The sequence below is a fragment of the Myxine glutinosa genome, chromosome 3 (genome assembly GCF_964187855.1).
Source record: "Myxine glutinosa chromosome 3, kmMyxGlut1.1, whole genome shotgun sequence".
Classification (NCBI taxonomy): Eukaryota; Metazoa; Chordata; class Myxini; order Myxiniformes; family Myxinidae; genus Myxine; species Myxine glutinosa.
In genome coordinates, this window is record NC_136263.1 from 201439902 (window position 1) to 201511990 (window position 72089).

Sequence of the window (72089 nt, forward strand, 5' to 3'; positions counted from 1 at the left end):
GAATTCCCTTTGATAAGGAAAAGCAATCGTGTTGCAAGTTGTGTTCAAGAACATTGTTACATATGCAGCATTTAGAATATTACTTTTGCTTTTGCATGGCAATGCTGTTTCAAATTTGTGAAATGCATTTTGGAAGAAAGGCCAGAGATTTACAAGGAATTCATAAAAACCTGGGATTGAACCTCGCTGTAGAGCAAACCCAATTGTCCCCTGAAATATGTGCGCAAACCTCTCAGAGGTATACGGTTTGAAAGTTGCCCAATCTTCACTTGCGATCCATATCTTTCCTGTTATGTTTCTTTTCCAAAGTTCCTCAACAAAAGGACCAAAACTACGTTCTCCACTGAAAACAACAATAACCGATACTTTACTTTTTTCAACAATGTCACCTGCAGTAAAAGATTAACAGTGTTTTCCTCATTAAAAATTTGAACTGAAATATTTCAACAGATACCATCTAGAATTTAACATTTAATTAGCTTGTTCCAATTTTGTTAAAACTTATAAAAACATGTTGCAGAAAAAAGTTTTAAAACATTTATAACCATTCCATATTGCATACGAAATAGGTTTGCATAACTGAGTATGACATGGCATGTGCAAATTTATGTTCAACTAATGCTATCTTACAAACAACAATTTGTGTGTCTTGAAAACCACTGAGTATGACATGGCATGTGCAAATTTATGTTCAACTAATGCTATCTTACAAACAACAATTTGTGTGTCTTGAAAACCACTGCGACCTTGTAACCACCTTGTACAGTGTATATTTAGAGAGTAAGACTGTAGCATCAACCGGTGAAATGGGAATGGCCCAAAGCCCAGGGAAACTTTTAAATCTCAGAGAAGTTTGAATGAATCAAGTGAGAGAAACAGCAAGATAAACAAAAACAACATAAAAATATGTTCAGACATGGTTTAGTCAACAAAAGTGATTATCATCAGTGTTATGTGAGAAGTTGTAGATATTGTCCTTTCCGTGGTTGACGAATACCGGCCTCGGACGAATAGCCGAAATGAGCTTCAACTCCAAGGCGTATTTCGAACCTTGGCGGAATTGTCTTTGGCATGCGCGGCAAAGGCCCGAAGCCTTATCTAATCGGGAAGGCCAACACTGGGTTAATCTGAACCCACAAACACAAATACGGAACAGCAAAATCCATAATACAAGAATGAAATGCAAAAATAAAGGTTTTAATGAAAAGAAAAGCAAGAGACAACATTGAATGTGAGGTAAAAATTATTTCCTAATTGAGACGTCTACACTCAGATTCGTATACAAACAAGGGGAAAATAAACGAAAAGAAAATGCACTTATAATTGTCCGGCACTCAGCTTTGAGTTAGTTCGAGGACGTTTGGGCACCTGGTGGTCGTTGAGCGGGTCCAGTAGGTTGGCAAATGTCCCGAGCATCGACGGGATCAAGAGGTTGCCGAGTCGCTCCTTCGCTGCGCCACAAATGTGGGGCAATCCGTGCAGATGGTCTCCTTTCGCTCTCCACTCTGCCCGAGATGCCTTGAGCTCCCCGAACCGTCGCTTTATTACTCCTCTTCGACGGCCACGCCAACTCCTCCTGGATTGTTCCAACAGTTTAAAAGGCCCCAAAATCACCCCAAATGCAGCCATTCCTTCACACGAAGCCAGGACCAGGACAGAATGCGACCGCCTTTAACAAACGTCAGAACAAAGAGAAAAAGGCAAACACAGCCGTTCTCTTAAAAGCCAGCTCACAAGAGAAATGTGACTATCTCCAACTTTCATCTCACCAGGACAGAAAGACAAAGAGGGCGAGACAGCGTATTTTTCTCTTCCGCTCTCAAATGTTCCACGCCGACGTCGCACTCTGTCCAAACATCGAGCGCTACTCAATCATCGCATCGCGCCTCCACCAATCACGAAGGCCAGGGCATGGCCTCCTCATTACGAGTCGTCGGGGGTGGAGGGTGGGGGGGGGGGGTGGGCGGAGTCTAATCTCTGTTCGGGAATGTTCGGATGACGTCGTTCCCTTGCTGATCGGCAAATGCTGTTTGTCGGCCCTGGCGGTGCTGTGAGTGAATGAGTCCATTTGTTATCGTTCCTGTTTGGCGAGCTTTTTAATTGTAAAAAAGACGTAGGGCAGATCACAGGAGGGAAGCATGTACAGGGTAATTTAACCTTACAGACCCTATAATTAATTCGCACAAAGCCACGCCCTTATGGCGACATGCAAACGCTCTTACCCGGACAGACGGCCGACTTATGGACATCGAGATGGTTTCTTCATGGCATACGAAGCATTCTAAATTAGGCATGTCTAAGTCTCCTAAGATATTTCTTTGTTTACCCCACAAACGTAACAATATTGATGTATGTCATAAAAGTTTGTCAAAAAACTTAAATTTTTCTTGCTAATTTGAGAGCATTCAGCAGCTTAAATATTTCATCTTGTTCAAATGCAAAAATTGTGTGGCCCCAATATATAGTTTTTCAAAGCAGCTCGTTATTAATCAAGTTACTTGTTTTTAATGTCTTGAATACATTTCTCACATATATTATAATTCTGAATTAATAAGTATATCCTCACCGAGATGCTTCATTTTATCCACTTCATCAACATTTGGAAGCGTTTCAATGAAGTCGAGACAATGCCCTTTATTTTCAACTTCATTTGCAAATTGAGCGATCCCTTGTTGTCCATAATCATTGTTATTTTGCAATGCTCCCAGAAAAACCCAATTGAAATGAGATACAACACGAGCCATCGCTGCAGCCTGGAAAGCATCACTCGGTACAGTGCGAAGAAAAGATGGATATTCCTTTTTGTCACTGAGACATTTGCATGTTGCTGTGTAACTTATCTGAAATATAATGAAGCAGAACTTGATGTCAGATTTTTTTCCCCACTGTCCAGCCACATTGGCAAGACCAAAACTCATTGTTCCATATAACTACTGGTCCGCAAAAGGGACATGTTTTGAGGAGAGAAGCCATCAAAATTCAAGCCACCTTACAACTTCATCATCATGAAAGCAAGAAATGATCTTGAAAATAGTCAAGATTTAAAATACCCAAAATGTTTTTCTGCCAAATTACTCACAATGACCAGAGAGTTTGCATGGTACAGCCATTAAACAGAACAAAAAGAGAAATATAAACATACAATAAGGTCTCTGGTCAGGAGAGAACGAAGCAAAGGACACCATGAGATCTTCAACATCCACCAATCTATGAAAGCAGCTGGGACACCCGGTCTAACGTCAATTTGAGACGGCACACAATGATTAATTTCCCTGACTGTGAAACACCTGGATGACGGTTTACAGCTGAGTCAGGATTTGAACCAGGCTAAACAGATAAGAGACGCAATGGTGGAAGAGGCAATGGCAGTGGATCATGGAAGACGAGTGTGTGTACCTCCAGCTTTGGGTTATCCAACATAGAGAATGGAGGCCAGAGTCCGGCCTACCAAAGGTTTATATCCGGCCGACCAACCTGTATACTCTATAAAAAATTTTAGTCACTCTTCCATGAGCCTCAATGATGTCTAAAAAAAATTCGAAATAAAAGTCCAAAAACTAAATCAAAATTCAAAGTCATACTTGTGGTTTCTAGAGCAAAGACAGTGAGGCGTAAAGACGGCGGGGCAAATAGCATCACTTGATATGACGTACGACGTACTTTTATTTTTCGTTTCAGGTCTTTCGGTCATTTCAGAGTGAATGATTTCAGCGTCATTGTTCATATCGATGGTAGAGAAGTAATGACACGAGTAGTGTAATAATGTTGCTTCTGGGACACCTCCGTTTAACATGGGAAATCCCTATCTAATGTCATTTACCCCCTTGTCTTTTTCAAAAATCATAAACACCTCTATTTCTCCCACCCTCATCTTTATGAACCTTTTGTCTGTAGTACCTATCCTTAATGTTGTTCATTAGACCACTCAAACACTACAAATATTTGTTTTCTCTTATAGACCTATCATCCTTCTTCTACATATCATCTGGCAGATTAATCTTTGACCCATTCACTTCCATATTAATTCTTTCCCTCCCTCATTGACCCTAAACACCTATATTTCTCTCACCCTGTTATTTACGAACCTTCTAACTTTTTTTTTTTTTTTTTTTTTTTTGTATACAAGATCGAGGCTCGTGAAAGAGCGAACATTAATCACACAGAAAAAGACAAACCGACACATAAAACATATAACATCGGGAGCGGTAGACAAGATGGGGAGAGAGGGGGAAGGACACAAACACAACATTTGAGAGCAGGGACCGAGAGACATGGAGACATCGAGAGATCTCAGAGAGGGCGAGGGCTTTGGGGGGGGGGGGCATGGGAAGGGGGTGGTGGGAGAGGTATAAAACATATGGACACTGCCAGGACTTCCAGGAAAGAAGTTGGAATTTCAAACAAGGTGGATCTGGGGTGAATTAGCGGGGGTAGAAAAGATCAAGGTTTTGGATGGGGGAAGATAAGAGATGGTGGTGAACAGCTGTTTTAAAGACCTGGAGGGAGGAGTGGGATTGAAGGGAGTGAGGGAGTTTGTTCCAGAGGCGGGAGAAAAGAGGAATGAAAGAGTGAAGGTGAGCAGAGAGCCGAGATTTCGGCAGTTTAACCATCAGAGGGTTGCTGGCAGATCTTGTGCGACCTGTAGGAATATTTGGGGGACAGAGCACAGAGAGAGCTGGGGGTGCAAGGCCAGAGAGGAGTCGGTAGAAGACAGAAAGACCACCTACCTGCCTGCAGTGAGTGAGTGAAAGGCCCTCAGAGATAGCTTCATCGCGGGAGATTCCAATAATTCTGAAAGCTTTGGTTTCAACAGCGTGAAGCCGAGCTAGGTGTGAGGCAGGAGCACCGGCCCATAGGGGAGAACAGTATTCCATTGAGCTGCGGATGAAAGCCTTGTATGTGGTGAGGAGCTCAGGTGTGCCGAGGAAGGACTTCGCACGACGGAGGATGCCCAGTCGGCGACTGGCTTTGGAGGCCAGCTTGGAAATGTGGTTTTCCCAAGAAATATCATGGCAGATAGTGAGACCCAAAATCTTGAGCGACAGAACTTCTTGGAGAGGATTGTTGAGAAAGTAGATGGGAGGGTTGTCCAGTCGATCTTTTCGGAGAGACATAGTAAGAGTGTGAGATTTGTCAGGATTGAAAGACATGTTCCACTTGTTTGACCAGTCTGTGATTTTGTCCAGGTCTTCAGAGAGTGAGGAGGCAGCAGACTGCCGATCTGAGGGAAGAGGAATGGAGCGGCAGAGAGTGGAGTCATCAGCAAAGAGATAGAGAGGATTTTCGAGAGAGTCAGAGAGATCATTGATGAAGACCAGAAAAAGCACGGGGCCCAGAACACTGCCTTGGGGAACTCCAGCCTGAACAGGAAGAGGAGATGAGAGAAACCCATTCAGGGCCACACGTTGACGACGACTAGAGAGGAAGTCTGCCAGCCATGCGTGGAGATTTCCATGGATACCAAAGGAGGAGAGTTTGGTGAGCAGAGCGGGGTGCCAGACCGTGTCGAAGGCACGTGATATGTCGAGGGAGACAGCTCTAATTTCCTGTTTGGCATTGAGGACCTCCATCCATTGTTGAGACAGCAGAAGCAGCATGTCCAGAGTAGAGTGACCTGGTCTGAAACCAAATTGATGATCAGAGATCAAGCCATTGGAGAAGAGGAAAGATTTCATATCCGAAGCAATGATGGATTCCATGACTTTGCTGATAATTGGGAGAAGGCTGATTGGTCTGTAGTTGCTAGGATCTGTTTTTGCACCTTTTTTGTGCAAAGCGGTGATGTTGGCTGATTTCCAAGCAGATGGCAGTTGACCTTGAGCAAAAGAGAGGGTGAAGAGAACAGAGAGAGGGTGAGATAGAGCAGCAGAGCAGGATTTTAGGACCCGTGGGCTGATGCCGTCGGGTCCAGTTGCAGAATCAGAGTCGAGGGTTGACAGAAACTTTTCCACCTTGTCAGGAGGAAAGGACACGGAGTCCAGGAGCAGCAGGGTACGACTGGGTATGGTGGGTACAGAGAGGGATGGGTTTGGGACACAAGATTTAGAGGCAAACACAGAGTTGAGGCATTCAGCTTTTTCACGTGCGGAGTCAGCTGTGTAGCCGTTTGAGGTAAGGGAGGGGATGGAGGGGGAACAAACACCAGAAACGGATTTGACCAGACGCCACCAGGATTTGGAAGAGGGAGACAGATAAGAGAGTTCGGTCTTGAGAACGGAGAGATATTGTTTCCTGGCTCTCCTGAGGGTGGACACACACTTGTTTCGGGCTTTGTGAAAGGAAATGAGATTTCCTTCCGTTGGATTTGCTTTCCAGGAGACGAAGGCAAGTTGTTTCTGGGCAACAGCCTCACCACAAGATTCCGTGTACCATGGACGGGAGGAAGGGTATGACAACTGAAGACGAGATGGGATAAATCTGTGCATGAGAGAGAGCAATTTACTTTGGAAGAATTCCCAGGATGAGTTGATGTCAGAGGTGGTAGAGATGGGAGACCAGTCCAGATGATTGATGGCTGCTTGAAGACCGTGCCAGTTGGCCTGAGTGAAATGCCAGACTCGTCGACGCTGAGCAGGCTCCCTGAGGATGGTCAGAGAGATGTCCACTTTAACAAGGACATGATCAGATGATCCGATCGGAGCAGAAGAAGAGCAGCAGACATTTTCAGGGAAGTTAGTCATAACCAAGTCCAGAAGAGAAGATGTTCCGTTGACTGAGATCCGGGTCGGGAAATTGACAGATTGTGTCAGTCCCAGTGAGTCGCAGAAGTCCTTTGCTGAAGAGCCATGGCTGGTGAGAGAGGTACCCACACCCAGCCAACTGGCATGGTGACAATTGAAATCACCACATATGAGGAAGAGAGAGTTGGGATGAGTAGATAGAAGTTGGTCCATATCATCAGACAGCGAGATGTAGATGGAGTCATCACTGTTTGGTGGACGGTACAACACACATATGAACAAGAGGTGGGAGCGAAGGGGAAGCCGTAGCCAGAGGTATTCCTGGGGGTGAGGTGGAGAGAGTGCAGTGCAGGGCGAGTGAGGAAGAGAGTTTTTGATAAAGATAGCAACCCCGCCTCCAGGACGAGGCTCAGGTCTATCATACCGGAGGAGGGAGTAGCCCGGGAGAGATACTATGGAATCAGAGACATCATAAAGGAGGAAAGTTTCTGTTAAGCAGATCACGTCTGGTTTGACAGAAGCAACCTGTATGGAGAGATCAGTTAAGTTTGAACGAAGGCCCCGGATGTTTGAGGTCCATACCGTTAATGAAGAGGAAGGGGGAGCATCAGATACAGAACAGGGGGGAGGAGGGGTAGGGTAAGATGTGGAAGAGGTGGAAGAGATAGGGAGAGCTGTTGAAGGTGTGTCAGAGATTTCAGAATAGCTCGGAGAAAGGGAAGGATGGGGCGGACAAAAGGTTTGATGGTGATTGGGTGAGCCACAATGAGGTGTTATTTGAGGAGGGGGAAGAGCGAGGCAGAAGGTTGGGGGAGATGGAGGTGAGAGTTTGAAGGGGGAAGAAGCGGGGAGGACGCTTTGAGGAGGGGGAGTGAGAGGGGGGAAATTGAGAAGCAATGAGGGTGGGGAGATTTGAAGGGGAGGGGTGAGGGGGGAGTTTGGGAGAGAAGGGACAAGGGGAGGGATTTGAAAGGGATGGGATATGGGGGAGATTTGGAGGGGAGGGGTGAGGCAGGAGTCTAGGAGGGGAGGGGCGAGGGGGCGTCTTGGCGGGGAGGGGTGAGGGGGTAGTTTAGGAGGGAGGGGGCAAGGGGGGAGATTTGAAAGGGATGGGTGATGGGGAAGATTTGGAGGGGAGGGGTGATGGGGAAGATTTGGAGGGGAGGGGTTATGGGGAAGATTTGGAGGGGAGGGGTGAGATTGGATTTTTGAAAGTGTACGATTTATGGGAAACGAACATTTATTGCAAAATGAGTTTCTTGTGACCTTCGAGTTAAAAATACGTTTAAGGACGCTGGATGGAGGATGGAGTGCAGGAGAGTTTAGGGAATGTAGAAAAAAGGCACTATAGGAGATGGATATTTTTTTTGGGATGAATTGATTTGGTGAGCAAGTCGAAAGCAGCCTTTTAAAGAAGAAGAAGAAAAAGGTGTTATAAAATATGACGGAATACATAACTTGAGGGGAAAGTGTAAACATTGAAGGTTAATGAGTGAAAACTATCTGGGGAAATGGGGGAGAAACACGTGGTCGAAGAACGAACGAACGAATAAGAATGAATAAACGAATGAGAACAGAGAAGGAAATGCTTTTTTTTTTTTTTTTTTTTTTTTTGAGTTGAGATTTACACAAGGAAGTAGGCTATGGGTGAAAAGCCTGGGAATACAGAGAACGAAAGTTATTGGATCACAAACGACGGACCGCTGAGAGAAAAACAAAGCCTCAAGGTTGTACAGTGCACACTGTACAAGGCCTCAAGACACGACACGGCAAACAGACGATCAATTTATGAAAGATAAACACCGAGAAACAACCAAAGTTGCACACAATAACTTCACACACCGAAAGATAAATACAGTTTCGACAAAATACAATTGTGAACAGACTTAACTTCGAAAAACGTGGAGACCGTGTGGAGCTTCGAAAATCCCTCCCACCGTCTCCGAGATCTCGCGAGATCTCCCAAGTAACATGTCTTTGTTACTTGTGAACAACTCAATGTCAATTGACAATTTTGACATGTTATCCTTATTCATTAGACCACTTAAACACCTGTGATCCTTCTGACCTTATGGACCTTTTAACCTTTTACTCTTAATATCATCTGGTGAATATAACCCACTCAAACAACGACCCTACAAATATTTGTTTATGCGTGGGAAATAATTTAATTCTCCTCCAACTTCCATCACCATACTCAAACCTTTTTAAAATTAATTATTCGCTTTTGAGAAATGACGTTGTTTCACTGACTTGGATAACTTCCCAGAAAGTTTTGTTTCGTTTCCTGTTTTCACACACGCCTTGAGATTCCTCGAAATGCTGTCAGCCAGTTCTCTTCCCTGAATACATTTTACATTATAAAAAGCCGTATTCAGTTCAATTTTAAACATTGTGAATCGACGAAGATGAACGACAACTTGTCTTATTCCAGTGATGAAGAATACTCACAAGGGTAAGTTTGAACTGTTTGAACATTCAGAATTGAACTGTTGGTGAGAGCTTTGTATGTGATTAATTTAAATTTATATAACACGATATATATTTTTTATTACAGCAATTCAGGTTTTGAAAATGACCTGGTCTTGGCAGAAAATGAAGTTTTTCCGAAAGAGATTTACAACGAGGCGAATGAGTATTTAAACCATTTGCCTGTTTCACCGTTCTTGCAAGATTCATATGCAAGGTAAGATACTAAATATTAATACATTTGTGTTAAACGACGCTGCCTTAGTGTGTGTGTGTTCGTGTGTGTATGTGTTTGTGTGTGTGATGTTTTGTCAAGCTTACTTCAGCATAGTAATTTCTCCTTATTTTGTTTGCAGCCTCGAAGACCAAAGCTTGGAGTGGGACGATTTTGGACTCCATAGGAATGGTTGCAGCCTCGAAGACCAAAGCTTGGAGTGGGACGATTTTGGACTCCATAGGAATGGTTATTTCCTGTCATCCTGTGATATCCTTAATTTTCATCTCGACGATCTGGATGCTAAGCTTGATTTTGTGGAGGTAAGCATGTGTGTGTCAATGTGTGGGTACACCGTTTCGAATAGGTACACCATATCCCTGCGCATTGTGGGAGGTGATTCAGGGTATATCATTCATTTATTTCTCTCCTTGTTTTACCCCTCTTGCCTTTGACAGAAAGAGATTCCAAACGTGAAGATATCTGCTGCTGTTGAAACTACCTTTGACTTATGTTTGGAAGAGATTGATGATTTGTGCTGGGAAGAAGTTAAATGTGTAATACCTCAAGAAAAATGTCTTAAAAATATAAAGATTTTGTTTAAAATATTATTTATATATATATGCTTTGTCCAGAATTATTTAATTATTAATTACAAGAAAAGAATAAAGGTTAGGGGGGAGGGTGCGTTCCCCCACCCTTGATTTCCCCCCATCCCACCCCTCCCCTCCCCTTGTGTGTGTGGGGAAGGTGGGGGTGGGATGAGGGGGGATCAAGGGTGGGGGAACGCACGGGGGGTGGGAGGTGATGGGTGTGGGCGGGGTCTGTGTGGGCGGGGTCTGTGTGGGCGGGGTCGGTGTGGGCGTGGTCGGTGTGGGCGTGGCTTATGATTTTTTATTTATTTAATTTTTTTTATTATTACCACGAATTAAATTAGCTAATCTGGGTGGGGTGAATAGAAATGTTGTTTAATGAATTATTAGCTTTGTTTTTTGTAATTCTTGCAAGTAAAATGAACCCAAGATTTCTTCTCCATTTAAATCATATAATTTGTAGGTCCAAGGGACTGTATCCATTACATCAATGATTTTAAATAATTAATTAGTCCATTTTTGTGTATAACCTTTCTCAAAATGGCTTTTCCATTTGTATATCCTTACAATATCACCAACTTTGAACTTGGGCTTTCTCAAATTAATCTCCTTTTCATATTCTAATTTTGTAAATGTTTCTGATGGTTTTGATTTTGTTGATGAATGAACTGTATTATTGTAATTATCTACAATATCCTGAATTAAATACACCCATTTTTGAGAACCGAGTTGTGTGAATTTTTTATATAATTTCTCTTTCAAAGTACGATTAAAACGCTCAATAACAACTGCCTTTCCTTCATTAAAGGTGCTGTATAATTTAATACCTTTCCCCTTAAGAAATTTCATGAATATTTTGTTGTAGAACTCTGTTCCCTCATCGGTCCACAGTTTCTTTGGTTTTCTTTTATCTCTATCAAATATTAGCTTAAAGGCTAACATTAAAGTATCACCCCTTTTATTTTTTAAAGGGACAACCCAGGCAAATCTACTCCTCAAATCAATAACGGTTAAAGCATACCTGTATCCCTTATCATTATTTAGTTCGATTAAATCAGCGGACCATATGTGGTCAGTGTATTTAGAATAAACTTTCCTTCTTTTAAACTTTGTGATTATAGGTTTATGTAATTCATTAGCCAAAAGCTCCTCAGTCTTGATAACATCATTGGAGTTTAATAGTTTTTTGGGAAATAACCAAGACCAAGTTTCAATTTAACACTTATCATTTTTTTCACAATAAACCTATCAACTTTCTCTCTCAATGTCGGATTTCGTATCAAAGACAAATTATACAACATTTCTCTGTCTGCTTCATGTTTTTCATCCAATGTGGTGGTATCCCCATAAGCAATATCATGCTTCATACACACTTCATCAACCCTATTTTTTGGTCTGGACCAAGGTTTAGGATTGTCAGTCTCATCTAATCTTTTATCCAAATTTGTTCCTGGACCACAGAAAGAATACCCTGGAAGGTGTAATTCCCCTGGAATTCCAGTTGTTGTAAATTTACTTCCTGAGAGAAACTTTTGTATGTCTCCTCCTCTTTTAGGAGAGATGAATTGGCACTTTTTAGAGCCACATACTTGACATATTCCTTTTTGATAAACTCTATTATTTTTAGCTTTAACATAAGAGATATTTTTAGATTTAGTTTTCTTTTTACATTTGAGACAATAACTCATATTTATTTATCAGAAAAATTCCGACAGAGTATCAAAACCTTTTTGGTTTTCAACATATACATTTCAATCTTTATTTTTAAAACATAAAGAATCCTAAGGAATGCCTTCACTCTCTCCTCCATTTATTTACAAATAAAAACTAACTAAAGTCAATGACACCAACATCATCAATCACATAATCTTTTCCTTCTTCTTCTTCTTCTTCACCACTTTCTCGTTTAAATCTCCTCCCTGAAATTGAAGACATTGACGTTGTTATTTTTGAAACCATTATCTTCATAAGAGTTGTTAATTCTTTAATTTCCTCTTCGGTGCGTTGAGATTGATTTATTTGCTGTAATACACTCAATCTTTTACGAATCTCACTGATTTCCATCTTTTTATATTTTTCCTCCCTCTCTCTTTGCTCCCTTTCCTCCCTCTCCTCCTTCTCCTTTTTCTCCCTCTCCTCCTCCTTTTTCTCCCTTTCCTCCTTCTCCTTTTTCTCTCTTTCCTCCTTCTCTTCTTTAACTCCTTCCTCATTTATCTTAGCAATTTTTGATATCAATATTTTCACAGCATTCATTCTTTCTTTATTTTCCTCTTCGGTGAGTTGAGATTGATCTTCTTGCTGTAATACATCCACTCTTTTTTGAATCACTGATTTCCATCTCCCTCTCCTCCCTCTCTCTTTGTTCCCTCTCCTCCTTCTCTCTTTTCTCTCTTTTCTCCTTCTCTTCTTCAACTCCTTCCTCATCCCTTGCTACCCTTGAGTTTGAACCCCAAAGAATATTATACATATACTCATCTGGATTTTGAGATATTCTTGTATCTATAATTATTTTTCTCATAATAGGATACCAATAAGATTTGTTGATGATTTCTAAAAGAGTTTTATATTTCATAACTTTGAGAAGTTCATTTTTATTTAATACTTTAAACAAGTCTCTATTTGTGGGTTTAACAATATCAGTATAAGGCCAGTTTTTTATGACAAAATTCCCATGTATATGCTCCAAATCATAAGGTATGTAATACCGAGCACCCTTTTCTTGTAGGTATCCTTGAATACAAAAATTATAATTCTCTTGTAGTCTTCTTCCTGCCATTTATGTATCAGAAATATATGTGAGATTAATATTATGACAGGTAATACCACCCCATCTTCCCACTACCAAATCGGTTTGTATTCCTCGGCTTTCTATCCTTATCTCATTACCTTCCTTCTTTGTCATGCGAACCATCGCTATACTATCATATATTTTTCTTTTCTTAAAATCACGTATTTGTTGTTTACTAATTGTACTTCCACATAAATCCTTATCTTCACCAAGTGGATAATATTCTTCTTTACGAGACTGATTAAAATCATGTAGGTCTTCTATGTTTATTGAAAAAGACCAATTATACCCTAAATCAGGCATATCATACCCCCATTTATTAATTCGCATATTAACTAAATGTCCTTCTTTATAAAATTCAATTGTAAGCAGGTAGTTAAATTCAATGAGGAAAGGTGTATGGTCAGTATAACCAGGTGTTGTGGTTGTAAATTTTACTTGTTTAACATAACGTGCTGTTTTCTTTAAAAATATATATTGTGATAAATCACTTAATCTAATTAAGTCATTCGCATCTGTAGGGTTTGGATAATTGATTAATTTATAAGTATTCTTCATATTAATATTTTTACTTACACTATATTTTTGTCGTTCAGCCTGTGCCTTTGTATAATAATTTGATAAATCAATATCCTGAGAGGATTTTCCAAAGATAGAACCATCTTTTCCAACATAAGTCATTTATTTTAGATTAAAAATGATATCATAAAAATTTTCGTTATTGTTGAGTTGAAATAATACATATAAACATAATTGACCACAACATTTAGAATTAATTTCTTGAACTTGAAATGTTTGATAAACACCATTCTGTAAGAATTGTATTACTTCAACAGGTGGTGGCATACCATAACTATCAAAATAATATTTATCCTGACTATTATGAATACAAACCCAATGAGAACCATTCTGTGTGTCTAATTTCATAATAATATTCTTTGTATTCTTATTTATATGTATTAATTCATCTCTCATACAAATAACCACATTATCAATTTTTAGTGTTTTACAATACTTAGCTAGTTCTATATTTGACGTTGTATTCTTTCCAAATTGTTTAAACCATTTATCCATTTATTTATGAGAAAGATACAATCCATTACCCCGTTTAGTTAGTTTAACACCCGCTTGAGCGATAGAGGAAAGCATATCTCCAACCAACAATCTAGCTTTATCAGGTAGACTTTCAAGTTTTTGAGCAAAATCTACAATTACACCACTTCCACTAATTTGTTTCTCCAACTCCTTGTTATGTCTTTCCAATTCTTTTTGAGCTTTTAGTTGTGCCTTCCTTTCGTTAGCAGTTTTTACCGCTGCTGAAATACCACCAGTCAATGCTCCCGCCGCACTTAAACCAGCAAATAAAGGAATTAGAAACGGGAGAAATCCTCCTCTTGACTCGTCTATTGAATATTTCTTTAACATAGGTTTCGTCATTTTAATTTTAAGTGATCCAACATCATTTAGTGTTTTTACTTGTGTGTGTGTGAGTAAAACATCAATTCTTACAGCTCCTTTTCTTTGAATTGTATTAACATTAATAATACAAGGCTTTTGATTTTGAATACAAGATGTTAATTTATTAAGATTGATTTGATTAACATATACCCCAACCATTTATTTATGAGAAAAAACCTATGTGATATTAATCATAACACCATTATCTGTATTAATCTGTAATTCTGTTTCCTCCAAAAGCAAACAATATGCATTAACCTATTCACTCTCCCCTCTTTCAATGTATAGAGAAGTATCCACTCGATTAGACTTTATAGTTTCCTTTTGAGAACTCAGGTCAATTGCGTAGATTGTATAAAGTTTTTGAAACGCAACCATATCCAAAATAGGATCATTATTACCATTACTTTCACACACCTTTTGGTAGGACTTGTAGGCTTCCGCATAATCATTTTTTTCCCAATCAATTTCCAATCTATCTCGCGGATAAAATGTGCCATCAAGAGAAACCCGAAGTTGTTTCACCTTAGCATTATCACTCAGCGCATTATTCTTATTAGTACCGTCCTCTCCATCTGGTTTTTTAAAAATGAGCCAGAGGTATCGTGGCTTTCCTTGAAGAACACCCAAATTCCAAGTGTAGGTAGTGTGTTCCAGTTTAACGTGTTGACATCTTCTTTTAAGGTATGATACATTTAGCGGTTTCTTTGAGTTAAGTCTTCTATTTAACATCTCTTCCGTTTTAAGATTAGGAGTATATTCACTGATATACCAACACAAATCATTAATAACAAATTTATTGTCTCCAAAAGCATTTTCATCCCCAAAAAGCAACCTATTTACATTATCATTCCTTTGTAGTTGAAATCTAATTTTAAGACCATACAAAACTTTATCATAATTGCAAAATCCAAATATACCTTTAAGAGGTACTGCTACGGTAAAACTATTCACTGCTTTTGTTTCATTATTATACATTGACTTCCTTTGACTATAACCAGGGTCTGCGTTTGTACCCGTTGACATATCAGGAATAAAACCTTCAACAGCTCCCTTACCCATTCTATCACTAAACTAATATAGTGTAAATTTCATCATTTCAGATGTAGCAGAGACATAATCAACCGCTTCAACCTCTTGTGTTCCAATATACAGGCGGACACTGTCAAACATTTTCCAGAAGAAATCATTTACGAGTGTAGCATTAGTATTATTCGCAGCCTTAGTGAATTTAAATTTACACAGCAAGAAACTATCAGCTATATTCAAGTAAGTTTGTTGATTATTTATTTCAAAACTTTTTGTTCCGTTTGAATTCCAGTCTGTTCCTGTTATAGCATTTACCTTAAAATAGTCTTCCTTTTTAGTGGAGTTTGAAATGATAATCGTATCATCCAAATCATAGATACTATCAATCGCTTCCATACTTGTATTTATATAGCATTAAAATTGTTGAAACCCTGACCCAAGTATTTTAATGATTTTTTGTCGTTCTTGTGAAGATAGTTGAGTTTTACCTTTTTTTATTTCTTTGATTGCTTGTAATTTATGAGACTCCTTTTGAGCATCTTTTATACTCTTTATAGCACCCGCAACGGAGCCCACGGCAGAAGCAGTTGAATCAATTAGGTCTTTATGTTTAAGGATGGTTGAACCAATACCCATTAAAGTATCAATTATCCCATCTCCTTTATTTCGAAATTGATGACCTACACCTCGTTGTCTCTTAGGTTTATAGTATCCTCTACCCACATACCTTGTATAGTCTGGTGAAAGGAACATGCCCTCCCCTGTAATTATTTTATATTTTCCCAACTCGTGTTTTCTCACAATAACCATTATTTATTTATTGAAAAACTTCACGTAGGTGAATTCTGATGGATATAATTTCATCATTAAAGGATATCATACGATTATCTTGGTCGGTTATCCTAAAATTTACTCTGTATATGGTTTTTCCTGACACAGGTAAATAGACAAGATTTTTTGGTTCCATATTAAATTTATAACCAATCGGGGTTGAGTATGCACTGAATGAAAATATTGTATTTGTTCTTATTCCATCGTTATAAGCACCATCAATCAAATCACAATGAATTAATACTGAATTTATACCGGAGGATATTTGGATAACATTATCACTGTAAAACGTCCCGTTATTTTCAATCTTTTTTGAAGAGAAACCCAATAGCTCTCTAAACGAATTTTCAATCGTGAAATCAACTTTATAATTATTTTTAAGTTTAATAGTTGATTTTGAAGTGTGTTTTTGAATATATATTACAATATTTTTTGGTTCATCACCTTTTTCTTTCATAAGGCGAGAGACTTCTGAAGATATTTGAGAAATCTCGTAAGCTCCAGGTGAAACGGTTATAGTTTTATATCCACTTCCTGGATTATAACTAAACTTGTTGTTTTTCTCTGTGATATTAAAAAGGGTATTGTAAGTTTCCATTGACAACAAAGATGCCTCATATGAGGTAAGGGGGTCAAGTTGTAGTGGGTAAGGGAATGAAGCTGTGTAATCGCTCGTTGTGAAATTAAAACTAAGAATTGTGCTTCTCATCTTATTTAATATCTAATAAAATATCTTTGTATTGACATTTATTAATTATTTTCATGTTCATCAACTGAACTAAAATGGCTGAGGATTCATTAAAACAATTGTTGTTTCCAGCCTTCTTACTACCGAACAACAATAATAGCCTATGAACTAATTGTGATGGGTCATTTGGAAGAAAACTAACAACCGAACCAAGCTTACTTAAAGCATCAATAATATGTTTCTCCTTCTCATTCTTCTTACTTTTACCAGCAACAGAAACTCCATAATCAAGTGCATTTAGCAACTCAAGATATACCCTATCTTCCTCTCTTTCCATATCAAGTGGTTCCTCAAAATATTTTGAACCGCTGAATCCGGGGTTTGTTAGAAGAAACATTAATCTTGGAGTTAATTTAACATTTGGTTGAGTAGAACTCAAGAACATCAATTCATCATTAAATATCAATACCTTTTCTTCCACAAGATGAAACACTGCTGGTTCTTCTGTTGGAATGAGACCTGCTCTGGTTTTTGAACCCGCCGAATATTCATTGTTTTGAAGAGCTTCCACAACATAATTAGGGGGTTGATTTACCTCCTCAAGTTTCCGAAATAATCCCTCGTCATCATATTCTAATTCACCAAGTTCTTGTTTTGTTATCTGACTAAAATCTTTGAGCATTTGAAGTTTTTTCGGAGTAAATTCTACCGTGGGAACTGTAGGTGAGTGTTGAGTTTTCAAAAGTGGTTTAAAGAATTTCTCTTGTTTTCTTTCAAAGGCTTCTTCACCAGTTAGTTTCTGTCTCCGTTTCTTCTTTATCTCTTCCTGTTGTTTAACAACTTTTGAAACTAATTGTTGATGTTCCTTAAACTTTCTTTCTCTTTCTTCGGTATTCATTTTCTGTATTTATTTATTGAAAAATATCATTTAGTATCTCATCTTGTTTCACAACAATATATTTATATTTTCCAATCGTGTGTTTCATATAATTTTCAAATTCTTTTTTACTACATAACGTAGAGCAATTATCTCTCCAAAAATTATTTACATCTATTGAATTTAACTTAAATAAAATAAAAGTATTGGCATTGTTTCTTATTGAGCGTCGAGGGAGTTGAAAATATGATTGACTAAGATATATACAATTACAAGAAGAATGTCTCCCTCTTGTATAGTAGCTATCCATTACTGTTTGGTTTCTCTCATTAACACAATCATCAAAGATGACGAGGTTCTTTTTTGATTTATCTAAATCTTGAGGTGAAGGTATATCATCCGTATTATCACTGAGAATACAAGTTATGGGTTTCGATTTTGATTTCTGTGTATCACAAAATAATTGTATTATATCTTCAATATTATAATCATTTAGTTCGTTTTGAAGTTTAAATAAACCGATAATGTCTTCCTTTTTAAGACCCGCATTAAAACCCTGTGAGAGTAGTTGATACTCGGGTTGAAAACTTGACTTTGTAAAAATTATTAAATTATCATAATCTAAAAAATTAGGACCAAGGAGCATCTTTAAAAGTAAACAGGTTTTCCCACATCCGCTTGAACCAACTATTAGACATCTCAATGAATTTGGAATGTTTTTATGGTTATTAAACTTTATCTTATTTTCCCAAACGGGTAAAAAATCATTCATTTATATATTTGGAAAACAAGTCATCTAACTTTTTTTGAGCTATTTTAGAAACTCTATATTTTATCCTGAGTTCGGGTTTAATTTCAAAATAATTCATTATTTTATTTATATAGTATCTTGTATTAACATTTCCATTAAAATTATTTTGAATAATAAATATCATTAAACCCTTATACATTTCCTCAATACAAAGAGTCTCTTTCCTTGTAAGAAATGGTGTATTATCACCATAATGCTTAACATTCATCTCTGTTATTAATCTTGTAAAGTAATTCATTTTTGGTTCTAATTTAAAAGAGTTATATGTTTTTTTATATTTCTTATTATCATTAATTAGAATATAATCACAGAATAAACATTGTTTATATGAACCCTCATTATTAAGCCCTATTCTATCACAAGCCGGACAATTCTCTAATTTATGATATGGAGAGTCTGGAAATTCTAAATATCCTTCAGAACTTATCATATTTATATAGTAAATTTTTACTTAAACTAAACGCAAGTTTATTCATTAATAAATACAATGTTTCAAAGCACAAAAGACAAATTTCAATCAATCTCTACTTCGGTGGAAGATATAGAAAAATATGTCAAAGATGTTAAATTGAACAAAGATAAATATGGAAATTTTTGGGTAAAACCAGTTATGGAAAATAACATGAGCCCCTCTATTTCATTTAAAGGAAGAGCTCTAACTATACCTGGAAAGACATCCATGAAAGTAAATCTAACAAAAGTTTCTCCTCTACTCCTGGCAATTTATTCAAAGCTTGAAAAAGTGATTGACCACGATACTTTGAAAAAGAATGATAAGACCATTAATAATTCTAGAGGAGACATTTGTATTTTCTTTATTAATCCAAAGGGTGTAGATCTAAGTAAAATGAATGATGTTAATATTTCTGGTGAAATGTCATTTCGTTCTATGATAGTTAGAGATTATTTAAAGATAACTTTTGATATAAAAATTGTAGAGATTGAATCTGTTAATGAAAGAAAGTATAAAGATATTGATGGGAATATTTTTCTTGCTAATTAAATATGAGTCAATACAGCAGTGAAGATTTTACTATTTCATTGAACTCGGACGATAGTGATGATAGTATTTCATTGAACTTGGACAATGGTGATGATAGTATTTCATTGAACACAGATGATAGTTATGATACTAATAGTTTGTGCTCAAATGATAGTTATGAGAGTAGCTTTATTGATGACTCTGAGTATGATTCTGAGTATTCATGTGATAGTTATGACTTAGATGATTCTGAGTGAAAAAGTGTTTTAGTTTAAGCACAGCGATATATATAAAACGGAGCTGTAAAGCCCAAAAGTGTTTTATTTTAAGCACAGTGATATATATAAAACACCACGTTTTCTCACGCTATAAATATGCTTTATTGTGATACTTGCGAGAAGGAAGTAAAATATTATAAACAACATATTCTCACCGCAAAACATACATACAACATTTTTAACAAACTTTCCCCTCTTCCACCTGAAACAAAACACTGTTCTACATGTAATAAAAATATCCTCAAGAAAGGCTTCAAAATACATCTTAAAACAAATCTACATTTATCAAATTTTATCACAACTAAAAACTCTGATGGAGCATTCAAAGGACATATTAAAATAAGAGTCTTTAACTTCAAACCTCCTGAACCAGAGTCTATAGTTGATGCTGTAGAAATAGTTAAACCTGCTGTTCAAACGTTGATTGAAAAAACACTAAAGGAAATGAAACCACTTAAATTTTATATGGGAGTAAAATTAGAAATGACAAAGGATGAAGGAGTTATAGATGCACCATACATGAGAACTGAGCCACACTTTATATCTTCATATCAAGATTTTAAAACATCAGGAGTCTATGATGAACTTATTAAACAAGAGCAAGATGTGGATAATTCAATCGTAGGAAGTGGATTCAATATAGGAAAAATTATTTACATAGACATTCATATTCTTAAATCAGATCCTCTAAAAGCTTCTTCTTACATTGATTTACCCAGTGTTATCAAAAATAGAAAAGCAGTTATCAATACCAAAAATAAAGACAATAAATGTTTTCTCTGGTCTATTTTAGCACACTTACATCCTCCACATTTTCATGATGAAAGAGTATCTCATTATAAAAAATATGAGAATACATTAAATACGAAAGATCTAAAGTTTCCGATGACTTTAAATGATATTCCTAAATTTGAAAAGATGAATAATTTATCAGTTAATGTTTATGGTCTAACAGAAACAAACAACATTCAGGTTTTAAAGCTTTCTGACAATTGTAAACAAACTCATATTAATCTTCTATATTTTAATTCAGACGAAAATTCACATTATACATACATCAAAGATATTGCTAAATTAATAAAACCACAAGTCTGTAAGAGAACAAATAAAATATATATTTGCTTGCGTTGTCTTAACTTCTTCAATTCACAAGAAAGATTAGATAAACATTCAAATTATTGTGGCGAACATAAATCAACGGTAATCAATATGCCTAAAGAAGGCTCAAAGATCACATTCAAAGATGAAAATAAAAAGATCAAACATCCATTTGTTATATATGCTGATTTTGAAAGTATTTTAGAAAAAATTGATACTGCTTCTCCAGATCCAAAAGAATCATACACAAATAAATATCAAAAACATACTCCTTGTGGTTTTTGTTATTATATCAAATCATGCGTTGGTGATAAATATAACAAGTTAGAGATGTATAGAGGCTCAAATACCCCAGAGGAGTTTGTGAAACGACTAGAAAAAGACTGTGTTCGATTAACCAAGATAATGAGAGAAACCAATAAACCAATGTCCTTAACAAGTAAAGAAAAAAGGGAATTTATAAAAAACAATGTCTGTCATATTTGTGAGGAGAAAATTGGTAAAGGTCTAAAGGTTAGAGATCATTGTCATCTCACTGGTAAATATAGAGGTCCGACTCATCAAAGTTGTAATATTAATTATCAACTCCCCTCTTTCATTCCTGTCTTTCTTCATAACAACGCTCATTATGATACACATCTATTTATCAAGGAACTCTCAAAGACTTCTGGAAGTATCTCAGCAATTCCAAACACGGATCAGAAATACATTTCATTCACAAAAACAATTCACACATCTCCTATTACTCATATCAGATTTCTTGATACATTTAAATTCATGGCAAGTCCATTGGTTAACTTGGTTCAAAATCTAAAAGAGTTTCCATGTCTTTCAGAGTATTTTTTAGATAAAGATTTTCTAACACAAAAGGGAATTTACCCCTATGACTATATGGACTAATTTGAGAGATTCAATGAAACACAACTTCCTTCAAAAGAAAATTTCTATAACAAATTAAACAACAGTAATATATCTGATAAAGATTATGTACACGCACAAAATGTTTGGGAAAAATATAACATCAAGAATCTTGGCGAGTATCACGATTTGTATCTCAAAACTGATGTGCTTTTATTGGCCGATGTATTTGAAGCCTTTAGATCTGTTTGTCGCACTGGATATGGATTGGATCCTGCTCACTACTACACAGCACCTGGATTGGCCTGGAGTGCGATGTTGAAAATGACAAAACAAGCTTTGGATTTGATAACCGATGTTGATATGCTTTTGATGATTGAAAAGGCAAAAAGAGGTGGAATTTCACAAGTCTGCTCGAGTAGATACGCAAAATCAAATAACAAATATCTTCCAAATTATGATCCAACGAAAGAGAGTTCTTACTTGATGTACTATGACGCGAACAACCTGTATGGCTGGGCAATGTCTCAGGCTCTTCCTTATGGAAAACTTAGATGGGTAAAGGAAAAAGACTACAAAAACGTTTTACAAGATGTATGTATCTCTACACAAAAAGAATTGGATGAAGAAAAAGTTGGTTATTATTTTGAAATTGATTTAAAATATCCAGAGGAACTCCATAACCTACACAAAGATCTCCCATTTGCTTGTGAGAAAGAAAGTCCAAAGAAAGAATGGTTGAGTGATTATCAACGATCGTTTGATATAGGTGAATCAACAGAAAAATTACTTACTGCATTATATAACAAGAAAAATTATGTTCTACACCAAAGAAATTTGCGACAATATTTATCAAAAGGTCTAAGAGTAGAGAAGATCCATAGGGTTCTAAAGTTCAATCAAAGTCATTGGTTAAAGGGGTACATTGATTTTAATACACAAAGAAGAACAGAGTCAAAAACAGATTTTGAGAAAGACTTTTATAAATTGATGAATAATGCGGTCTTTGGTAAGACTATGGAGAATGTGAGGAAAAGACAAAATATCAGACTATCAACATCTTGGGAACAAGCATCAAAATTAATTAATAGACCGAGTTTTACTCGAGCTGAGGTCTTTACTGAGAACTTTTGTGCGATCCATTTGATTAAAGAGAGTATTGAAATGAACAAACCTATTTATATTGGAACAACAATTCTTGATTTATCAAAGTCATTAATGTATGATTACTTTTATAATAACTTGAGGAAGAAATATCAAAATGATGTTAATCTACTTTATATGGATACAGATAGTTTTATTTTGAAAATTAATACCAACGATGTTTATTCAGACATGAAAAGAGACATTAATATCTATGACACGAGTAATTACAGTCCAGAGAGTGAGTTGTTCTCTTCTAAAAATAAAAAGGTGATTGGAAAGTTCAAGGATGAATTAGGAGGAAATGTTATGAGTGAATTTGTGGGATTGAGGTCAAAGGCTTATGCTTATAAATACATTGTGAATAACGTTGAAAAGACTGATAAGAAGTTAAAAGGTGTAAAGAAAAATGTTATTAAAGAAACAATAAACTTTAAGGATTATTATAACTGTTTAACAACAAAGAAAGAAGAGTTTAGAAAGATTAATGGAATAAGAAGTTATAAACATCAATTATATTCAGAAGAGATAAATAAGAAAGCATTGGGGGCTTTTTATGATAAGAGGTTTATTTTAGAAAATGGAATTGATAGTCTCCCTTATGGTTATATAAGTATATAAGTGATAAGATATATATAAGTGATAAGATATATATAAGTGATAAGATATACATAAGTGATAAGATATATATAAGTGATAAGATATATATAAGTGATAAGTTAAAAAGGGGGGGTTGGGGATTTTAACGGGCTACCGCCGCCTTTTTTACTATTATATAAATGATAGAACCAAGTATCAACCAGACTAAAGAGTGGAGGTGTAATCAACCTTGGTATATAAATGGAAAACATAATGAATGTGAAAAATATCAAATAGGTATAATTGAAAAGGCAACTGGTAAAAAAGTTCACAAAACAAATAAGAGAATTAATTTAAATACCGGTGAATTGGGTAAAAAAGATGGAAATATTTTTGAGTGGACGGAAAACTTTGATGGTTGTCAGGAAAATATATACTTTAATTTAAAAATGGTATGTGGCACTGGAGGCGCTCAAACAAGAACATTGAGGGAGGTTTACCATTTTATCTTAGCTCAGTTAAAATATCTTAATAAAGAACCAAACTCAAACATATTTTTTGTTAATATATTAGATGGTGAAGAGAGTGGCAAGATAATTAAATTATTTCCCACGCATAAACAAATATTTGTCAGGTCGATGTTTGAGTGGGTTATATTCACCAGATGATATTAAGAGTAAAAGGTTAAAAGGTCCATAAGGTCAGAAGGTTCACAGGTGTTTAAGTGGTCTAATGAATAAGGATAACATGTCAAAAGGTTAGAAGGTTCGTAAATAACAGGGTGAGAGAAATATAGGTGTTTAGGGTCAATGAGGGAGCGAAAGAATTAATATGGAAGTGAATGGGTCAAAGATTAATCTGCCAGATGATATGTAGAAGAAGGATGATAGGTCTATAAGAGAAAACAAATATTTGTAGTGTTTGAGTGGTCTAATGAACAACATTAAGGATAGGTACTACAGACAAAAGGTTCATAAAGATGAGGGTGGGAGAAATAGAGGTGTTTATGATTTTTGAAAAAGACAAGGGGGTAAATGACATTAGATAGGGATTTCCCATGTTAAACGGAGGTGTCCCAGAAGCAACATTATTACACTACTGACACGTGTCATTTTCTTGGCCATATAATGACCTGGCTGGTTGCGCAGCACACGAAGGACGCAACTCATGAAGGAACTTTCACACCTTGTAGATAGAGGAACCACCCCAACTCGTGAAGGAACCAGCGCAGATTGTGAACGAACTATCACAGCTCGTAGAGGAATCACCCCAACTCATGAAGGAACTATCACACCTTGTAGATAGAGGAATCACCCCAACTCGTGAAGGAACTATCACAGCTTGTGAAGGAGCTATCACAGCTTGTGAAGGAACTATCACAGCTTGTGAAGGTACTATCACAGCTCATAGAGGAATCACCCCAACTTGTGAAGGAGCTATCACAGCTTGTGAAGGAACTATCACAGCTCCTGAAGGAACTATCACAGCTTGCAAAGGAATCACCACAGCTCGTGAAGGAACTATCACAGCTTATAGAGGAACCACCTCAACTCGTGAAGGAACCACCGCAGCTTGTGAAGAAACTATCACAGCTTGTGGAGGAACCACCCCACCTCGTTAAGGAACCACCGCAGCTTGTGAAGAAACTATCACAGCTTGTGGAGGAACCACCTCAACTCGTGAAGGAACCACCGCAGCTTGTGAAGGAACTATCACAGCTTGTGGAGGAACCACCTCAACTCGTGAAGGAACCACCGCAGCTTGTGAAAAGACTATCACAGCTTGTGGAGGAACCACCTCAACTCGTGAAGGAACCACCGCAACTTGTGAAGGAACTATCACAGCTTGTGGAGGAACCACCTCAACTCGTTAAGGAACCACCGCAGCTTGTGAAGAAAATATCACAGCTTGTGGAGGAACCACCTCAACTCGTGAAGGAACTACCGCAGCTTGTGAAGGCACTATCACAGCTTGTGGAGGAACCACCTCAACTCGTGAAGGAACCACCGCAGCTTGTGAAGGAACTATCACAGCTTGTGGAGGAACCACCTCAACTCGTGAAGGAACCACCGCAGCTTGTGAAAAAACTATCACAGCTTGTGGAGGAACAACCTCAACTCGTGAAGGAACCACCGCAGCTTGTGAAGGAACTATCACAGCTCGTAGAGGAACTATCACAGCTTGTAGAAGAACCACCACAGTTCGTGAAGGAAGTATCACAACTTGTGGAGTAACCACCGCAACTCGTGAAGGAACAACCGCAGATCGTGAAAGAACTATCACAACTTGTGGAGGAACCACCGCAACTCGTGAAGGAACAACCGCAGCTTGTGAAGGAGCTATCACAGCTTGCAAAGGAACAACCACAGTTCGTGAAGGAACTATCACAGCTTGTAGAGGAACCACCGCAACTCGTGAAGGAACAACCACAGTTCGTGAAGGAACTATCACAGCTTGTATAGGAACCACAGTAGTGTAATAATGTTGCTTCTGGGACACCTCCGTTTAACATGGGAAATCCCTATCTAATGTCATTTACCCCCTTGTCTTTTTCAAAAATCATAAACACCTCTATTTCTCCCACCCTCATCTTTATGAACCTTTTGTCTGTAGTACCTATCCTTAATGTTGTTCATTAGACCACTCAAACACTACAAATATTTGTTTTCTCTTATAGACCTATCATCCTTCTTCTACATATCATCTGGCAGATTAATCTTTGACCCACTCAAACATTGACCCATTCACTTCCATATTAATTCTTTCCCTCCCTCATTGCCCCTAAACACCTATATTTCTCTCACCCTGTTCTTTACGAACCTTCTAACCTTTTGACATGTTATCCTTATTCATTAGACCACTTAAACACCTGTGATCCTTCTGACCTTATGAACCTTTTAACCTTTTACTCTTAATATCATCTGGTGAATATAACCCACTCAAACAACGACCCTACAAATATTTGTTTATGCGTGGGAAATAATTTAATTCTCTTGCCACTCTCTTCACCATCTAATATATTAACAAAAAATATGTTTGAGTTTGGTTCTTTATTAAGATATTTTAACTGAGCTAAGATAAAATGGTAAACCTCCCTCAATGTTCTTATTTGAGCGCCTCCAGTGCCACATACCATTTTTTGGTAAGCTCCGCCCACTTTTTGGTAAACCACACCCATTTTTTACTAAGCCCCGCCCACTTTTTGCTAAGCTCCTCCCACTTTTGCTAAGCTCCTCCCACTTTTGCTAAGTCCCACCCACTTTATAAACTCTTCAGCATTGTATCATTTCCAGGTAATACATTACATCATTTTCAGGGAATTTCCATCACATCATTTCCAGTTAAGACACGCCCAGGGAATTTCCACAGGAAATGACACACACCCAGCCCTTCTTATAAAAGGCACCGACCACACAGGCTTTTTCAAACACGCTTTCTGCTTCACTTGAGAATGGACTCCTATGCCGAAATGGAATGGGATAACTTTGCTATTCCTTGGAGTCCTACTACCTGTGTAGAACTCAACCTTCAGATTGATGAACTGGACTCGAACCTCTTATCAATGGAGGTAAGTTTGTTTATTTATTTATTTATTTATTTAATTAATTATTTATTTAATTATTTATTTTAATATTTTTTTTTAGATGAGACTCGTGTAAGAGTTAACAAAGTTAATTTTAATATTCATAGAGCTTGATTTATACAAATAAAAAATATTGTATTAAATTAATACATTGTTATTTTCTTTCACAGGAAATTGTATCTGAGATACGAAATGAAAATTCTGCTTTTAACACAACTTGGGATGAAGTTATTTTTTTGTTTGAAGACATTTTGAACAACCAAGACCCCCAGAACGAGTTCTACCTTGATGACCCAGCCAAAGAGTTATACCTTGGAGATCCACAAAATCCTGAAAAAGAGTTTTACCATGATGATACTTGTTGTGAGTTATCAAAACAAAACCCACTGAACAAGTTCTACCTTGATGAGCCAGAATACAAGTCATACATTGGAGACCCACAAATTTCTGAAAATTGGGAAAGGAGAGTTCTCCCTGATGGTCCGCAGTTATACTATGTGAGACACATCATAGAAACCCTAAAAAATTGGGCAAGGAGAGTTCTCCCTGATGGTCCGCAGTTATACTATGTGAGACACATCATAGAAACCCTAAAAAATTGGGCAAGGAGAGTTCTCCCTGATGGTCCGCAGTTATACTATGTGAGACACATCATAGAAACCCTAAAAAATTGGGCAAGGAGAGTTCTCCCTGATGGTCCGCAGTTATACTATGTGAGACACATCATAGAAACCCTAAAAAATTGGGCAAGGAGAGTTCTCCCTGATGGTCCGCAGTTATACTATGTGAGACACATCATAGAAACCCTAAAAAATTGTGAAATGGGAATTCTCCCTGATGGTCCGCAGTTATACTATGTGAGACACATCATAGAAACCCTAAAAAATTGGGAAAGGGAAGTTTTCCCTGATGGTCCGCAGTTATACTATGTGAGACTTATCACGGAAACCCCCAATATTTCTGAAAATTGTGGTTTTACCTTGGGGACTTGGAAAGATGGTTATATTTTTGGAGACTCGGAATGGGGGTTTTGTTTTGATGACTCGGAATGTGATACCTATCTTGGAGGCTCAACAGGAATGTGGTTATACCTTGGGAACTTGGAAAGTTGGTTTTATTTTGGAGACTCTACCTGTGGGGTTCCTCTTGGAGACTCTTTGGATTCTAAAGCAATGAACAATGTTCTTTATTTAATGACGCTTGATTTAAGCAATATCAAGAAAGTTCGAGGAAGAAAATGCTGGAAAATTCTTTCTTCCCATTTCTACTTCTTCAAACTTAAAAGCCTTGAAAGACAGAATTGGAGGAAGAGGAAAAAAAAAAAAAGAAATACGTATTTAAAAAAGAAGAAAAGAAAGATTATGTTAGGGTTTGGGTGGGATTTTGAATGTGAGGGTTAGGGATGGGGTTGGGTTAGGGTTGGGATTTTGAATGTGAGGGTTAGGGTTGGGGTTGGGTTAGGGATGGGGTTGGGTTAGGGATGGGGTTGGGTTAGGGATGGGTTGGGTTAGGGTTGGGATTTTGAATGTGAGGGTTAGGGTTGGGGTTGGGTTAGGGATGGGATTGGGTTAGGGTTGGGATTTTGAATGTGAGGGTTAGGGATGGGTTGGGTTAGGGATGGGGTTGGGTTAGGGATGGGGTTGGGTTAGGGTTGGGGTTGGGTTAGGGATGGGGTTGGGTTAGGGATGGGGTTGGGTTAGGGATGGGGTTGGGTTAGGGATGGGGTTGGGTTAGGGATGGGGTTGGGTTAGGGATGGGTTGGGTTAGGGATGGGTTTGGGTTAGGGATGGGGTTGGGTTAGGGCTTGGGTTGGGTTAGGGTTTGTATATTATTATGACTCACTCGCACATACACACACACACAAAAGTTAAGCCCCAACTAAAAAGTTGTGGGATTCTGTGTTTGGGGTTCACAGATTTAAAAACGTATCCCCATTATACACACACAAAAGTTAAGCCCCAACTAAAAAGTTGTGGGATTCTGTGTTTGGGGTTCACAGATTTAAAAACGTATCCCCATTATACACACACAAAAGTTAAGCCCCAACTAAAAAGTTGTGGGATTCTGTGTTTGGGGTTCACAGATTTAAAAACGTATCCCCATTATACACACACAAAAGTTAAGCCCCAACTAAAAAGTTGTGGGATTCTGTGTTTGGGGTTCACAGATTTAAAAACGTATCCCCATTATACACACACAAAAGTTAAGCCCCAACTAAAAAGTTGTGGGATTCTGTGTTTGGGGTTCACAGATTTAAAAACGTATCCCCATTACATTTTATTTATTTATTTATTATTTTCAAGGGTATTATCTGCTTACTTGTGTTTTTTGTAATTCTTGTGAGTAAAATGAACCCAAGATTTCTTCTCCATTTAAATCATATAATTTGTAGGTCCAAGGGACTGTATCCATTACATCAATTATTTTAAATAATTCACGAGTCCATTTTTGTGTATAACCTTTCTCAAAATGACTTTTCCATTTGTATATTCTTACAATATCACCAACTTTAAACTTGGGCTTTCTCAAATTAATCTCCTTTTCATATTCTAATTTTGTAAATGTTTCTGATGGTTTTGATTGTGTTGATGAATGAACTGTATTATTGTAATTATCTACAATATCCTGAATTAAATACACCCATTTTTGAGAACCGAGTTGTGTGAATTTTTTATATAATTTCTCTTTTAAAGTACGATTAAAACGCTCAATAACAACTGCCTTTCCTTCATTAAAGGTGCTGTATAATTTAATACCCTTCCCCTTAAGAAATTTCATGAATATTTTGTTATAGAACTCTGTTCCCTCATCAGTCCATAACTTCTTTGGTTTCCTTTTATCCCGATCAAATATTAGCTTAAAGGCTAACATTAAAGTATCACCCCTTTTATTTTTTAAAGGGACAACCCAGGCAAATCTACTCCTCAAATCAATAACGGTTAAAGCATACCTGTATCCCCTGTCATTATTCAATTCAATTAAATCAGCGGACCATATGTGGTCGGTGTATTTAGAATAAACCTTCCTTCTTTTAAACTTTGTGATTATAGGTTTGTGTAATTCTTCAGCCAAAAGCTCCTCAGTCTTGATGACATCATTAGAGCCTAATAGTTTTTTGAGGAATAACCAAGACCAAGTTTCAATTTAGCATTTATCAAATTTCTCACAATAAACCTATCAACTTTCTCTCTCAACGTTGGATTTTGTATCAAAGACAAATTATACAACATTTCGCTGTCGGCTTTATGTTTTTCAGACAACGTAGTGGTATTTCCATAAGCAATATCATGCTTCATACACACTTCGTCAACCCTATTTGTAGGTTTAGACCAAGGTTTAGGATTGTCAGCCTCATCTAATCTTTTATCCAAGTTTGTTCCTGGACCACAGAAAGAATACCCTGGAAGGTGTAATTCCCCTGGAATTCCAGTTGTTGTAAATTTACTTCCTGACAGAAACTTTTGTATGTCTCCTCCTCTTTTAGGAGAGATGAATTGGCACTTTTTAGAGCCACACACTTGACATATTCCTTTTTGACAAACTCTATTATTTTTAGCTTTAACATAAGAGATATTTTTAGATTTAGTTTTCTTTTTACATTTGAGACAATAACTCATATTTATTTATCAGAAAAATTCCGACAGAGTATCAAAACCTTTTTGGTTTTCAACATATACATTTCAATCTTGATTTTTAAAACATAAAGAATCCTAAGGAATGCCTTCACTCTCTCCTCCATTTATTTACAAATAAAACTAACTAAAGTCAATTACACCGACATCATCAACCACATAATCTTTTCCTTCTTCTTCTTCTTTATCCCCACTTTCTCATTTAAATCTCCTCCCTGAAACTGAAGACATTGACGTCGTTATTCTTGAAAATAATATTTTCATTAGACTTCTCATTTCTTTATTTTCCTCCTCAGTGCGTTGAGTTTGATTTATTTGCTGTAATACCTTCAATCTTTTATTAATCTCACTGATTTCCATCTTTTTATATTTTTCCTCCCTCTCTCTTTGCTCCCTCTCCTCCTTCTCTCTTTTCTCCCTTTCCTCCTTCTCTCTTTTCTCCCTTTCCTCCCTCTCCTCCTCCTTTTTCTCCCTTTCCTCCTTCTCCTTTTTCTCCCTTTCCTCCCTCTCCTCCTCCTTTTTCTCCCTTTCCTCCTTCTCCTTTTTCTCTCTTTCCTCCTTCTCTTCTTTAACTCCTTCCTCATTTATCTTAGCAATTTTTGATATCAATATTTTCACAGCATTCATTCTTTCTTTATTTTCCTCTTCGGTGAGTTGAGATTTATCTTCTTGCTGTAATACATCCACTCTTTTTTGAATCGCTCTGATTTCCATCTCCCTCTCCCCCCTCTCTCTTTGTTCCCTCTCCTCCTTCTCTCTTTTCTCTCTTTTCTCCTTCTCTTCTTCAACTCCTTCCTCATCCCTTGCTACCCTTGAGTTTAAACCCCAAAGAATATTATACATATACTCATCTGGATTTTGAGATATTCTTGTATCTATAATTATTTTTCTCATAATAGGATACCAATAAGATTTGTTGACGATTTCTAAAAGAGTTTTATATTTCATAACTTTGAGAAGTTCATTTTTATTTAATATTTTAAACAAGTCTCTATTTGTGGGTTTAACAATATCAGTATAAGGCCAGTTTTTTATGACAAAATTCCCATGTATATGCTCCAAATCATAAGGTATGTAATACCGAGCACCCTTTTCTTGTAGGTATCCTTGAATACAAAAATTATAATTCTCTTGTAGTCTTCTTCCTGCCATTTATGTATCAGAAATATATGTGAGATTAATATTATGACAGGTAATACCACCCCATCTTCCCACTACCAAATCGGTTTGTATTCCTCGGCTTTCTATCCTTATCTCATTACCTTCCTTCTTTGTCATGCGAACCATCGCTATACTATCATATATTTTTATTTTCTTAAAATCACGTATTTGTTGTTTACTAATTGTACTTCCACATAAATCCTTATCTTCACCAAGTGGATAATATTCTTCTTTACGAGACTGATTTAAATCATGTAGGTCTTCTATGTTTATTGAAAAAGACCAATTATACCCTAAATCAGGCATATCATACCCCCATTTATTAATTCGCATATTAACTAAATGTCCTTCTTTATAAAATTTAATTGTAAGCAGGTAGTTAAATTCAATGAGGAAAGGTGTATGGTCAGTATAACCAGGTGTTGTGGTTGTAAATTTTACTTGTTTCACAAAACGTGCTGTTTTCTTTAAAGATATATATTGTGATAAATCACTGAATCTAATCAAGTCATTCACATCTGTAGGGTTTGGATAATTGATTAATTTATAAGTATTCTTCATATTAATATTTTTACTTACACTATATTTTTGTCGTTCAGCCTGTGCCTTTGTATAATAATTTGATAAATCAATATCCTGAGAGGATTTTCCAAAGATAGAACCATCTTTTCCAACATAGGTCATTTATATTAGATAAAAAATGATATCATAAAAATTTTCATTATTGTTGAGTTGAAATAATACATATAAACATAATTGGCCACAACATTTAGAATTAATTTCTTGAACTTGGAATGTTTGATAAACACCATTCTGTAAGAATTGTATTACTTCAACAGGTGGTGGCATACCATAACTATCAAAATAATATTTATCCTGACTATTATGAATACAAACCCAATGAGAACCATTCTGTGTGTCTAAATTCATAATAATATTCTTTGTATTCTTATTTATATGTATTAATTCATCTCTCATACAAATAACCACATTATCAATTTTTAGTGTTTTACAATACTTAGCTAGTTCTATATTTGACGTTGTATTCTTTCCAAATTGTTTAAACCATTTATCCATTTATTTATGAGAAAGATACAATCCATTACCCCGTTTAGTTAGTTTAACACCCGCTTGAGCGATAGAGGAAAGCATATCTCCAACCAACAATCTAGCTTTATCAGGTAGACTTTCAAGTTTTTGAGCAAAATCTACAATTACACCACTTCCACTAATTTGTTTCTCCAACTCCTTGTTATGTCTTTCCAATTCTTTTTGAGCTTTTAGTTGTGCCTTCCTTTCGTTAGCAGTTTTTACCGCTGCTGAAATACCACCAGTCAATGCTCCCGCCGCACTTAAACCAGCAAATAAAGGAATTAGAAACGGGAGAAATCCTCCTCTTGACTCATCTATTGAATATTTCTTTAACATAGGTTTCGTCATTTTAATTTTAAGTGATCCAACATCATTTAGTGTTTTTACTTGTGTGTGTGTGAGTAAAACATCAATTCTTACAGCTCCTTTTCTTTGAATTGTATTAACATTAATAATACAAGGCTTTTGATTTTGAATACAAGATGTTAATTTATTAAGATTGATTTGATTAACATATACCCCAACCATTTATTTATGAGAAAAAACCTATGTGATATTAATCATAACACCATTATCTGTATTAATCTGTAATTCTGTTTCCTCCAAAAGCAAACAATATGCATTAACCTCTTCACTCTCCCCTCTTTCAATGTATAGAGAAGTATCCACTCGATTAGACTTTATAGTTTCCTTTTGAGAACTCAGGTCAATTGCGTAGATTGTATAAAGTTTTTGAAACGCAACCATATCCAAAATAGGATCATTATTACCATTACTTTCACACACCTTTTGGTAGGACTTGTAGGCTTCCGCATAATCATTTTTTTCCCAATCAATTTCCAATCTATCTCGCGGATAAAATGTGCCATCAAGAGAAACCCGAAGTTGTTTCACCTTTGCATTATCACTCAGGGCATTATTCTTATTAGTACCGTCCTCTCCATCTGGTTTTTTAAAAATGAGCCAGAGGTATCGTGGCTTTCCTTGAAGAACACCTAAATTCCAAGTGTAGGTAGTGTGTTCCAGTTTAACGTGTTGACATCTTCTTTTAAGGTATGATACATTTAGCGGTTTCTTTGAGTTAAGTCTTCTATTTAACATCTCTTCCGTTTTAAGATTAGGAGTATATTCACTGATATACCAACACAAATCATTAATAACAAATTTATTATTTTCTCCAAAAGCATTTTCATCCCCAAAAAGCAATCTATTTACATTATCATTCCTTTGTAGTTGAAATCTAATTTTAAGCCCATACAAAACTTTATCATAATCACAAAATCCAAATATACCTTTCAGAGGTACTGCTACGGTAAAACTATTCTCAGCTTTTGCGTCATCATTATACATTGACTTCCTTTGACTATAACCAGGGTCTGCGTTTGTACCCGTTGACATATCAGGAATAAAACCCTCAACAGCTCCCTTACCCATTCTATCACTAAACGAATATAGTGTAAATTTCATCATTTCAGATGTAGCAGAGACATAATCAACCGCTTCAACCTCTTGTGTTCCAATATACAGGCGGACACTGTCAAACATTTTCCAGAAGAAATCATTTACGAGTGTAGCATTAGTATTATTCGCAGCCTTAGTGAATTTAAATTTACACAGCAAGAAACTATCAGCTATATTCAAGTAAGTTTGTTGATTATTTATTTCAAAACTTTTTGTTCCGTTTGAATTCCAGTCTGTTCCTGTTATAGCATTTACCTTAAAATAGTCTTCCTTTTTAGTGGAGTTTGAAATGATAATCGTATCATCCAAATCATAGATACTATCAATCGCTTCCATACTTGTATTTATATAGCATTAAAATTGTTGAAACCCTGACCCAAGTATTTTAATGATTTTTTGTCGTTCTTGTGAAGATAGTTGAGTTTTACCTTTTTTTATTTCTTTGATTGCTTGTAATTTATGAGACTCCTTTTGAGCATCTTTTATACTCTTTATAGCACCCGCAACGGAGCCCACGGCAGAAGCAGTTGAACCAATTAGGTCTTTATGTTTAAGGATGGTTGAACCAATACCCATTAGAGTATCAATTATCCCATCTCCTTTATTTCGAAATTGATGACCTACACCTCGTTGTCTCTTAGGTTTATAGTATCCTCTACCCACATACCTTGTATAGTCTGGTGAAAGGAACATGCCCTCCCCTGTAATTATTTTATATTTTCCCAACTCGTGTTTTCTCACAATAACCATTATTTATTTATTGAAAAACTTCACGTAGGTGAATTCTGATGGATATAATTTCATCATTAAAGGATATCATACGATTATCTTGGTCGGTTATCCTAAAATTTACTCTGTATATGGTTTTTCCTGACACAGGTAAATAGACAAGATTTTTTGGTTCCATATTAAATTTATAACCAATCGGGGTTGAGTATGCACTGAATGAAAATATTGTATTTGTTCTTATTCCATCGTTATAAGCACCATCAATCAAATCACAATGAATTAATACTGAATTTATACCGGAGGATATTTGGATAACATTATCACTGTAAAACGTCCCGTTATTTTCAATCTTTTTTGAAGAGAAACCCAATAGCTCTCTAAACGAATTTTCAATCGTGAAATCAACTTTAAAATTATTTTTAAGTTTAATAGTTGATTTTGAAGTGTGTTTTTGAATATCTATTACAATATTTTTTGGTTCATCACCTTTTTCTTTCATAAGGCGAGAGACTTCTGAAGATATTTGAGAAATCTCGTAAGCTCCAGGTGAAAGGGTTATAGTTTTATATCCACTTCCTGGATTATAACTAAACTTGTTGTTTTTCTCTGTGATATTAAACAAGGTATTATAAGTTTCCATTGACAATAAAGATGCCTCATATGAGGTAAGGGGGTCAAGTTGTAGTGGGTAAGGGAATGAAGCTGTGTAATCGCTCGTTGTGAAATTAAAACTAAGAATTGTGCTTCTCATCTTATTTAATATCTAATAAAATATCTTTGTATTGACATTTATTAATTATTTTCATGTTCATCAACTGATCTAAAATGGCTGAGGATTCATTAAAACAATTGTTGTTTCCAGCCTTCTTACTACCTAACAACAATAATAGCCTATTAACTAATTGTGATGGGTCATTTGGAAGAAAACTAACACCCGAACCAAGCTTACTTAAAGCATCAATAATATGTTTCTCCTTCTCATTCTTCTTACTTTTACCAGCAACAGAAACTCCATAATCAAGTGCATTTAGCAACTCAATATATACCCTATCTTCCTCTCTTTCCATATCAAGTGGTTCCTCAAAATATTTTGAACCGCTGAATCCGGGGTTTGTTAGAAGAAACATTAATCTTGGAGTTAATTTAACATTTGGTTGAGTAGAACTCAAGAACATCAATTCATCATTAAATATCAATACCTTTTCTTCCACAAGATGAAACACTGCTGGTTCTTCTGTTGGAATGAGACCTGCTCTGGTTTTTGAACCCACCGAATATTCATTGTTTTGAAGAGCTTCCACAACATAATTAGGGGGTTGATTTACCTCCTCAAGTTTCCGAAATAATCCCTCGTCATCATATTCTAATTCACCAAGTTCTTGTTTTGTTATCTGACTAAAATCTTTGAGCATTTGAAGTTTTTTCGGAGTAAATTCTACCGTGGGAACAGTAGGTGAGTGTTGAGTTTTCAAAAGTGGTTTAAAGAATTTCTCTTGTTTTCTTTCAAAGGCTTCTTCACCAGTTAGTTTCTGTCTCCGTTTCTTCTTTATCTCTTCCTGTTGTTTAACAACTTTTGAAACTAATTGTTGATGTTCCTTAAACTTTCTTTCTCTTTCTTCAGTATTCATTTTCTGTATTTATTTATTGAAAAATATCATTTAGTATCTCATCTTGTTTCACAACAATATATTTATATTTTCCAATCGTGTGTTTCATATAATTTTCAAATTCTTTTTTACTACATAACGTAGAGCAATTATCTCTCCAAAAATTATTTACATCTATTGAATTTAACTTAAATAAAATAAAAGTATTGGCATTGTTTCTTATTGAGCGTCGAGGGAGTTGAAAATATGATTGACTAAGATATATACAATTACAAGAAGAATGTCTCCCTCTTGTATAGTAGCTATCCATTACTGTTTGGTTTCTCTCATTAACACAATCATCAAAGATGACGAGGTTCTTTTTTGATTTATCTAAATCTTGAGGTGAAGGTATATCATCCGTATTATCACTGAGAATACAAGTTATGGGTTTCGATTTTGATTTCTGTGTATCACAAAATAATTGTATTATATCTTCAATATTATAATCATTCAGTTTGTTTTGAAGTTTAAATAAACCGATAATGTCTTCCTTTTTAAGACCTGCATTAAAACCCTGTGAGAGTAGTTGATACTCGGGTTGAAAACTTGACTTTGTAAAAATTATTAAATTATCATAATCTAAAAAATTAGGACCAAGGAGCATCTTTAAAAGTAAACAGGTTTTCCCACATCCGCTTGAACCAACTATTAGACATCTCAATGAATTTGGAATGTTTTTATGGTTATTAAATTTTATCTTATTTTCCCAAACGGGTAAAAAATCATTCATTTATATATTTGGAAAACAAGTCATCCAACTTTTTTTGAGCTATTTTAGAAACTCTATATTTTATCCTGAGTTCTGGTTTAATTTCAAAATAATTCATTATTTTATTTATGTAGTATCTTGTATTAACATTTCCATTAAAATTATTTTGAATAATAAATATCATTAAACCCTTATACATTTCCTCAATACAAAGAGTCTCTTTCCTTGTAAGAAATGGTGTATTATCACCATAATGCTTAACATTCATCTCTCTTATTAATCTTGTAAAGTAATTCATTTTTGGTTCTAATTTAAAAGAGTTATATGTTTTTTTATATTTCTTATTATCATTAATTAGAATATAATCACAGAATAAACATTGTTTATATGAATCCTCATCATTAAGCCCCACTCTATCACAAGCCGGACAATTCTCTAATTTATCATATGGAGAGTCTGGAAATTCTAAATATCCTTCAGAACTTATCATATTTATGTGGTAAATTTTTACTTAAACTAAACGCAAGTTTATTCATTAATAAATACAATGTTTCAAAGCACAAAAGACAAATTTCAATCAATCTCTACTTCGGTGGAAGATATAGAAAAATATGTCAAAGATGTTAAATTGAACAAAGATAAATATGGAAATTTTTGGGTAAAACCAGTTATGGAAAATAACATGAGCCCCTCTATTTCATTTAAAGGAAGAGCTCTAACTATACCTGGAAAGACATCCATTAAAGTAAATCTAACAAAAGTTTCTCCTCTACTCCTGGCAATTTATTCAAAGCTTGAAAAAGTGATTGACCACGATACTTTGAAAAAGAATGATAAGACCATTAATAATTCTAGAGGAGACATTTGTATTTTCTTTAATAATCCAAAGGGTGTAGATCTAAGTAAAATGAATGATGTTAATATTTCTGGTGAAATGTCATTTCGTTCTATGATAGTTAGAGATTATTTAAAGATAACTTTTGATATAAAAATTGTAGAGATTGAATCTGTTAATGAAAGAAAGTATATAGATATTGATGGGAATATTTTTCTTGCTAATTAAATATGAGTCAATACAGCAGTGAAGATTTTACTATTTCATTGAACTCGGACGATAGTGATGATAGTATTTCATTGAACTTGGATGATGGTGATGATAGTATTTCATTGAACACAGATGATAGTTATGATACTAATAGTTTGTGCTCAAATGATAGTTATGAGAGTAGCTTTATTGATGACTCTGAGTATGATTCTGAGTATTCATGTGATAGTTATGACTTAGATGATTCTGAGTGAAAAAGTGTTTTAGTTTAAGCACAGTGATATATATAAAACGGAGCTGTAAAGCTCAAAAGTGTTTTATTTTAAGCACAGTGATATATATAAAACACCACGTTTTCTCACGCTATAAATATGGTTTATTGTGATACTTGCGAGAAGGAAGTAAAATATTATAAACAACATATTCTCACCGCAAAACATACATACAACATTTTAAACAAACTTTCCCCTCTTCCACCTGAAACAAAACACTGTTCTACATGTAATAAAAATATCCTCAAGAAAGGCTTCAAAATACATCTTAAAACAAATCTACATTTATCAAATTTTATCACAACTAAAAACTCTGATGGAGCATTCAAAGGACATATTAAAATAAGAGTCTTTAACTTCAAACCTCCTGAACCAGAGTCTATAGTTGATGCTGTAGAAATAGTTAAACCTGCTGTTCAAACGTTGATTGAAAAAACACTAAAGGAAATGAAACCACTTAAATTTTATATGGGAGTAAAATTAGAAATGACAAAGGATGAAGGAGTTATAGATGCACCATACATGAGAACTGAGCCACACTTTATATCTTCATATCAAGATTTTAAAACATCAGGAGTCTATGATGAACTTATTAAACAAGAGCAAGATGTGGATAATTCAATCGTAGGAAGTGGATTCAATATAGGAAAAATTATTTACATAGACATTCATATTCTTAAATCAGATCCTCTAAAAGCTTCTTCTTACATTGATTTACCCAGTGTTATCAAAAATAGAAAAGCAGTTATCAATATCAAAAATAAAGACAATAAATGTTTTCTCTGGTCTATTTTAGCACACTTACATCCTCCACATTTTCATGATGAAAGAGTATCTCATTATAAAAAATATGAGAATACATTAAATACGAAAGATCTAAAGTTTCCGATGACTTTAAATGATATTCCTAAATTTGAAAAGATGAATAATTTATCAGTTAATGTTTATGGTCTAACAGAAACAAACAACATTCAGGTTTTAAAGCTTTCTGACAATTGTAAACAAACTCATATTAATCTTCTATATTTTAATTCAGACGAAAATTCACATTATACATACATCAAAGATATTGCTAAATTAATAAAACCACAAGTCTGTAAGAGAACAAATAAAATATATATTTGTTTGCGTTGTCTTAACTTCTTCAATTCACAAGAAAGATTAGATAAACATTCAAATTATTGTGGCGAACATAAATCAACGGTAATCAATATGCCTAAAGAAGGCTCAAAGATCACATTCAAAGATGAAAATAAAAAGATCAAACATCCATTTGTTATATATGCTGATTTTGAAAGTATTTTAGAAAAAATTGATACTGCTTCTCAAGATCCAAAAGAATCATACACAAATAAATATCAAAAACATACTCCTTGTGGTTTTTGTTATTATATCAAATCATCCGTTGGTGATAAATATAACAAGTTAGAGATGTATAGAGGCTCAAATACCCCAGAGGAGTTTGTGAAACGACTAGAAAAAGACTGTGTTCGATTAACCAAGATAATGAGAGAAACCAATAAACCAATGTCCTTAACAAGTAAAGAAAAAAGGGAATTTATAAAAAACAATGTCTGTCATATTTGTGAGGAGAAAATTGGTAAAGGTCTAAAGGTTAGAGACCATTGTCATCTCACTGGTAAATATAGAGGTCCGGCTCATCAAAGTTGTAATATTAATTATCAACTCCCCTCTTTCATTCCTGTCTTTCTTCATAACAACGCTCATTATGATACACATCTATTTATCAAGGAACTCTCAAAGACTTCTGGAAGTATCTCAGCAATTCCAAACACGGATCAGAAATACATTTCATTCACAAAAACAATTCACACATCTCCTATTACTCATATCAGATTTCTTGATACATTTAAATTCATGGCAAGTCCATTTGTTAACTTGGTTCAAAATCTAAAAGAGTTTCCATGTCTTTCAGAGTATTTTTTAGATAAAGATTTTCTAACACAAAAGGGAATTTACCCCTATGACTATATGGACTCATTTGAGAGATTCAATGAAACACAACTTCCTTCAAAAGAAAATTTCTATAACAAATTAAATAATAGTCATATATCTGATAAAGATTATGTACACGCACAAAATGTTTGGGAAAAATATAACATCAAGAATCTTGGCGAGTATCACGATTTGTATCTCAAAACTGATGTGCTTTTATTGGCCGATGTATTTGAAGCCTTTAGATCTGTTTGTCGCACTGGATATGGATTGGATCCTGCTCACTACTACACAGCACCTGGATTGGCCTGGAGTGCGATGTTGAAAATGACAAAACAAGATTTGGATTTGATAACCGATGTTGATATGCTTTTGATGATTGAAAAGGCAAAAAGAGGTGGAATTTCACAAGTCTGCTCGAGTAGATACGCAAAAGCAAATAACAAATATCTTCCAAATTATGATCCAACGAAAGAGAGTTCTTACTTGATGTACTATGATGCGAACAACCTGTATGGCTGGGCAATGTCTCAGGCTCTTCCTTATGGAAAACTTAGATGGGTAAAGGAAAAAGACTACAAAAACGTTTTACAAGATGTATGTATCTCTACACAAAAAGAATTGGATGAAGAAAAAGTTGGTTATTATTTTGAAATTGATTTAAAATATCCAGAGGAACTCCATAACCTACACAAAGATCTCCCATTTGCTTGTGAGAAAGAAAGTCCAAAGAAAGAATGGTTGAGTGATTATCAACGATCGTTTGATATAGGTGAATCAACAGAAAAATTACTTACTACATTATATAACAAGAAAAATTATGTTCTACACCAAAGAAATTTGCGACAATATTTATCAAAAGGTCTAAGAGTAGAGAAGATCCATAGGGTTCTAAAGTTCAATCAAAGTCATTGGTTAAAGGGGTACATTGATTTTAATACACAAAGAAGAACAGAGTCAAAAACAGATTTTGAGAAAGACTTTTATAAATTGATGAATAATGCGGTCTTTGGTAAGACTATGGAGAATGTGAGGAAAAGACAAAATATCAGACTATCAACATCTTGGGAACAAGCATCAAAATTAATTAATAGACCGAGTTTTACTCGAGCTGAGGTCTTTACTGAGAACTTTTGTGCGATCCATTTGATTAAAGAGAGTATTGAAATGAACAAACCTATTTATATTGGAACAACAATTCTTGATTTATCAAAGTCATTAATGTATGATTACTTTTATAATAACTTGAGGAAGAAATATCAAAATGATGTTAATCTACTTTATATGGATACAGATAGTTTTATTTTGAAAATTAATACCAACGATGTTTATTCAGACATGAAAAGAGACATTAATATCTATGACACGAGTAATTACAGTCCAGAGAGTGAGTTGTTCTCTTCTAAAAATAAAAAGGTGATTGGAAAGTTCAAGGATGAATTAGGAGGAAATGTTATGAGTGAATTTGTGGGATTGAGGTCAAAGGCTTATGCTTATAAATACATTGTGAATAACGTTGAAAAGACTGATAAGAAGTTAAAAGGTGTAAAGAAAAATGTTATTAAAGAAACAATAAACTTTAAGGATTATTATAACTGTTTAACAACAAAGAAAGAAGAGTTTAGAAAGATTAATGGAATAAGAAGTTATAAACATCAATTATATTCAGAAGAGATAAATAAGAAAGCATTGGGGGCTTTTGATGATAAGAGGTTTATTTTAGAAAATGGAATTGATAGTCTCCCTTATGGTTATATAAGTATATAAGTGATAAGATATATATATAAGTGATAAGATATATATAAGTGATAAGATATACATAAGTGATAAGATATATATAAGTGATAAGATATATATAAGTGATAAGTTAAAAAGGGGGGGGGTTGGGGATTTTAACGGGCTACCGCCGCCTTTTTTACTATTATATAAATGATAGAACCAAGTATCAACCAGACTAAAGAGTGGAGGTGTAATCAACCTTGGTATATAAATGGAAAACATAATGAATGTGAAAAATATCAAATAGGTATAATTGAAAAGGCAACTGGTAAAAAAGTTCACAAAACAAATAAGAGAATTAATTTAAATACCGGTGAATTGGGTAAAAAAGATGGAAATATTTTTGAGTGGACGGAAAACTTTGATGGTTGTCAGGAAAATATATACTTTAATTTAAAAATGGTATGTGGCACTGGAGGCGCTCAAATAAGAACATTGAGGGAGGTTTACCATTTTATCTTAGCTCAGTTAAAATATCTTAATAAAGAACCAAACTCAAACATATTTTTTGTTAATATATTAGATGGTGAAGAGAGTGGCAAGAGAATTAAATTATTTCCCACGCATAAACAAATATTTGTAGGGTCGTTGTTTGAGTGGGTTATATTCACCAGATGATATTAAGAGTAAAAGGTTAAAAGGTTCATAAGGTCAGAAGGATCACAGGTGTTTAAGTGGTCTAATGAATAAGGATAACATGTCAAAAGGTTAGAAGGTTCGTAAAGAACAGGGTGAGAGAAATATAGGTGTTTAGGGGCAATGAGGGAGGGAAAGAATTAATATGGAAGTGAATGGGTCAATGTTTGAGTGGGTCAAAGATTAATCTGCCAGATGATATGTAGAAGAAGGATGATAGGTCTATAAGAGAAAACAAATATTTGTAGTGTTTGAGTGGTCTAATGAACAACATTAAGGATAGGTACTACAGACAAAAGGTTCATAAAGATGAGGGTGGGAGAAATAGAGGTGTTTATGATTTTTGAAAAAGACAAGGGGGTAAATGACATTAGATAGGGATTTCCCATGTTAAACGGAGGTGTCCCAGAAGCAACATTATTTGCTACATCACAGTCCCAGAAGCAACATCACAGTAGGTGATAAATGTTGCTTCTGGGACACCTCCGTTTAACATGGGAAATCCCTATCTAATGTCATTTACCCCCTTGTCTTTTTCAAAAATCATAAACACCTCTATTTCTCCCTCTATGAACCTATAATCCTTCTCACCTTATGAACCTATAATCCTTCTCGCCTTATGAACCTATAATCCTTCTCACCTTATGAACCTATGATTTTCTTCCTTTATGAACCTATAATCCTTCTAACCTTATGAACCTATGATCCTTCTCACTTACATGTAATTTTTACCCTATTCCCCCCACTACCCCCTTAATGTAGTTCCTTAGACCACTCTACTAATGAGCCTATAAATATATTATCTCTTTCTAACTTTTTAAAGAGTTCCATTCTCCTATAGAACTCATCCCCATCAAGTATATTTATAAAGTATACAGGTTCCTTAACCTTTTGTTGTGAAAGTATAAAGTGGTATGTTTCACGGAGGGTTCTTGTTTGACCTCCTCCTCTCCCACATACCATTTTAAAATTATAATATTTATTATCCGATTGATAACCATTAAAGTTCTCACTCCACTCTAATATATTTTTCTTCCCGCCCTCCATTACCCCACTTAACAAATGAATACGTTTATCCGTCTTGAGAACCTTCTGACCAGTGATTCTCTCAACCTCTTGAATCTGATATTTTTCACATTCGTTATGTTTTCCATTTATATACCAAGGTTGATTACACCTCCACTCTTTAGTCTGGTTGATACTTGGTTCTATCATTTATGGCGAAACATTGCATCATCTTTTGTTGAGCCAGTTGCCAACGTGGCACAGGATGACTCAGCCATGACTCAGCCTTGCCAATGACTCAGCCTTGCCTATAAAGGCTCTAACCACACCTTGCTTTTTTAAACACACGTTATGTTTCTCTGGAGGATGGAGGATGAAGCTTTATCAGAAGACAGGTAAGTTTTTTTGTTCTCACGATTAATTATTCATTGTCTTATATGGAACATCATTAACAGCCTCTCAATAATTATTGTTTTTCTCTTTTTACAGTTTATCTTTATCAAAGCTGGTGATTGATGTTGAAAATGAAGTCAATGATTTTCACCAACAAAGGGAGGATTTGAATGAAACGCTTACAGAATTCACTGAAGTTCGGAGGGGTCTTCATAATGAGATGGTTGAGTGTTTAGAAAGCCTCTCTCACCCGTTAATATTCTCCAAGGTTGTCTCAACAACAGAACCAATGACTGACAACGAATTAAACACCTTGTTTGAAATTCTATGCGAGAGGTAAGAGATATAATTAATTATTCACAAACTTCCATCCATTAATTTTCTCCTTTTTATCAAAGTTGGTGGTTGAATAACTGTGTGTTAAAGGAGCAGCTGGTTGCAAAGTGAGCTGTGTGTTATTTCCTTTAACTAACTGTTTGTTTTATTCCAGCATGAAAAACCAACCAAGCAACATGAAGTTTGATGAAACCCAGGGATTTCACAACTTCGACGACCGGAGGAGTGTCAACTCATTTCCTGCTCATGTGAGTTGAAAAATTTGGAAAAATGGAGTTTCTCATTTATGGTCCTAGACTGCCCTCGTGTGGTTTTGGGATGGCACGGCAGGTAAATACTGTTTTTGGTGAATTTAATTTAAAATCCCTTTTGTGCCTTGCAGACACAAAAGAAATTGGTGAAGCCAACATGGGAGACAACATTATGTTGGATTGCCTTGGAAGAAACTGAATTTATGGAAGAAACTGAATTTATACCTCGTGAAAAATGTTTTATTATAATTTTTATGTTTTTAATGTTTTTTAATAATTTTGATTTTATTACTGTATTTATACCACATGATACCTTGGAAGAAACTGAATTTATGGAAGAAACTGAATTTATACCTCGTGAAAAATGTTTTATTATAATTTTTATGTTTTTAATGTTATTTAATAATTTTGATTTTATTACTGTATTTATACTATACCACATGATACCTTGGAAGAAACTGAATTTATGGAAGAAACTGAATTTATACCTCATGAAAAATGTTTTATTATAATTTTTATGTTTTTAATGTTATTTAATAATTTTGATTTTATTCGCTTTGTCCAGGATTATTTAATTCTTAATTACAAAAAGAGAATAAAGGAAAAAAAGATGGGAAGTGGCGCCCCCACCCTTGATCCCCCCTCATCCCACCCCTCCCCTCCCCTTGTGTGTGTGGGGAAGGTGGGGGTGGGATGAGGGGGGATCAAGGGTGGGGGCGCACAGGGGTGGGGGATGATGGGTGTGGTCTGTGTGGGTGTGGTGTGTGTGGGTGTGGTCTGTGTGGGTGTGGTCTGTGTGGGTGTGGTCTGTGTGGGCGGGGTCTGTGTGGGTGTGGTCTGTGTGGGCGGGGTCTGTGTGGGTGTAGTCTGTGTGGGCGGGGTCTGTGTGGGCGGGGTTTGTGGGTGGGGTCTGTGTGGGCGGGGTTTGTGGGTGGGGTCTGTGTGGGTGTAGCTTATGTTTGTTTTTTTGTTTGTTTGTTTTTTTTTACTGCTAATTAAATTAGCTAATCTGGGTGGATGAAAGTATGGATGGTTGTTGTTTAATGAATTATCAGTTTTGTTTTTTGTAATTCTTGTGAGTAAAATAAACCCAAGATTTCTTCCCAATTCATATCATATAATTTGTAAGTCCAAGGCATAGTATCCATTACATCAACAATTTTGAATAATTCATTAGTCCATCTCTTTGTATAACCTTTCTCAAAATGACTTTTCCATCTGTATATTCTTACAATAGCACCAACTTTGAACTTGGGCTTTCTCAAATTAATCTCCTTTTCATATTCAAATTTTGTAAATGTTTCTGATGGTTTTGATTTTGTTGATGAATGAACTGTATTATTGTAATTATCTACAATATCCTGAATAAAATACACCCATTTTTGGGAACCGAGTTGTGTGAATTTTTTATATAATTTCTCTTTTAAAGTACGATTAAAACGCTCAATAACAACTGCCTTTCCTTCATTAAAGGTGCTGTATAATTTAATACCCTTCCCCTTAAGAAATTTCGTAAATATTTTGTTTTAGAACTCTGTTCCCTCATCGGTCCACAGTTTCTTTGGTTTTCTTTTACTTTTCTTAAATATCTGTTGGAAGGCTAACATCAGAGTATAACCTCTCTTGTTTTTCAAAGGAACAATCCAAGCAAATCTACTCCTCAAATCAATAACGGTTAAAGCATACTTGTATCCCTTATCATTTTTTAGTTCGATTAAATCAGCGGACCATATGTGGTCGGTGTATTTAGAATAAACTTTCCTTCTTTTAAACTTTGTGATTATAGGTTTATGTAATTCATCAGCCAAAAGCTCCTCAGTCTTGATGACATCATTTGAGCCTAATAGTTTTTTGAGGGTGAATAACCAAGGCCAAGTTTCAATTTAGCATTTATCAAATTTCTCACAATAAACCTATCAACCTTCTCTCTCAACGTTGGATTTTGTATCAAAGACAAATTATACAACATTTCTCTGTCGGCTTTATGTTTTTCAGTCAACGTAGTGGTTTTCCCATAAGCAATATCATGCTTCATACACACTTCGTCAACCCTATTTGTAGGTTTAGCCCAAGGTTTAGGATTGTCAGCCTCATCTAATCTTTTATCCAGGTTTGTTCCAGGACCACAGAAAGAATATCCAGGTAGATGTAGTTCCCCTGGAATTCCAGTTGTTGTAAATTTACTTCCTGACAAAAACTTTTGTATGTCTCCTCCACTTTTAGGAGAGATGAATTGGCACTTTTTAGAGCCACACACTTGACATATTCCTTTTTGATAAACTCTATTATTTTTAGCTTTAACAAAGGAGATATTTTTAGATTTAGTTTTCTTTTTACATTTGAGACAATAACTCATATTTATTTATGAGAAAAAGTCCTACATAGTGCCAAAGCCTTTTGGGTTTTCAACATATACATTTCTATCTTGATTTTTAAAACATAAAGAATCCTTAGGAATGCCTTCACTCTCTCCTCCATTTATTTACAAATAAAACTAACTAAAGTCAATAACACCAACATCATCAACTATATGTTGTATATCTGCTCTCTGAATTTATTATAGCAAATTTAAAAACCAATATCTTCATAAGAGTCATTAGTTTTTTATTTTCCTCTTCAGTGCGTTGAGATTGATTTATTTGCCGTAATAACTTCAATCTTTCATTAATCTCAGGAATGGTCATATTTTATATTTTTTCCCCCTCTCTCTTTCCTCCCTCTCCTCCTCCTCCTTTTTCTCCCTTTCCTCCCTCTCCTTTTTCTCCCTTTCATCCTTCTCCTTTTTCTCCCTCTCCTCCTTCTCCCTTTCCTCCTTCTCCTCCTTCTCTCTTTCCTCCTTCTCCTCCTTCTCTCTTTCCTCCTTCTCTTCTTCAACTCCTTCCTCATCCCTTGCTACCCTTGAGCTTGAGCCCAAAAGAATATTATGCAGATACTCATCTGGATTTTGATCTATTCTTGTATCTATAATTATTTTTCTCATAATAGGATACCAATAAGATTTGTTGACGATTTCTAAAAGAGTTTTATATTTCATAACTTTGAGAAGTTCATTTTTATTTAATATTTTAAACAAGTCTCTATTTGTGCGTTTAGCAATATTAGTATAAGGCCAGTTTTTAATGACAAAATTTCCATGTATATGCTCCAAATCATAAGGTATGTAATACCGAGCACCCTTTTCTTGTAGGTATCCCTGAATACAAAAATTATAATTCTCTTGTAGTCTTCTTCCTGCCATTTATGTATCAGAAATATATGTGAGATTAATATTATAACAGGTAATACCACCCCATCTTCCCACTACCAAATCGGTTTGTATTCCTCGGCTTTCTATCCTTACCTCATCACCTTCCTTCTTTGTCATGTTCACCATCGCTATACTATCATATATTTTTCTTTTCTTAAAATCATGTATTTGTTGTTTACTAATTGTACTTCCACATAAATCCTTATCCTCACCAAGCGGATAATATTCTTCTTTACGAGACTGATTCAAATCATGTAGGTCTTCAAAGTTTATTGAAAAATACCAATTACACCCTAAATCAGGCATATCATACCCCCATTTATTGATTCGCATATTAACTATATGTCCTTCTTTATAAAATTCAATTGTAAGCAGAGAGTTAAATTGAATGAGGAAAGCTGTATGGTCAGTATAACTGGGTGTTGTGGTTGTAAATTTTACTTGTTTAACAAAACGTGCTGTTTTCTTTAAAAATATATATTGTGATAAATCACTAAATCTAATTAAGTCATTCGCATCTGTCGGGTTTGGATAATTGATTAATTTATAATTATTCTTCATATTAATATTTTTACTTATACTATATTTTTGTCGTTCAGCAGCCTGTGCCTTTGTATAATAATTATGATAAATCAATATCCTGAGAGGATTTTCCAAAGATAGAACCATCTTTTCCAACATAAGTCATTTATATTAGATTAAAAATGATATCATAAAAATTTTCATTATTGTTGATTTGAAATAATACATATAAACATAATTGACCACAACATTTAGAATTAATTTCTTGAACTTGAAATGTTTGATAAACACCATTCTGTAAGAATTGTATTACTTCAACAGGCGGTGGCATACCATAACTATCAAAATAATATTTATCCTGACTATTATGAATACAAACCCAATGAGAACCATTCTGTGTGTCTAAATTCATAATAATATTCATTGTATTCTTGGACAACTTTTTAAATTCATCTCTCATACAAATAACCACATTATCAATTTTTAGTTTTTTACAATATTTAGTAAGTTCTATATTTGACGTTGTGTTCTTTCCAAATTGTTTAAACCATTTATCCATTTATTTATGAGCAAGATATAACCCATTACCCCTTTTAGTTAGTTTAACACCCGCTTGAGCGATAGAGGAAAGCATATCTCCAACTAACAATCTAGCTTTATCAGGTAGACTTTCAAGTTTTTGAGCAAAATCCACAATTACACCACTTCCACGAATTTGTTTCTCCAACTCCTTGTTATGTCTTTCCAATTCTTTTTGAGCTTTTAGTTGTGCCTTCCTTTCGTTAGCAGTTTTTACCGCTGCTGAAATACCACCAGTCAATGCTCCCGCCGCACTTAAACCAGCAAATAAAGGAATTAGAAACGGGAGAAATCCTCCCTCTTGTATTGAATATTTCTTTAACATATGTTTTGTCATTTTAATTTAAGTGAACCAGCATCATTTAGTGTTTTTACCTGTTCTCTTGTGAGTAAAACATCAATTCTTACTGCTCCTTTTCTTTGAATTGTATTAACGTTAATAATACAAGGCTTTTGATTTTGAATACAAGATGTTAATTTATTAAGATTGATTTGATTAACATATACCAGTTCTTTCCTACTCATTTATTTATGAGAAAAAAACCTATGTGATATTAATCATAACACCATTATCTGTATTAATCTGTAATTCTGTTTCCTCCAAAAGCAAACAATAAGCATCAACTTCTTCATTCTCTCCTCTTTCAATGTATAGAGAAGTATCCACTCTATTAGACTTTATAGTTTCCTTTTGAGAACTCAGGTCAATTGCATAGATTGTATAAAGTTTTTGAATCGCAACCATATCCAAAATAGGATCATTATTACCGTTGCTTTCACACACCTTTTGGTAAGACTTGTAGGCTTCCACATAATCATTTTTTTCCCAATCAATTTCCAATCTATCTCGCGGATAAAATGTTCCATCAAGAGAAACCCGAAGTTGTTTCACCTTAGCATTATCACTCAGCGCATTATTCTTATCAGTACCCTCCTCTCCATCTGGTTTCTTAAAAATGAGCCATAGGTATCGTGGCTTTCCTTCAAGAACACCCAAATTACAAGTGTGGGTAGTGTGTTCCAGTTTAACGTGTTGACATCTTCTTTTAAGGTATGATACATTTAGCGGTTTCTTTGAGTTAAGTCTTCTATTTAACATCTCTTCCGTTTTAAGATTAGGAGTATATTCACTAATATACCAACACAAATCATTAATAACAAATTTATTATTGTCGCCAAAAGCATTTTCAACCCCAAAAAGCAACCTATTTACATTATCATTCCTTTGTAGTTGAAATCTAATTTTAAGACCATACAAAACTTTATCATAATCACAAAATCCAAATATACCTTTCAGAGGTACTGCTACGGTAAAACTATTCTCTGGTTTTGTGTCATCATTATACATTGCCTTCCTTTGACTATAACCAGGGTCAGCATTTGTTCCCGTTGACATATCAGGAATAAAACCTTCAACAGCTCCCTTACCCATTCTATCACGAAACGAATATAGTGTAAATTTCATCATTTCAGATATAGCAGAGACATAATCAACCGCTTCAACCTCTTGTGTTCCAATATACAGGTGGACACTATCAAACATTTTCCAGAAGAAATCATTTACGAGTGTAGCATTAGTATTATTCGCAGCCTCAGTGAATTTAAATTTACACAGCAAGAAACTATCAGCTATATTCAAGTAAGTTTGTTGATTATTTATTTCAAAACTTTTTGTTCCGTTTGAATTCCAGTCTGTTCCTGTTATAGCATTTACCTTAAAATAGTCTTCCTTTTTAGTAGAGTTTGAAATGATAATCGTATCATCCAAATCATAGATACTATCAATCGCTTCCATACTTGTATTTATATAGCATTAAAATCGTTGAAACCCTGACCCAAGTATTTTAATGATTTTTTGTCGTTCTTGTGAAGATAGTTGAGTTTTACCTTTTTTAATTTCTTTGATTGCTTGTAATTTATGAGACTCCTTTTGAGCATCTTTTATACTCTTTATAGTACCCGCAACTGAGCCCACAGCTGAAGCAGTTGAACCAATTAGGTCTTTATGTTTAAGGATGGTTGAACCAATACCCATTAGAGCATCAATTATCCCATCTCCTTTATTTCTAAATTGATGTCCCACACCCCGTTGTCTCTTTGGTTTATAGTATCCTCTACCAAGAAACATACCTTCACCCTTATAGTATGGTGAAAGGAACATCCCATCCCCTGTAATTATTTTATATTTTCCCAACTCGTGTTTTCTCACAATAACCAATATTTATTTATTGAAAAACTTCACGTAGGTGAATTCTGATGGATATAATTTCATCATTAAAGGATATCATACGATTATCTTGGTCGGTTATCCTAAAATTTACTCTGTATATGGTTTTTCCTGACACAGGTAAATAGACAAGATTTTTTGGTTCCATATTAAATTTATAACCAATCGGGGTTGAGTATGCACTGAATGAAAATATTGTATTTGTTCTTATTCCATCGTTATAAGCACCATCAATCAAATCACAATGAATTAATACTGAATTTATACCGGAGGATATTTGAATGACATTATCACTGTAAGACGTCCCGTTAGTTTCAATCTTTTTAGAAGAGAAACCCAATAGCTCTCTGAACGAATTTTCAATCGTGAAATCAACTTTATAATTATTTTTAAGTTTAATAGTTGATTTTGAAGTGTGTTTTTGAATATCTATTACAATATTTTTTGGTTCATCACCTTTTTCTTTCATAAGGCGAGAGACTTCTGAAGATATTTGAGAAATCTCGTAAGCACCGGGTGAAACGGTTATAGTTTTATATCCACTTCCTGGATTAAAACTAAACTTGTTGTTTTTCTCTGTGATATTAAAAAGGGTATTGTAAGTCTCCATTGACAACAAAGAAGCCTCATATTCTTTTGTGGGGTCAAGTTGTAGTGGGTAAGGGAATGAAGCTGTGTAATCACTCGTTGTGAAATTAAAACTAAGAATTGTGCTTCTCATCTTATTTAATATCTAATAAAATATCTTTGTATTGACATTTATTAATTATTTTCATATTCATCAACTGATCTAAAATGGTGGATGCTTCATTAAAACAATTGTTGTTTCCAGCCTTCTTACTACCTAACAACAATAATAACCTATTAACTAATTGTGATGGGTCATTTGGAAGAAAACTAACACCCGAACCAAGCTTACATAAAGCATCAATAATATGTTTCTCCTTCTCATTCTTCTTACTTTTACCAGCAACAGAAACTCCATAATCAAGTGTGTTTAGCAACTCAATATACTCTCTATCTTCCTCTCTTTCCATATCAAGCGGTTCATCAAAATAAGGTGAATTAGCATGTCCATCTTTTGTTAGAAGAAACATTAATCTTGGGGTTAATTCAACATTTGGTTGGATATTTTATACTTAAGAACACCAATTTATCATTAAATATCAATAACTTTTCTTTCACAAGATGGAACTGTGCTGGTTCTTCTGTTGGAATGAGACCTGCTCTGGTTTTTGAACCCTTCAAATATTCATTGTTTTGAAGAGCTTCTACAATATAATTGCAAAGTTTATTTACCTTCTCAAGATGCCGAAATAATACTTCATCATCATATTCTAATTCTCCAAGTTCTTGCTCTGTCATTTGACTAAAATCTTTGAGCATTTGAAATTTTTTTGGAGTAAATCCTACCGTGGGAACTGTAGGTGAAATCGTTTGTTGAGTTTTTAAAAGTGGTTTTAAAAATTTCTCTTGTTTTCTTTCAAAGGCTTCTTCACCAGTTAGTTTCTGTCTCCTTTTCTTCTTTATGTCTTCCTGTTGCTTTACAACTTTTGAAACCAACTCTTGATGTTCTTTAAACTTTCTTACTCTTTCTTCGGTATTCATTTTCTGTATTTATTTTTTGAAAAATATCATTTAGTATCTCATCTTGTTTCACACCAATATATTTATATTTTCCAATCGTGTGTTTCATATTATTTTCAAATTCCTTCTTACTACATAATGTAGAACAATTATCTCTCCAAAAATTATTTGTATCTATTGAATTTAACTTAAATAAAATAAAAGTATTAGCATTGTTTCTTATTGAGCGCCGAGGGAGTTGAAAATATGACTGACTAAGATAAATACAATTACAAGAAGAATGTCTCCCTCTTGTATAGTAGCTATCCATTACTGTTTGGTTTCTCTCATTAACACAATCATCAAAGTTAACGAGGTTCTTTTTTGATTTATCTAAATCTTGAGGTGAAGGTATCATCTGTATTATCACTGAGAATACAAGTTATGGGTTTTGGTTTTGATTTTGATTTCTGTGTATCACAAAATAATTGTATTATATCATCAATATTATAATCATTTAGTTTGTTTTGAAGTTTAAATAAACCGATAATGTCTTCCTTTTTAAGACCCGCATTAAAACCCTGTGAGAGTAGTTGATACTTGGGTTGAAAACTTGACTTTGTAAAAATTATTAGATTATCATAATCTACAAAATTAGGACGAAGGAGCATCTTTAAAAGTAAACAGGTTTTTCCACATCCGCTTGACCCGACTATTAGACATCTCAATGAATTTGGAAGATTTTTATGGTTATTAAATTTTATCTTATTTTCCCAAATGGGTAAAAAATCATTCATTTATATATTTGGAAAACAAGTCATCTAACTTTTTTTGAGTTTTTTGAGAAACTCTATATTTTATCCTGAGTTCAGGTTTAATTTCAAAATAATCCATTATTTTGTTTATATAGTATCTTGTATTAACATTCCCATTAAAATTATTTTGAAAAATAAATATCATTAAACCCTTATACATTTCCTCAATACAAATAGTCTCTTCCCTTGTAAGAAATGGTGTATTATCACCATAATACTTAACATTCATCTCTCTTATTAATCTTGTAAAGTAATTCATTTTTGGTTCTAATTTAAAAGAGTTATATATTTTTTATATTTTTTATTATCATTAATTAAAATTAAATCACAGAAAATACATAGTTTATATGAACCCTCATTATTAAGCCCTATTCTACCACAATGGTGGCAGATTTCTAATTTATCATATGGAGAGTCTGGAAATTTGAAATATCCTTCAGAATTTATCATATTTATAAAGTAAAATTATACTTAAAACAAAGTGCCTTTTTTAGAGGCTTTTTTAAAGATGAAACTGTGCTTAAAGTAAAACACAAAAGACAAATTTCAATCAATCTCTACTTTGGTGGAAGATATAGAAAAATATGTCAAAGATGTTAAATTGAACAAAGATAAATATGGAAATTTTTGGATTAAACCCATAATGGAGAATAACATGTGTCCTTTTATTAAATTTACGGGACAAGTTATGTTAATTAATAACTCTATTAAAGTAAATTTGACAAAAGTTTCTCCACTACTACTAACAATTTACTCAAAGCTTGAAAAGGTCATTGATAAAGAAGCTTTGAAAATGAATGATAAGACCATCAACGATTCTAGAGGAAACATTTGTATATTCTTTAATAGACCCAAAGATGTGGGTGAAATTAATAATATGAATATTAGTGGTGAACTATCATTCCGTACTCTGATTATTAGAGATTATTTGAAAATAACATTTAATGTAAAAAATATTGTGGTTATTAGTTCTAATGAAAGAAAATATATAGATATTGATGGAAGTTTAATGGTATGTAAATGAGTGATATTAACAGTCAATACTCTGAGAGTTATTATACTGAGAGTCTAGGATCTGAAGATAGTTATGATACTAATAGTTTGTGTTCAAATGATAGTTATGAGAGTAGCTTTATTGATGACTCAGATAGTGAAATTGAAATTGATGAACTAGAGTATCTAAACTTTCTGGCTAATACATAGACGCTTTACTTTAAGTAAAGTTATCTATCTATAATTCCAGTAATCTCTGTGTGTATGTTTGTATGTTTGTATGTTTGTATGTTTGTATGTCTGTGACCGCTGTTTCTCGACAACCACGGGTCCGATATACTTTAAACTTGCCAGGTATATTGCTGGGGACCCGAGGATGTGCCTTTTCAAGGTTTGAAATTAATCGGACAAGTAGTTACCGAGCTATGGCGATTTAGCCGTTCGCCGTTCGCTTTGGCGTTGCGAATGGACCAAACCATTTCATGTAAATAGAGGGGGGGGGGGGGGTTCTGTGGTCGTTGCGAATGGACCAAACCATTTGATGTAAATAGAGGGGGGTGATTGTCACCGTACTCGCAAGCCGTTCGCCGTTCGCTTTGGCGTTGCGAATGGACCAAACCATTTCATGAACCAAACCATTTCATGTAAATAGAGGGGGGGGGGATTGTCACCGTACTCGCACCCACGTACCCACGTACCCACGTACGGGCATTGCACCCACGTACGGGCATGCCCTAGTATACATAAAACGAGTTGAAAAGCTCAAAGGTGTTTTACTTTAAGTAAAGTTATATACATAACTCCTCCCTCCAGGTCTTTAAAACAGCTGTTCACCACCATCTCTTATCTTCCCCCATCCAAAACCTTGATCTTTTCTACCCCCGCTAATTCACCCCAGATCCACCTTGTTTGAAATTCCAACTTCTTTCCTGGAAGTCCTGGCAGTGTCCATATGTTTTATACCTCTCCCACCGCCCCCTTCCCATGCCCCCCCCCCCCAAAGCCCTCGCCCTCTCTCAGATCTCTCGATGTCTCCATGTCTCTCGGTCCCTGCTCTCAAATGTTGTGTTTGTGTCCTTCCCCCTCTCTCCCCATCTTGTCTACCGCTCCCGATGTTATATGTTTTATGTGTCGGTTTGTCTTTCTGTGTGATTAATGTTCGCTCTTTCACGAGCCTCGATCTTGTATACAAAAAAGAAAAGAAAAAAAGAGAAGACAAAAGTGAACCAATTGCATAACCCCGCTCTTTGCTTAGCTTGCGTGGGGTATATATATATATATAGGTATATATATATATATATATATATTCATATATATATATATACATATATATATATATACATACACTGTATATATTGTTACGGATTCGTCACTTCCGTTGTGGTGGTTTTCATCCACTGTAAACATTTTCGATTCCATGTACTATTATTGTTGTCAAAAGGTTTATTGTTTATGAACTGTTTTCAAAAGGTGAAAAAGTTGGTTTTAAATGCAACTGGATCAGGAACCAGACGACGAAGAGGAGGAAGAAAAAAAGAAGGCAGAGCGAATGGAGTCAGACAAGAAAGCCGAGCTGCTCCAAGTTCTGAAGCGAACGTTGTCGAACGGGAGTCACTAGCGAACTTTCGGGTTTCCCGGGAAGGGGATTCCTGCGACAGAGTTGTCATCGCATCGCATCGATCGCATCGCATCGACAGAGTTCATCTACAAGTGGAGAATATTCTAAAACAACTGCCAACTTGTTCAGGCCAGGCTGCCCCAGCAAGCCCGCCCCCTCCCTCACTCTCTTCAATTCCACACATCCCTCCAGGTCTTTAAATCAGCTGTTCACCACCATCTCTTATCTTCCCCCATCCAAAACCTCGATCTTTTCTACCCCTGCTAATTTCACCCCAAATCCACTTTTTTGAAATACCAACTTCTTTCCTGGAAGTCCTTGCAGTGTCCTTGTGTATTACACTTCTCCCACCCGCCTCACACTTCCCACGCCTCCTCCCCCCAAGCCCTCTCCCTCCCACACATCTCCCGATGTCCCTGCTCTCAAATGTTGTGTTTGTGTGCTTCCCCTTCTCTCCCCATCTTGTCGACCGCTCCCTCTTTTTTATATATTTTGTTTGTTTGTTTGATTTTTTTTTGTGATAAATGTTAGCTCTTTCACGAGCCTCGATTCTGTATACAAAAAAAAAATAAAAAAATAAAAAATAAAAAATACATAAAACGAGTTGAAAAGCTCAAAGGTGTTTTACTTTAAGTAAAGTTACATACATAAAACGAGTTGAAAAGCTCAAAGGTGTTTTACTTCAAGTAAAGTTATATACATAAAACGAGTTGAAAAGCTCAAAGGTGTTTTACTTTAAGCACAGTTTCATCTTTTAAAAAGCCTCTAAAAAACGCACTTTGTTTTAAGTATAATTTTACTATATAAATAAATACGATCAAAGCAACGTATTGCGACGTTTGTGAACAAGAATATACACAATACAAAAGACACCTTAAAACTAACAAACACACATTTAATCTACTTCACCTACTATCTCCTATTCAGAAGGAAACAAAACACTGTTCTGCATGTAATAAAAATATCCTCAAGAAAGGCTTCGAAATACATCTTAAAACAATTCTACATTTATCAAATTTTATCACAACTAAAAACTCTGATGGCGCATTCAAAGGACATATTAAAATAAGAGTCTTTAACTTCAAACCTCCTGAACCAGAGTCTATAGTTGATGCTGTAGAAATAGTTAAACCTGCTGTTCAAACGTTGATTGAAAAAACACTAAAAGAAATGAAACCACTTAAATTTTATATGGGAGTAAAATTAGAAATGACAAAGGACGAAGGAGTTATAGATACACCATACATGAGAACTGAGCCACACTTTATATCTTCATATCAAGATTTTAAAACATCAGGAGTCTATGATGAACTTATTAAACAAGAGCAAGATGTGGATAATTCAATCGTAGGAAGTGGATTCAATATAGGAAAAATCATTTACATAGACATTCATATTCTTAAATCAGATCCTCTAAAAGCTTCTTCCTACATTGATTTACCCAGTGTTATCAAAAATAGAAAAGCAGTTATCAATATCAAAAATAAAGACAATAAATGTTTTCTCTGGTCTATTCTAGCACACCTACATCCTCCATATTTTCATGATGAAAGAGTATCTCATTATAAAAAATATGAGAATACATTAAATACGAAAGATCTAAAGTTTCCTATGGCTTTAAATGATATTCCTAAATTTGAAAAGATAAATAATTTATCAGTTAATATTTATGGTCTAACAGAAACAAACAGCATTCAGGTTTTAAAGCTTTCTGACAATTGTAAACAAACTCATATTAATCTTCTATATTTTAATTCAGAGGAAAATTCACATTATACATACATTAAAGATATTGCTAAATTAATAAAACCACAAGTATGTAAAAGAACAAATAAAATATATATTTGTTTGCGTTGTCTTAACTTCTTCCATACACAAGAAAGATTAGATAAACATTCAAATTATTGTGGTGAACATAAATCAACGGTAATCAATATGCCTAAAGAAGGCTCAAATATCACATTCAAAGATGAAAAGAAAAAGATCAAACATCCATTTGTTATATATGCTGATTTTGAAAGTATTCTAGAAAAAATAGATCCTGCTTCTCCAGATCCAAAAGAATCATACACAAATAAATATCAAAAACATACTCCTTGCGGTTTTTGTTATTATATCAAATCATCCGTTGGTGATAAATATAACAAGTTAGAGGTGTATAGAGGCTCAAATACCCCAGAGGAGTTTGTGAAACGACTAGAAAAAGACTGTGTCCGATTAACCAAGATAATGAGAGAAACTAATAAACCAATGTCCTTGACGAGTGAACAGAAAAGGGAATTTCGAAAAAACAATGTTTGTCATATTTGTGAGGAAAAAATTGGTGAAGGTCTAAAGGTTAGAGATCATTGTCATCTCACTGGTAAATATAGAGGTCCAGCTCATCAAAGTTGTAATATTAATTTATCAACTCCCCTCTTTCATTCCTGTCTTTCTTCATAACAACGCTCATTATGATACGCATCTATTTATTAATGAACTTTCAAAGACATCTGGACACATTTCAGCAATTCCTAACACGGATCAGAAATTCATTTCATTCACAAAAACAATTCACACATCTCCTATTACACATATCAGATTTCTTGATACATTTAAATTCATGGCAAGTCCATTGGCTAACTTGGTTCAAAATCTAAAAGAGTTTCCATGTCTTTCAGAGTATCTTTCAGATAAAGATTTTCTAACACAAAAGGGAATTTACCCCTATGACTATATGGACTCATTTGAGAGATTCAATGAAACACAACTTCCTTTAAAAGAAAATTTCGATAACAAATTAAACAACAGTCATATATCTGATAAAGATTATGTACACGCACAAAATGTTTGGGAAAAATATAACATCAAGAATCTTGGCGAGTATCACGATTTGTATCTCAAAACTGATGTGCTTTTATTGGCCGATGTATTTGAAGCCTTTAGATCTGTTTGTCGCACTGGATATGGATTGGATCCTGCTCACTACTACACAGCACCTGGATTGGCTTGGAGCGCGATGTTCAAAATGACAAAACAAGCTTTGGATTTGATAACCGATGTCGATATGCTTTTGATGATTGAAAAGGCAAAAAGAGGTGGAATTTCACAAGTATGCTCGAGCAGATACGCAAAAGCAAATAACAAATATCTTCCAAATTATGATTCAACGAAAGAGAGTTCTTACTTGATGTACTATGACGCAAACAACTTGTATGGCTGGGCAATGTCTCAAGCTCTTCCTTATGGGAAACTAAGATGGGTAAAGGAAAAAGACTACACAAAGGTTTTACAAGATGTATGTATCTCTACACAAAAAGAATTGGATGATTCAAAGGTTGGTTATTATTTTGAGGTCGATTTAAAATATCCTGAAGAACTTCATATCAAACATAAAGATCTTCCATTTGCTTGTGAGAAAGGAAGTCCAAAGAAAGAATGGTTGAGTGATTATCAACGATCGTTTGATATAGGTGAATCAACAGAAAAATTACTTACTACATTATATAACAAGAAAAATTATGTACTACACCAAAGAAATTTGCGACAATATTTATCAAAAGGTCTAAGAGTAGAGAAGATCCACAGGGTTCTAAAGTTCAATCAAAGTCATTGGTTAAAGGAGTACATTGATTTTAATACACAAAGAAGAACAGAGTCAAAATCAGATTTTGAGAAAGACTTTTATAAATTGCTGAATAATGCGGTCTTTGGTAAGACCATGGAGAATGTGAGGAAAAGACAAAATATCAGACTAGCAACATCTTGGGAACAAGCATCAAAATTAATTAATAGACCGAGTTTTACTAGAGCTGAGGTCTTTACTGAGAACTTTTGTGCGATCCATTTGGTTAAAGAGAGTATTGAAATGGACAAACCTATTTACATTGGAACATCAATTCTTGACTTGTCAAAGTCATTAATGTATGATTACTTTTATATTAATCTAAAATCAAAGTATAAGGATAATGTGTCATTGTTGTATATGGATACTGATAGTTTTATTTTGAAAATTAATACTGATGATGTTTATTCAGACATGAAAAAGGACATTAATATCTATGATACAAGTAATTACAGTCCAGAGAGTGAGTTGTTCTCTTCTAAAAATAAAAAGGTGATTGGAAAGTTCAAGGATGAATTGGGAGGAAATGTTATGAGTGAATTTGTGGGATTGAGGTCGAAGGCTTATGCTTATAAATACATTGTGAATAACTTTGAAAAGACTGATAAGAAGTTAAAAGGTGTAAAGAAAAATGTCATTAAAGAAACAATAAACTTTAAGGATTATTATAACTGTTTAACAACAAAGAAAGAAGAGTTTAGAAAGATTAATGGAATAAGAAGTTATAAACATGAATTATATTCAGAAGAGGTGAATAAGAAAGCATTGGGGGCTTTTGATGATAAGAGGTTTATTTTAGAAAATGGAATTGATCGTCTCCCTTATGGTTATATAAGTATATAAGTGATAAGATATATAAGTGATAAGATATATAAGTGATAAGATATAAGTGATAAGATATATAAGTGATAAGATATATAAGTGATAAGATATATAAGTGATAAGATATATAAGTGATATGATATAAGTGATAAGATATATAAGTGATAAGATATATAAGTGATAAGATATATAAGTCATAAGATATATATAAGTGATAAGATATATATATATAAGTGATAAGTTAAAAAGGGTTTTTTTTTTTTTGTTTTTTTTTTTTGTATACAAGATCGAGGCTCGTGAAAGAGCGAACATTAATCACACAGAAAGACAAACAGACACACAAAACAAATAACATCGTGAGCGGTAGACAAGATGGGGAGAGAGGGGGAAGGACACAAACACAACATTTGAGAGCAGGGACCGAGATACATGGAGACATCGAGAGAACTGTGGGAGGGAGAGGGCTTTGGGGGGGAGGCATGGGAAGGCGGGGGGGGGGGGGGGTTGGAGAGGTATAAAACATATGGACACTGCCAAGACTTCCAGGAAAGAAGTTGGAATTTCAAACAAGGTGGATCTGGGGTGAATTAGTGGGGGTAGAAAAGATCAAGGTTTTGGATGGGGGAAGACAAGAGTTGGTGGTGAACAGCTGTTTTGAAGACCTGGAGGGAGGAGTGTGATTGAAGTGAGTGTGGGAGTTTGTTCCAGAGGCGGGAGAAAAGAGGAATGAAAGAGTGAAGGTGAGCAGAGAGCCGAGATTTCGGCAGTTTAACCATCAGAGGGTGGCTGGCAGATCTTGTGCGACCTGTAGGAATATTTGGGGGACAGAGCACAGAGAGAGCTGGGGGAGCAAGGCCGGAGAGGAGTCGGTAGAAGACAGAAAGACCACCTACCTGCCTGCGGTGAGTGAGTGAAAGGCCCTCAGAGATAGCTTCATCGCGGGAGATTCCAATGATTCTGAAAGCTTTGGATTCAACAGCGTGAAGCCGAGCCAGGTGTGAGGCAGGAGCACCAGCCCATAGGGGAGAACAGTATTCCATTGAGCTGCGGATGAAAGCCTTGTATGTGGTGAGGAGCTCAGGTGTGCCTAGGAAGGACTTCGCACGACGGAGGATGCCCAGTCGGCGACTGGCTTTGGAGGCCAGCTTGGAAATGTGGTTTTCCCAAGAAAGATCATGGCAGATGGTGAGACCCAAAAGCTTGAGCGACAGAACTTCTTGGAGAGGATTGTTGAGAAAGTAGATGGGAGGGTTGTCCAGTCGATCTTTTCGGAGAGACATAGTAAGAGTGTGAGATTTGTCAGGATTGAAAGACATGTTCCACATGTTTGACCAGTCTGTGAGTTTGTCCAGGTCTTCAGAGAGTGAGGAGGCTGCAGACTGCCGATCTGAGGGAAGAGGAATGGAGCGGCAGAGAGTGGAGTCATCAGCAAAGAGATACAGAGGATTTTCCAGAGAGTCGGAGAGATCATTGATAAAGACCAGAAAAAGCACAGGGCCCAGCACACTGCCTTGGGGAACTCCAGCCTGAACGGGAAGGGGAGATGAGAGAAATCCATTCAGGGCCACACGTTGACTACGACCAGAGAGGAAGTCCGCAAGCCATGCATGGAGATTTCCATGGATACCATAGGAGGAGAGTTTGGTGAGCAGAGCTGGGTGCCAGACCGTATCGAAGGCACGTGATATGTCAAGGGAGACAGCTCTGATTTCCTGTTTGGCATTGAGGACCTCCATCCATTGTTGAGACAGCAGAAGCAGCATGTCCAGAGTAGAGTGACCTGGTCTGAAACCAAATTGATGATCAGAGATCAAGCCATTGGAGAAGAGGAAAGATTTCATATCCGAAGCAATGATGGATTCCATGACTTTGCTGATAATTGGGAGCAGGCTGATTGGTCTGTAGTTGCACGGATCTGTTTTTGCACCTTTTTTGTGTAAAGCGGTAATGTTTGCTGATTTCCAGGATGCTGGCAGATGACCTTGAGCAAAGGATAGGGTGAAAAGAACAGAGAGAGGGTGAGATAGAGCGGCAGAGCAGGATTTTAGGACCCGTGGGCTGATGCCATCTGGTCCAGTTGCAGAATCAGAGTCGAGGTTTGACAAAAACTCCTCCACCTTGTCAGGAGAGAAGGTCACAGAGTCCAGGAGCAGTTTGGTTCGACTGGGAAAGGTGGGAACAGAGAGAGATGGGTTTGGGACTAAGGATTTTGAGGCAAACACAAAGTTGAGGCATTCGGCTTTGTCACGTGCGATGTCAACTGTGTGGCCATTTGATGTAAGGGAGGGGATGGAGGGGGAACAAACACCAGAAACGGATTTGACCAGACGCCACCAGGATTTGGAGGAAGGAGACAGGTTTGAGAGTTCATTCTTGAGTGAGGAGAGATAGTGCTTCCTGGCACTCCTGAGGGTAGACACACACTTGTTCCGAGCTTGGTGGAAGGAACTGAGATTTCCTTCAGTTGGATTAGCCTTCCAAGAGGCAAAGGCAAGTTGTTTCAGGGCAACTGCCTCACTACAAGATTCAGTGTACCATGGACGGGAGGAAGGGTAAGACAACTGAAGGCGAGATGGGATAAATCTGTGCATGAGAGAGATCAGTTTGCTTTGGAAGAATTCCCAGGAAGAATTGATGTCAGAGGCAGTGGAGATGGGAGACCAATCCAGACGATTGATGGCTGCTTGAAGACCGTCCCAGTCGGCCTGAATGAAATGCCAGACTCGACGACGCTGAGGAGGCTCTCTGAGAATGGCCAGAGAGATGTCCACTTTGACAAGCACATGATCAGAAGAACCGATTGGAGCAGAAGAAGAGCAGCAGACATTAGCAGGGAAGTTAGTCATAACCAAGTCTAGAAGAGAAGATACTCCATTGGCTGAGATCCGGGTCAGGAAATTGACAGATTGTGTCAATCCCAGTGAGTCACTGAAGTCCTTTGCTGGGGTGCCATGACTGGTGAGAGAGGAACCCACACCCAACCAGGTGGCATGATGACAATTGAAGTCACCACATATGAGGAAGAGAGAGTTGGGATGAGTGGATAGAAGTTGGTCCATGTTGTCAGACAGTGAAATATAGATGGAGTCATCACTGTTTGGGGGACGGTACAGAACACATATGAACAAAAGGTGGGAGCGGAGAGGAAGCCGTAGCCAGAGGTACTCCTGGGGGTGAGGAGGAGAGAGGGCAGTGCAAGGAGAGTGAGGAAGAGAGTTTTTGATAAAGATAGCCAATCCACCACCAGGCCGAGGCTCAGGTCTATCATACCGGAGGAGGGAGTAACCAGGAAGAGATATTAAGGAATCAGAGACATCTTGAAGGAGGAAAGTCTCTGTTAAGCAGATCAAGTCTGGATTGTCAGAAGCAACCTGTATGGAGAGATCAGTCAGGTTTGAGCGAAGGCCCCGGATGTTTGAGGTCCATACCGTGAATGAAGAGAGAGGGGGAGCATCGGGTACAGGACAGGGGAGGGGAGGAGTAGGGTAAGATGAAGGATGAGAGGGGGAGGTAGGGAGAGCAGTTGTTAGTGTGTCAGCGATTGCAGAAGAGTTCCAAGAAAGGGAAGGATGAGGAGGATGAAAGGTTTGAAGGTGAAGGGATGAGGCACAGAGAGGGGTTGTTTGAGGGGGGGCAGAGGAAAGAAGAAGGTTGGGGGTGGGTGGAGGTATGAGATAGAAGGGAGACGAAGTGGGGAGGAGGCAGCTTTGAGGAGGAGGGGGGAGGAGAGAGAATTGGAGAGGAATGGTATGGGGGGAGATTTGAATGGGAGGGGTTGGGGGGGAGTTTTGAAGGGGAGGAGTGAGGGGGGAGTTTAGGAGGGGAAGGGCAAGGGGGGAGTTCAGGAGTGGAAGGGCAAGGGGGGAGTTCAGGAGTGGAGGGGTAGGGGGGGAGTTTAGGAGTGGCGGGGCAAGGGGGGAGTTTAGGAGTGTAGGTGCAAGGGGAGGGATTTGGATGGGAGGGGCAAGAGGGGAGTTTAGAAAGTGGATGATTAATGAAAGACGAACATTGAAAACAAATTGGGTTTGTTGTGATTTTCAAGTTAGCAATCCGGTTCAGAATGATGGAGGAGGGATGGAATGGATGTGAATTTAGACCATGTAGTGAGGGAGACGTATAAGATATTGAATTTCTTTTTTTTTAGGTGGAATGAGTTGGAGAGGAAATTGAGAAAAGCCTTTTAAATAGGAAGAAAAACAGTGTGTTGTAAAATACCACTGAGTAAAACACTGAAGGAGAAAGGTTATACATATTTAAATAATATTTAAACAGAACCGTGAACAATCTTATGTGCACAAAAATACCAACGGGGGGAGAGCAGAGAGGGACCACCACGAGTCACGTGAAGGGCAAACGGTGGATGATTTTAGGGATTTTAACGGGCTACCGCCGCCTTTTTTACTATTATATAAATGATAGAACCAAGTATCAACCAGACTAAAGAGTGGAGGTGTAATCAACCTTGGTATATAAATGGAAAACATAACGAATGTGAAAAATATCAGATTCCAGAGGTTGAGAGAATCACTGGTCAGAAGGTTCTCAAGACGGATAAACATATTCATTTGTTAAGTGGGGTAATGGAGGGCGGGAAGAAAAATATATTAGAGTTGAGTGAGAACTTTAATGGTTATCAATCGGATAATAAATATTATAATTTTAAAATGGTATGTGGGAGAGGAGGAGGTCAAACAAGAACCCTCCGTGAAACATACCACTTTATACTTTCACAACAAAAGGTTAAGGAACCTGTATACTTTATAAATATACTTGATGGGGATGAGTTCTATAGGAGAATGGAACTATTTAAAAAGTTAGAAAGAGATAATATATTTATAGGCTCATTAGTAGAGTGGTCTAAGGAACTACATTAAGGGGGTAGTGGGGGGAATAGGGTAAAAATTACATGTAAGTGAGAAGGATCATAGGTTCATAAGGCTAGAAGGATTATAGGTTCATAAAGGAAGAAAATCATAGGTTCATAAGGTGAGAAGGATTATAGGTTCATAAGGTGAGAAGGATTATAGGTTCATAAGGCGAGAAGGATTATAGGTTCATAAGGCGAGAAGGATTATAGGTTCATAGAGGGAGAAATAGAGGTGTTTATGATTTTTGAAAAAGACAAGGGGGTAAATGACATTAGATAGGGATTTCCCATGTTAAACGGAGGTGTCCCAGAAGCAACATTTATCACCTACTCACCACAGCTCGTGAAGTAACCATCAAAGCTTGGAGGAACCACCTCAACTCGTGAAGGAACAATCAGAACTTGTGGAGGAACCACCACAGCTTGTGAAGGAACTATCACATGTTGTGGAGGAATTATGACAGCTTGTGGAGGAACCACCACAGCTCGTGAAGGAACCACCACAGCTCGTGAAGGAATTATGACAGCTTGTGGAGGAACCACCGCAACACATGAAGGAACTATCACAGATTGTGGAGGAACCACCTCAACTCGTGAAGGAACTATCACAGATAGTGGTGGAGGAACCACCTCACCTCGTGAAGGAACAATCACAGATTGTGGAGGAACCACCACAGCCCGTGAAGGAACTATCACAGTTCGTGAAGGAACCACCACAGCTCGTGGAGGAACCACCGAAGCAATGACCAAGAGATGGAAACCATTTTCTGATGGGGAATTGCGAAAGACTGCTTGGGTATACTGTATTTACATGTGTGGCATGCCCTGCCAAAAAGACGATGGTAGAGAAGATCAACCTATCAAATCAGACCGTCGCTAGAAGAGTGGATGACCAAGCATTGAACATTCAAAATTGTCTGATCAAAAGAGTCAATGGCTTTCATTGTTCCAGTTTAACACTCAATGAAAGTATAGATGTGAATGATCCAGTTCAACTGGTAATCTTTGCATGAGGAGTCACCAAAATGTCGAAATTGTTGAGGAACTGCTCGTTCCTCAACAACTTTGAAAGCAAACTTTGTGGTCTTACAACTGATACAGCCCCTGTGAAGACAGGCAAGCAAAGTACAATGGATTTGTTGGTCTAATGCTCAAATCGGTGCCTCATGAAGTCATTAAGCATCATTCACCAAGAACAGCTCTGTGCAAAGACACTAGAGATGAAACGTATGATGGTAAAGATCGTTTAGAGAGTAAATTGCATAAAGTCCACGGGGCTCAATCACAGACAGTTCAAGGCCTTGCTTACAGAGGTAGAATTAGACCATCATGATGTCGTTCACTTCAGCCTTGTTTGTTGGCTCAGCCATGATGCCACACTATCCAGATTCTGGTCACGGGCTGAAGAAATATAAACCTTCATAACAAACAAAGGAAACGTTGTAAACTTCATGGACAATGATGAGAAGTTGAATGGTTTGGTTTTCCAAGTTGACATCACCAAGTATCTTGTCGACTTGAATGTGAAGCGACAAGGAAAGGATCAATTTGTAAGTAAACTGTATGAGCATGTCCAAATGTTTCTTCAGAAGTTAGAGTTGATTCAGAAAAAGTTGATAATGAAGAAAGTTGTCCATTTCAAAATGCTATCAACAAGGAATGCTGAGACATTGAACCACGAAAATAATTCTGCACTGTTCGGCAGCCTGAGAGAAATTTCCAAGACTTATGTGCGGATGTCAGAGAGCACTGTGATGAACTGAAGCTGCTTGCAGATCCATTTGTAACTGATGTCACTGATCCTCATGACGTGTTACGGGTTCCTCACTGATCCACTGGTCTCGGTAAACCTCCGAACCCCGAGAGGAGCCCCGGCAGAAAAATATTCACAGGACACTCCTCAATGTCTCTATAATCTTTCCCAAGGCAAGTGTGATTCACTCCAGCGGTCGCTCAAACGATATCCAGACTAAGCCCCAATCTCGCTCTCCAGTCGATATTCGAATCGCGTACAGTTGACAATGGGGATCACCCCGCCGAAACTGTACAAAGGCACCCTTCAGAGGGGCACCTTCACCGCTCACTCAGCGAACCGCAACCTAATTGGAGACGAGGCGGTCGCACACACACATCCCCGACAAACGGTAGGATGTTGGGGTGAAGATTACGCGAGGCAAAACATTTGTAGGTGTCCGAAGCGCGGGGTTCAAAATGGCCAATGGCTCTTACTTGAGCCGATGTGAATAGGCGAGGATTCGTCGAAATCTCTGCACCCCAAATCTGACTACGCAGATTTTCCACTCCAGCGATAATTCCTATCGCCGGATGTCCCTTCAAGGAACTCAAAATTCCCTCGCGACTCTCGGTAGACCAGCCTCATTATGGAGCCTTGACGTCACGCGTCTTCTCCAACTTTGCTCGCGCCGCCTCCTCCTCTTCACCTCCTTTTTCTTCCGGTTCGGTTTCCTGTATCATTTTACGTTAACCTTTTTAACTTTAGATAGCTGTTCCTGAATAATAAACCTTTTGAGAATAATAATAATACATAATATCAGAAACATGTCAAGTGGGTGAAAACCACAACAGCGGAAGTGACGAATCCGTAACACATGTTCCAACTGGAACTAATTGAGAAAAAAATGACAGACATGAACAGTGTTTTTACAGAGCATATGGCCTTCTGACATTTTAGAGCCAATGCGCTCTCCCAGAGTGTTATCCTAATCTATCGATTCATTGCTATGTTTGGCAGCACATTTTCTTGAACAACGTTTCTCAAGAATGAAAATTGTCAAAACAAAATCAAGACAACTCCAGACAGACATACATTTATCCGGAACACTCCGCATAGCTACATCAAGTGTCCAGGCAGACATTGACTACTTGTGCAAGCAAAAAAATGCCAGATATCCCACAACGTCAGTTCAATATAGTAATGAGAAAGTAAGCAAATAAATTAGTGTTCTCATAAGAAATTTGTTTATAAAAAGCACATTTTTTGTTGTTTCCGTAAATCGTAAAAAAAAAAATTGAAACTCCAATGCTTTATTATCTTTCTGGAATTTGCTCACCGACCCTCTATTTGGGGCAAAAATGTAATATGACCCCCTTACGGGAAAAAAAGGTTGGACACCCCTACTCTATATGTATCAAAAACAAAGCGTTCACACACCAAAAACGAATGCACTGTTCGACATATTAATTTTGTTTTTGCATATTTTCTGTAATAATGCATACTTTGCATGATATACAGTGACCTCCATAAGTATTGGAACAGTGAAGTCAAATTTGTTATTATTGCTATATACTCAAGAAATTTGAATTTGAGATCAAATCATGAATATGAGGCAAAAGTGCAGAAGGTCAGCTTTTATTTATTGGTATTTCTATATATATATATATATGCTTTCCCATTGTAGAGCAATATCACTTTTTATGTTCCGTCCTCCAATTTTAGGTATTCATAGGCATTCAAAACAAATGACTGACAGGTGTTTCTTGTTGCTCAGGTGTTTCTTGTTGCCTTGATTGTTCACACATAAAAGGGCTGTCTAGTCTTAGTTTTAGCCTCTGATTTTACCTTGGGAATCTGCCTTTGGAGTCAGTCGACATAAACCAACATAAAGACCAGAGAACTGTTTTTAAAATAAAAACAAGCAATTTGGAAACTGAAAGAACAGAATAATTCAATTATAACCATAGCACAAAGATTGGGATAGCAAATACAACAATTTGGAATATCTTGAAAAAGAAATAAACCACGAGTGTACTTAGCATTAAACAATGGCCAGGTCAGCCAAGGAAAACAACTGCAGTTGATGACAGAAACATAGGGGAAATACCCCTGGCGCTCACCTGGTATAATAAACAGTATACTGCACTGACTAAACGTATTTTAAACCAATTTGAATCCTTGCGAGAAGACAGGGCAGCATGTAGAATCATACTAACATAATCATAAGACTTTAAATAAACAAACAAAAAAATACCTATTTTGGGGTGCAACCACCCCCCAACACCCCCCTCCCCCCTCGCCCACCCCGCCCACCCCGCCCACCCCGTGTACCTCCTCAGACCCAAATGTTTCCAATGCCTTGAACAAACATTGGTACATCACGGATGATGAAGATTGTGGTGACATTTCATCAAAATTGTGTGTGTAGGTTCTGAGAAAAGAGCAAATACCTATTTTGGGGGGGGGGGGCAAGCCCCCCCTATAGACCACTTTAGACCCATGTTTTTTAAATGCCAGGAACAAACTTTAGTACAACACATTTGATTAAGGTTGTGGTTAAGTTTCATCAGAATTGCATGTGTAGTTTCTGAGAAGAAAGCAAATACCTACGTATATTGGGAGGCAACACCCACGTATATCCCCACAGGGGCAGATTTTTAAAAATGCCATGAACAAACTTTGGTACATCATGGGTGATGAAGGTTGTGGGAAAATTTAATCGAAAGTGTGTGTAGTTTCAGAGGAAAAAGCAAATTCCTATTTTGGGGGTTCAAACCTGGATTCACTTTGACTCCCGGAAGACCCCCTTAAACCGTGATTTTTTTTTAATGCGGTGAACAAACTTTAGTCAAACACAACAAATATCATTTGTGAAAAATTTGGTCGCAATCCCATTAGCGGTTTTGGAGAAGAAGTTTCAAGAGTTTACAGACGGACTGATGGACTGACGGACGGATGGACTGATAGACTGACCACGCACCATCGCATAAGCTCCCCTGAACTTCATTCCAGGTGAGCCATAAATCATCAGAGCCTGTTAATAAAAACCCAAAAACAACTGTCAATGACATCACCAACAACCTCCGGTGTACAGGGGTGAAAGTATCATAATCTACCGTTCGTAGAAAACTTCGACAGCAGAATTACAAAGCCTACAACACAAAATGCAAACCTCTTATCAGCACCAAAAATAGAAAGGCCAGATTGGAATTTGCCAAGAAGTGCAGAGGTGAGCCATTGGGTTCTGGAACAAAGTTTTATGGACAGATGAGACCAAGATAAACCTTTACCAAAGTGATGGAAAGGTGAAAGTGTGGAGGAAGGAAGGAACTGCATATGATCCAAAGCATACTACCTCATATGTGGAGTATGGTGGATCTAGTGTTATGGCTTGGGCTTGTATGGCTGCCTCTGGAACTGGCTCACTCATCTTTATTGATGATGTAACTAATGATGGCAGCAGCAGAATGAATTTGGAAGTGTACAAAAACATTTTGTCTGTGTATGTACAAGGAAATGCCTCCAAACCCATTGAGCAGCAATTAATCATGCAGCAAGACAATGACCCCAAACACACTGCCAATGCAACCAAGGAGTTCATCAGGGGGAAAAAGTGGAAGGTTTTAGACTGGCCAAGTGAATCTCCTGATTTAAATCCAATGGAGCATTTCACTTGCTGAAGAGGAGACTAAAGGTAGAAACCCCCAAAACAAACAACAACTGAAAATGGCTGCAGTAAAGGCATGGCAAATAATCTCAAAGGAGGATCCAAAGATTTGTGATGTCAATGGGTCACAGGCTCGATGCAGTTATTGCATGCAGGGTATTGCAACCAAATATTAACTACAGAATTATACCACTTTAATTTACTTCAAGTTAATCTGTTCCAATACTTATGCTTACCTAAAATGGGGAGATTGAGCGTAAAAGTATTATTGTTCTGCAATGGTAAAACATAAATACATAGACCCCATCGTTGGAGGCAATTTTTCCCCGCATGGTGGGTGTTGGCCTTTTTTGGGCACCGTGGTCCCCTTTTTTTGAAACAATGTTTTAAGGCCGGATGACCTTCCTGCCGCCAATCCTGTTAGTCACCTCTTGCGACACACAGGGAATTACCAGTGAACTGGTACTCAATTTGCCGACCTCGGAAGGATGACAGGCTGAGTCAACCCCCCTGGCATTAATTCAGCGATTGACCGGGATTCGAACCCAGGATCCTAGGATCCCAAGCTGGCACCCTAACCGCTAAGCCAACACAAGGCTAAAACATAAATACATAGAAATACCAAAAAATAAAAGCTGACTTTCTGTCCTTATGCCTCATATTCACTTTTTATTTATTTATTTCAAATCCAAATTTATTGAGTACATATCAATAATAACAAATTTGACTGCAGTGTTCCAATACTTATGGATGGCACTGTAT

General features: G+C 36.2%; 2 protein-coding genes across 2 annotated transcripts; both read left to right on the top strand.

The window, feature by feature from the left end:
* The first annotated feature begins 8702 nt into the window (after positions 1-8702).
* Positions 8703-24547, top strand: LOC137415515 (uncharacterized). The gene is made up of 5 exons (XM_078773657.1): positions 8703-9135; positions 9238-9366; positions 9506-9686; positions 9822-10047; positions 24525-24547. Exons 1-5 carry the CDS (start codon positions 9089-9091, stop codon positions 24545-24547), a joined length of 606 nt encoding a protein of 201 aa, XP_078629783.1. The 5' UTR covers positions 8703-9088.
* Positions 24548-44291: 19744 nt separating this feature from the next.
* LOC137415514 (uncharacterized) lies at positions 44292-58179 on the top strand. The gene is made up of 7 exons (XM_078773658.1): positions 44292-44480; positions 44575-44814; positions 44969-45062; positions 45197-45293; positions 56485-56568; positions 56673-56724; positions 58152-58179. The coding sequence occupies exons 1-7, from the start codon at positions 44437-44439 to the stop codon at positions 58177-58179; spliced, it is 639 nt and encodes a 212-aa protein (XP_078629784.1). The 5' UTR covers positions 44292-44436.
* Positions 58180-72089: the final 13910 nt, after the last annotated feature.

What these genes read in the sequence shown, in the direction of transcription:
- LOC137415515 (XM_078773657.1), top strand. Translation starts at nt 9,089, where the DNA reads ATGAACGACAACTTGTCTTATTCCAGTGATGAAGAATACTCACAAGG. An exon ending in GATGAAGAATACTCACAAGG is followed by an intron (nt 9,136 to 9,237) that starts GTAAGTTTGAAC and finishes TTTTTATTACAG; the next exon opens with CAATTCAGGTTTTGAAAATG. An exon ending in TTGCAAGATTCATATGCAAG is followed by an intron (nt 9,367 to 9,505) that starts GTAAGATACTAA and finishes TTTTGTTTGCAG; the next exon opens with CCTCGAAGACCAAAGCTTGG.
- LOC137415514 (XM_078773658.1), top strand. Translation starts at nt 44,437, where the DNA reads ATGTTTCTCTGGAGGATGGAGGATGAAGCTTTATCAGAAGACAG. An exon ending in AAGAAGGCAGAGCGAATGGA is followed by an intron (nt 56,569 to 56,672) that starts GTCAGACAAGAA and finishes TTCCTGCGACAG; the next exon opens with AGTTGTCATCGCATCGCATC. An exon ending in TCGACAGAGTTCATCTACAA is followed by an intron (nt 56,725 to 58,151) that starts GTGGAGAATATT and finishes GGTCTATTCTAG; the next exon opens with CACACCTACATCCTCCATAT.